Here is a 72,089-nt window from a genome sequence, read left to right as displayed (position 1 = left end):
ATTGTTAGAATTATGGTTAGAACAGTTTGGTATTTCAATTGTAATATATATGATATTATGATATTGGGATAAATTGGAGACTCCTAAGTGTTGATTACAATCTTTCTATTTCACGTCCGATGCCGATTGAGGTCGTCTAGGGTCGGGTGTGACAATATATTTGTGATATATTATTAATGAGTGATAAAATAGGGCATATGTGAACCGTAGATGATAAGATTCATGACCGAAAAGACAATTTGAAAGATTATATCTCAAATTGGCCCAACTTGTCAATATTAAAGGTAAAATTGCTTTTAGTTGCCAACGTTAAAAATAAAATTGTACTATTTTAAACGTTAGGAGTAAACTTGCTCCTAAATATAAACATTAAGGTATTTTTACACATTAGAGTTAAAATTATTCGTACCGTTAACGTTTTGAATTTTATCTCTTTCAATTAAGGATTTTTCATAGAAAAATATGGATAGCATGAAAAAGAAATAATGTATGAAAAAACATTAATAATACCAACTCTTAACAAAATAAATATCAAAATACTATTGACCCTTAAAAAAAACATCAAATATCATTAACAAAATAATTAAACCATTTAAAAAAACAAATTAGATCCTATTATTAATACTCCCATGGATGGGAGTGTTAGTTGGGTCTGACACCGATGATCTAATTACCCGTGTCACAAATTTTACATTGCTGCAATTCTCATAAGTGTAAATCCGGTGTTTCTTAAACCGGGTTCTTTATAAATATGAAACCGGGGAATTGTTCATCCATTTTATTTTAACTATGTCAGAAAAATAGAGTATTACAGAAATTAAAAAAAATTAGGCCAAACATTTTTATTAAAATTATACTTAACATATGTATTATTTAGAGGAAAAATCCAAAATTAACTATCAACCTTAATTTCTTTCTATAAATAGCAGACATTTTACATAGTTAGGAAAAACGAATTTACACAAATTTATCTAAAACCAAGCCATAAATTGCAAATTTGAATTATAATAAACAAAAAAAACATTTATTTATTTATTTTGACGGTAATCTAAGTGGACTCTAGGCACCTCTAGGCTAAAGGAAATTGATTAAGTATTATTGAATAGGTTGGAGTTTAGTGTCCTAAAGACAATTGTTTTAGGATATAAATATTAATGAATAAATTATTTATTTAGTCATTTGTTTAATCAGATATATAGCATTAAAATGTAACTATATATAAAGACACAAATCTTTCATAAAGAAAGTAATCCTAAGTTTATTTAAGTAGTTAGAAAGTGTTCATGCAAGCATGAAGTGAGACTATACTTTATAATAGACCAATAGACTTAAAATCAACCCAAGTCAAGTAATATGTTATAGGGGTTGACATATTACTGTTGAGACTTGCATGTAACAGTGTTTTCTGTCGAGACAGAAAGCTGATCTCACAAGCTTTAGATATTTAGATATCTAGACAGTTACATGAATTCGGTGAAGGAGTTCATTAGGATTGAGACCCGACTTGAGATAACAGCATGGATTAATTTATCTAAAAGTGTCAACTGTTCATCTCATTGGTATTAGTAGGTATAACTAATCCTCAGACTCAAACATTCGTTAATTAGTGATTCTGGATTATGGAGTCTGATACTTTGATTCTGTGCGAGCACGATCCAACAGGTGAGAGCATGGGGTGTGTGAGAGCAGGGTTGAGTATCACACAAAGTAATTGCAGAATAGTTAATGTCAGATTGAGCATTCGTCACTCCCGATAAGTGGGAGATATATCCAAATGGCCGCTTGTGGTGAATTGACTGAAATCCTTGCAACGTGATAGAGTTAAGAGTAGAAATGAACATTTCACTTAACTTATCTTTCAGAGTGAATTCAACCTGTATAAGTAAAACCGGACTCTTCGTTATATGTAATCTTGACACGTTCCATGGTTATAAGGAATTGACCGACAGGATATAGTTGATGAAGGATCGTATTATACTGTACCTAATACGGAAAGGTTAACGTCAGTTATCAACCTGACTTCTTAATTGCTCTGGGGGAATATCATAGGTTCTGCTAGTAACAGCTCGTGACGGTATTCCGTTATATATATATATATATGTTGAATTAATCGTGATGAATTAATCTCAAAGGATATATATGGCTAGTGGCAATAAAGAACCTAATGGGTCGCATATGGGACTTGGAACCAGAGGACGAAAATGTAATTAGTGAGACACTAACATAGTGGGCCGAAATTTGTAATAATATTAGGGATAATTAATTTGATTTAATAATTATAATTAGATTATGATTATAAATTAAATTAAAGTATTATTTGATAATATTAATCAGAAGTTTTTATGTGATTGAAACTCTAATTAATTATCCCTAATAATAATTGAATTATTAATTTGATTAATAATATTATCTAAATATAATTAGTTATTATTTAGATAATAATAAAGTGTTTATTTAATTATCTAATTAGTAATCATATTCCGAATAAGATTCTAATTAATTAATTACCTAACACAACTAGGATTAGGGTTTTGAGAAGTCTATAAATAGACTCCCTAGCCTACATATTTCGCCCAACACAATGAAAAGGAGGAGGAACCATTTCGTCTTCGTCTCGGCTAATCTACATTATTTCTTACTCTCTCTTTGATCTCGTATCGATTTCTGTTAGAGGCAATCATTTCGATTGCTATTATTAAGGTTGATTACTGATTAGTTATCTTTTATGTGTTGTTTCTTTTGTTGTTCGTGATACACGGATTAAGAGTTGTGGGCACTTCGTTTGCAACCGTAGATAGTTCTTCACCGAAGGTATTACTTTCTATCCCTCTTTATATGAAATAACAATTAACAGATCTTGGAAAAAGGAAATAGATAAAATAGATAAAATTTTATTATTCCGCTGTGCCTAGGCTTGTCTATTTTCCTTCAGAATAAAACTGTGGCTTTTATAAAGCCTTACAAACTGATAAAAGAGAAAAATAAGGAAAGCAAATCTAAGAAATCTTTGAATATAACAACTTCTACAAACTAGTTTATTCAAGTAGTTGGCATAACCACTACTACCTATTTACTAGCTAAACAGTTGCCGTAAATCCAACAAATCCCTCTCTTAAACTGAAATATGCTGAAGCAGTATCAGTTTATTCTTCAAGACAATGAACACCAAGCAAACTTCTGATCTTCACAAATTGATCCAACTTAATAGGCTTACTCATTATGTCTGCCACTTGAACATTAGTTCCACAAAAGCCTAACTTCACAGCCCCATTGATTGATAGATTTCGCATATAATGAAATTTAACATCAATGTGTTTTGTCCTTCGATGCATAACCGGATTCTTGGATAATTTAGTTGTTGACCTGTTATCGCACATTATATCAATACACTCACAGTTCTTTACTCCTAGTTCCTTCAAAACTCCTTTCAGTCAGACTCCATGACACGCACACGCAGTGGCAGCCACATATTCAGCTTCTGTAGATGATAGAGTAACAATCCCCTGCTTTTTGGAGCTCCAACATATTGTTGCTCCACTCAGTAGAAAAACGTAACCTGAAGTGCTTTTTCTGTCATCCATATCTCGTGCGTAATCACTATCTGTATAACCCAGCAAATTCACATTTTTTCTCCTTTTGTAATGAACTCCGAATTCCAGCGTTCCTTTCAAATATCTCAGCACCCGCTTAGCAATCATCATGTGTTCTTCTTTAGGATCATCTATATAACGCGAAATCAAGCATACTACAAACATTAAATCGGGACGAGTTACCATTAGGTACATTAAGCATCCAACCAGTTGTTTGTACAGAGTTGCATCAACATCATTGCTACCTATTTTTGACAGAATAGTGCCAGGGATGATTGGATTCTTCACAGCATTGCAATCCATCATATTAAATCTTTCTAATACTTCCTTAGCGTACTTCTTTTGACTGAGATGAATTCCATCTTGTTTCTGATAGACTTCAACTCCAAGGAAGAACTTCATTTTTCCCAAATCTGTCATCTCAAACTCCTTCTGTATTGACAACTTAAAAGCTGTGCACATATGTTCATCATCTCATGTATATATCAAGTAATCAACATAAAGACTCACCAACAATAACTTATCTCCATTTTTTTTTCAAGAACAAGGTGCAATCATAATTACTTTTCTGAAAACCTTCCTTCTTAAAATAACTCCCAATTCTACTAAACCAGACCATTGGAGCCTGTTCCAAGCCATAAAGAGCTTTCTTTAGTCGATACACTTTGTTTTCTTCTCCCTTTTTGACAAACCCTTCTGGCTGATCAACATAAACCTCCTCCTTCAATTCACTGTACAGAAAGGCACTCTCAACGTCGAGTTGGTAGATGCACCATCCATGCTGAGCTGCCAGTGCTAATAAAATTCTGATGGTGTCCCAACGAGCCACTGGTGCATACACTTCGTTGTAATCAATCCCTACTTTTTGAGAATACCCTTTTGCGATGAGTCTAGCTTTACATTTGTCCACCTTGCCTTCTTCATTTAATTATGTTTTGAAGACCCATTTGACACCAGTTTTCTTCGCTTGATATGGCAAAGACACTAGCTCCCAAGTTCGATTTCTCTCAATAGCTTCAATTTCTAGTTTCATGGCTTTCACCCACTTCTCCTCCTTCACGGCTTCCTCAAAATGAATTGGATCATCATGAGAGATGTAAAAAGCTAAGTTTTCTCCTGGTTCTTCTTCAGATATCCCTTCACCAGTTTCATAATCATGCATCCAGCTAGGCTCTCTTCTATTTCTAGTTTGTTGCACATGTTCAAGTGATAACTCTTCAATTTCTGGAGCTGCCTCTAGGTTGTCGCCCTTAACTACCTCTAGGTTGTCGCTCTCAACTTCTTCATCAGTCTTTTCTCCTTCCTATTCTTCTGCATTAGTCTCATCATCATTTCCCCAAGCCAACACGTTCTGCTCTACTTCTGCTGTGCTCAAATGCCAGTCCCATTTTTCACCTTCTTCAAATATGACATCTCTGCTTATGATTATTTTCTTTGTTGCCAGATCAAATATTCGATAAGCTTTAGATTCATCACTCACTCCAAGTAAGATGCATTTGTGACTTCGATCATCAAGTTTAAGTCTCTTCTGTTCAGGAATGTGCACATGTGCAATTGAGCCGAAAATTCTAAAGTAGTCTACCTTTGGTTTTAATCCTGTTGTAGACACCGAGTCGGAGGACCTGTGACGAAAACCTGAAACAAGACGGTCGAAGCGATTGATTCCGGAAGTTTTGAAAAATATATAGAGAATAATAAGCTGAGGAAAATTAACGGCACGGCGCGGGCACACAACGGCATCCCGCACGCGGACGACGATGGTCGAACGCCCGCTTGACGGCTCGAGACGTGCGCACGGCGTCCGTCGGACGCACGGCGAGTGGCACGCTCTCGACGCCCGAGCAATGCCTGGGACCGCTGGCGGTGCGCGCCCTCGTGGGCCATTGAGCACACGTGCCTGGCAGCGCGGAGCGCGCATTCGGCGGCCGCGACGTGCGAGCGTCTAGCTGCGCAGAACGCGCGCTCGGCGGCCACGGAGTGTACGCGTCCGACGGCGCGGGGCACGCCCTGAGGGTCGCCGGGCGGGCACCCAACCGCGTCGGGCGAACGCCCAACGCATCGGGCGGACGCCCGACGAGGGTTGGGCGCTCGCCCAACGCCGTTGGGCGATCGCCCAACGAAAGTTGGGCGGCCGCCCAACTCATGTTGGGCGGTAGCCCAACACTAGGTTGGGCGACCGCCCAACCACAATGGGCGACGCCCAAATTTTTTTGGGCGTCGCCCATTGTTCCGGGATCCGTTTCCCTATATAAGGGCACGGATCCCAAGGTGAAGAGGCAGGCCTTCTTTTTGGGAGAGGAAAACTTTCTCACTCTAAACATTTTTAGAGAGAGAGAGAGTGGATTTTTTTGAGAAAAATATTTTTTTTCTCAAAAATTCCAAATTTCCTAAGTTCAATTTTTACTAAATTTTTATTAAAATCGGGAGTTCGCGGTTCGTGGAATCAATCGGCTTCGACTGTCAGATACCGAATCAAAGGTATTATTCGAGGACTAGACTCTTTATTTTATTTAATTCATTTCTCTCCTTCTATTTAATTTTTTAGGCTATAGTTTTTTTTTTTTTTTTTTTTTTTCCTTTAGTCATTTATTTATTTTGTCATGTTTTATTTAGTTAGCGTATTTATTTAATTTTCGTTTCGTGTTAAATAAAGTTCGATTTTGTTTTAAAATAAAAACCTCGTTTTGGATATCCCAATACGAACCATGATCCAATAAAAAGGTAGTTCGGGTATCGAAAATGTTGTAATTATAAGTTTTTTATTTAAAAGAGGTTTCCAAATAACGTTTTAAAATAAAAACATCGTTTTAAGAACTTCCGTTTTCGACTATGATCCATCTTTGGTAGTTCGGAAGTCCAAAACGATTGAATTAGATTTAATTTAATGCGTTTGAACAAATCTGGAAAAGGTTGGAGTGCTGCTGTAATTTGCCAATTCTGTCACTAAAGGCTGTTTACCGACGGATTATCCGTCGGTAAATCTGCCAAAATGTAAAAAATGCCATTTCAGCCCCTTTTTCTTAACTTTTAGACTTTTAATCCTTAGTATATATATATATGATTATGTAATACATGTTTTTCAACTTATTTTAGAACTTTAGCATATATATCTATCTTATAATATTTGTATATCTCTTTTTATTCTATTTCGTAATATAAGTATAAATATATATATTATTTCCCTTTTTCATTAACTTAGGTTATATTTAAATATTAGTTACTTGATATTTTGAGAAATAATGAATAGACATTAGCATATGGTATTTTTGATATTTAAACTATATTAATTATGTATATATATGTATAGTTTTTTTAGAATATTTGGGTTATTTTAGTGATTATTGAGTTAAATTATTTTTAGATAAGTATTACTTTCTTAGTTATAGGATTTACTTATTATTTTCACATTTCAAAGTATAAGATATATTGTGTTTATTATCTTCATATACATATAGTGATTTTTGGTTAAATCTTATTTTCTTATCTTCCTTTTTGATTTAAATGTATACATATATATATATGGTCTAAAACCATTTTCTTTATTCTTTTGGCCCATTCATGGGTCCATGTTTCAAAAGGGCTTCATTTGAGTGTAAATGTTAGTTTATTGTAATTATAATAGTTAAAGAGTCCATTAAAGTAAGTGGGGAAAATAAATCACCAAAAAAAAGAGTTTTCAATTGAATTATTTAAACTAATGTTTTTTAGATTTGTAATGTAAATAAATGGAGTTATTCTTGTTAATATTTCAAATCGTCTTCAAAATACCAAGTTTTAAAACCCTAATCCGTTCCAAAGGCGGATTAAAGGATCATTGTAATTAAAATCGTTTTCTTTGCGAATAATAGAGTTTTGAACCATTTTCTTAAAGAATTTGTACAAAATAAAATTGACTTGTATGTTTAACCATGTTTTCTCATTAAAAGGTTTTTTATCTCAAACGTTTTCAAATACTCGAGTCGTTCCAATGGCGATTCGGGTAAACTTCATCAAACGGGGTTTTAAAACGCACCTGAATCGTTCCAACGGCGATTAAGGTGCGAACCATGTAAATAAATCCGTTTTTGGAAAATAAGTTAGTGTAGAATAAACACACGATATAATATTTAATACGGTTGTAAATAAATCACTTCTTTCTTCCCCCTCTCTATGTATGTATAAACATAAATGGGTGATTCTTTACTGATGTGGCTTTTCAATATCATATGCTCAAAACGGTTTCTAAAAAGAGAAAGAAAAGGGTTTCAAATGAATTTTAAACTTAAAGAAGTATACGATTAGTCCGTTATCGCCTAACATGCTGAGTAGGAGGCCGGTGGTTCATAACCGGGCGATGTCGGGGTGCCTAGTAGCCTTTCTCCGGAAAGGAGCTAGCCTTCTCGGCTCGTACCTAAGTTTCCCGAACCCACACCGGTCTCCCGCAAGGGATCGATGTTCATTTTCCCATTCGTGGGTAGCGACTCTTCCATATCTCCGAGCTCCGGTCCTGCCGAGCAGCTTGATTCCACGATTGGTTGCTTTCGGCGCCAATCACCGCTTACGTCGCCATGAGGTTGTCCACCCCCCGGTCCGCCCGGGAGATTAGGCCGCGGCACCTCGTCTAACACCTGTCCACCTCTCTTCAGGCACCATATCTTTGATTGCTTTTGTATAGCTTCGATTCAACACATGAGTCGTCCATCTAGCTGCCTCTAGCCATAGTGACTTTGGCATCTCCTTCTCAGACAATAAGCATCGCACCATGTTCATGATTGTCCTGTTCCTTTTTTCTGCGACTTTGTTTTGTTGTGGAGTGTAAGCTGCTGTCAATTGTCTTCGTATGCCATTATCTTTACAGAATTTGTTAAATTCATTTGACGCAAATTCTCCTCCCCTGTCATTTCTTAGTCCACATATGACTGCCTTTGCTTCCTTTTCAACAAAACCTTTAAATTTTTTGAATGTTTCAAAGGTTTCTGATTTATCTGCAAGAAAATAAATCCATGTCTTTCGAGAGAAATCGTCTATAAATACCAACAAGTACCTCTTGCCACTGTGGGAGATTGGAGTAATTGGTCCACAAAGGTCTCCATGAATTAATTCCAATTTTTCTGATGCTCTCCACTTGCTTTTCTTCGGAAATTGTCTTCGTTGTTGTTTCCCCACGTTGCATACTTTGCACACTTTGTCTATTTGTTTCAATTTTGGCAGCCCTTTCACCATTGGTCTCTGCTGCATGATTTGTATAAATTTGTTATTCAAATGCCATATCTCTTGTGCCAGAGATTCTCCAAATTTTCTTCCTCCATCTTCAAGCATTTACCGGGCAATGGTTTCATCGTTGCATAGATAAAAAAACATGCGCTTTACGGTCATTGGTGTGTCTACTATCAAGCCTCTTTGTTGATGATAAATTCTGTAGGTGCATTCTTTAATTAACATCACCAAATGCTTTTCTTGTAGCTGACCTAAGCTTAACAAATTGTTGGTGAGATGTGGAACGTAGTAAACATTTGACACCGTTTGCGTAATGCCTTCTACTTCAAATCTGACTTCAACTGCCATCTTCGAATGGTTACCCAGCCTGACAGAATGTTGAAATTTTTCATCGAGCTCAATAAACCAAGTTTTATCTCCTGTCATGTGAGTTGAGCACCCTTAGTCAAGGAACCAAATGCTCTTTCCTTCAGCTTTTACTGACTTCTGTATGTGCCATCAAAAGTAATTCTTCTTCCTCATTCAATTCAACATAGTTCGCGACTCCCTTTTCTGGATTTGAACACTCAAATTGGTAATGCCCTTGCTGTCCACATCGATAACAGTTAATGGCTGATCTGTTGACAAAAGGCCTGGCTCTTCCTCGTCTTCTAACATGGCCTCTTCCTCTCTGGAATGTACCTCTACTCTGGAATGTGCCTCTGCCTCTTCTTTGTGTATTTCTTGGCTCATTCTCCACCTGTAACACTTGCTCATCATTCCTCTTCTCAATCACCTTTTGTTCATGTACAGGCAGTGATGCTTGTAATTCATCTACTGTGAGTTCGTCAATGTCTTTGGACTCTTCAATGGAGCATACCACGAAGTTGAAATTGTCTGTAAGACTTCGAAGCATTTTCTCAACAATTTTGACATCACTCATGTCTTCTCCGCAATTCCTCATTTCATTAGCAATAGACATGACCCTCGAAAAATAATCAGACACACCTTCTCCTGATTTCATCTCTAGAATTTCAAATGTTCTGCGAAGTCGTTGCAGTTGAGCCCGCTTTACTCTAGCACTTCCATGATACTTGATTTTCATTGAATCCCATAGTTGCTTGGCAGTCTCCTTCTGAGTAATAGTTTTCAAGATACTCCTGTCTATGGATTGAAAAAGATAGTTCTTTGCTTTGAGATCCTTGAACCTTGCTTCATCGACTGCCTTTCGTTGTGCTGCGTTTGTATCGTTCTCCTTTGGTTCTTCAAAACCATCTTGAATGACACTCCAATACTCCTTGGAGCGCAGGAGATTCTCCACAATTAAGCTCCAATGATCATAGTCCCCATCGAATTTCGGAACACATGGTGTTGTGAAGCTCCCTGAGTCTGTTGTCATTTTTCTTTTAGTGTTTTTCCTCTCAAACACTCTTGCAAACGTTTCGTATTTTCTCTCTATGTTTTTCCTCGCAAACACTCTTGCAAACTTTTCGTATTTTCTCTCTGTGTTTTTCCTCTCAAACACTCAATTTCATGTTAATGTTATCAAGTCCTTTTACGCTCTGATACCAAATAAAGGAAATTGATTAAGTATTATTGAATAAAGTTGTGGCTTTTATAAAGCCTTACAAACTGATAAGAGAGAGAAATAAGGAAAGCAAATCTAAGTAATCTTTGAATATAACAACTCCTACAAACTAGCTTATTCAGGTAGTTGGCATAACCACTACTACCTATTTTCTAGCTAAACAGTTGTCGTAAATCCAACATAGGCAACCTTCAAGTGGCATACGCGCTACCTAAGAGCATCACCAATGAGGTTGCTTCAAAAAGTGCCAAAACTTAACACATAATATTAAAATATAATATTTTATTAATTTAATATTCCACATCATTTTTGGCAACTTTTTATTTAAAAATGCTCTAATAGTAAACAACTTTAAAAGTTACTACAATGACTCCACAAATCATTACTCAATATATAATTTATTTAGTTATAAATATTGTCAACAAATAGTGAAATGAGAGAGAGAGCCGCAAAAAAGATGCACCAATAGTATTCAAGTAAATCACTTTTTTTTATATTAAATTTTTTTTGGCAACCTTGAAGCAATGTTGCAAAAAATTGTCAACCTTTTGACAACCTTCCTTGACACCCACCATCACTCCAATAATAGACATTCTTTAAAAGTTACCAAACTCATACCATATCAACAGACATTCTTTTGGGCACCCTCTATTGGAGATGCTCTAAGCGGCTAAAAAAGGTCAGTGGATAAAAAAAACATTCAGAGGGCCTAGGCGGAACAAATGGGAACGAATTTTTGATTTTAAACGCCTACACAAACCTAAACGATCCGGACAACCTTGTGTTTAAACACTGGACTAGAGTAGTATAAATTCTCGTTATGTAAAATTTCTCCAAATATAAGATTTGGAATGATAAATTTTATAAGAATAATGGATATTTTATCTCTTCCCACGAGAAAAAAAAAACAGTAGTACTTATTTGAATTAGTATTATCTAAAATTACCAAACAACAAATGTACCTTTATTTATCCACTCCGACATGAGGCATAAAATTGAATATGCATGCATGTATTTATGCATGGCAATTTATGTGAATATGCATGCATGTATTTATGCATGGCAATTTATGTTCAGCGTATATGCAATATTCAAATTCTTTTGTTGATAAGTTATCCAGTTCAGAACCAACATTAGCTTTCATATCGCACGTTTCCATTAATGATATGGTGTCTTAATCCTATTTATCTAAGAAAACGACTTGTCGACATCTATAAACATATTTCTATTCATCTATAAACTATGTTCTTGTCTTTTCAACCCTAAAGAAATTCAACCTCTATATTCTTTCCATCACATCCAGGAATATAATTTCATTATGACGAAACAAAAAAAAATTAGATTTACTTTTTTTGGTTTAGAAAAAGCATGCTTTTTAATTAAGAATTAAGATCAAGTTTAACTTTAAAACGAAGTGTAGATTTAAACAAAAACGTATCAAATTTTACAAATTTAATCATAGCATATGAAACTTTACAAAGTTAATCCTAACGATTCTATTAACATAGGCCTAACACACAGATAACCCCCTGAACTTGGTCAAATGTTGCAACTTTCCTCCTCAACTTTCAATTGTAACAACTTACCCCTTAAATTTGTCCAATTATAAAACATAACCTCAAATTGCTGACATGGACTGCAATTGAAGAAACATATAAAATACAAAAGCTGCAATGTTCGTGGAGTGTCATGATCAGATCTTTGGCATGATACGAATTCAGGGAAATATTTTTACGGTTGCTCCAAGTACGGGGTAAAAAAATTCCCAATTTGGGGTTATGTTTTACAATTGGACAAGTTTAAGGGGTAAGTTGTTACAATTGAAAGTTGAGGAGGGGCAGTTGCAATATTTGGACAAGTTTAAGGGGTTATTTATGTACTAGGCCATTAATATATTAAGAGGGTGTTTCGTTGCTCATTTTTAGGTTTCTGTTTGACTTTTCACTTCAAAATGGAGAATTTTATGTGTTTGATTAGTGATCTCATGTTTTCCTTTTATACCTGAAAAGTATAGCATTTTACAAAATCAGAGAATCCATGCTTTTTGGAAAAGCAACTTTTTCCAACAGTAGGTAAAACAAACAGCCTTAAGTATTATTGTATTAATACAAAAATATAAATGGTAAAATAGTAATTAGACCTTGTCTGTGTTAGTATAAATACATGTACAATTTGATATAATTAATAAGTGTGTTTATTATAATTTTACATTTGTACTTTCTTTAATCCTCAGTTTCCAAACAAGATTGCGTTATCTAAAATTTGAAAGGCTGGTTTGACTGTTATTTAACTGTCATATCAGACATTCCAAACAAGTTTGTCAATAAATTGAAGCAATTTCGTGATTTTTTAAACTAAATTAATAACATACTATTTTAGACTGTTTGATAAAAAAAAAATTGTTATTAACTTGTATGTAGCATAATTAGTTTTTAACATTTTAACAGAATTTTATAATTTTGTCAGTAATACACTAAATATCTTAGACATGATTTATATTTGGAAGATCTGAAATGACAGTTAAATACCAGTCAAACCGTTTTTTTTTTAAATTTTTGATAACGTATGGAGAAAATTAATTTTATTTAGAAATATTAGGATTAAATTTGCAATATTTTATATTTAAAATTAAATCTGCACTTCTATTGAAACATTAGGGTTAAATTGAATGTTTATGCCTTTTAAATTATAATGATGATATTGTCATCTTAATCATTAAATAATTGAAATTTAATTGGTTAAATTTTAAAAATTAATTATTTGTTTATTTAATAATTAAATCTCAACTATTAAGTTGGTAATTAATGATTAAAATATATTAAGCATGAGCCATTTGAGAAGATCCATATCCATGACAAATCCATTATAAATAAAAATCTAACATTCTAAAGAGTAAGATAAAAGAAATCATTGTTTCAAAAATATAAGCTATATGAGAATTTATATATATATATAGAGGAGAGATCAGGCGTAACACATCTCTTATGGTGAGACAAGCCTTATTGTGTGACAAGGACTAATTTTGTAATTAACCAAAAAGAGGTGGCAAATTTATAAATAAAATGAAAGAGAAAATTGTTTTATTTTTTTTCTTTAAAATGCATTTTTCCGAATTTTCCAACCTCGTTTTTCAAAAACTTTTATACCGTTGGACTCGTCTTAATTAAACGATCATTTTAAGATCCATGAAGCTCAAGTAAAAAAAATTCCGGTGAACGGAATCCGGGTGGGCGTTTTCCGGCAAGACAAAAAGTATCCAGAAAATTCTCAAAAAATTCCAGAACATGTAAAACATTATTCTAAGAAACTTTAATTCTTGGGTCAAAGCGAGATTTCTTACGGTTGAGTCCTAATAAAACTTTTTCCTTAATTTTATCCATTTTACATGCTTCAACAATTTGTTGGGTAAAAGCTGTAAGGAATCTCGCTTTGAGCCAAGAATTAAAGTTTCTTAAAATAATGTTTTACATGTTTTGGAATTTTTTGATAATTTTATAGATAATTTTTTTGTCCTACTTACGTTGTTCCAAATCAATGTACAATTTGTTCAAATATAATACTTATATTGTTCCAACAGAAAATTGTTTTATTTCTTTTCTTTAAAATACATTTTTCTGATATTTCTAATCTCGTTTTTCGAAAAAATTTATACTATTAGACTCGTCTAAATTAGACAGTCATTTTAAGATCCTTGAATCTCAAGTAAAAAAAATTCATGTGAACGGAATCCGAGTGGGCGTTTTCTGGCAAGAAAAAAAGTGCCTAGAAAATTCTAAAAAAATTCCAAAAAATGTAAAACATTATTCTAAAAAACTTTAATTCTTAGGTCGAAGCGGGATTTCTTACGGCTTAGTCCCAATAAAACTTGTTCCTTAATTTTATCCATTTTACATGCTTCAACAATTTATTGGGTCAAAACTGTAAGGAATTTCGCTTTGAGCCAAGAATTAAAGTTTCTTAAAATGATGTTTTACATGTTTTCAAATTTTTTGATAATTTTCTGGGTACGTTTTTTGTCCTACTTACATTGTTCCAAATCAGTGTACCATTTGTTCCAAATCAATGTACCATTTGTCCAACATAATACTTGCATTGTTCCAACAGAAAAATGTTTTATTTCTTTTCTTTAAAATACATTTTCCCGACATTTCTAACCTTATTTTTCGAAAATTTTTATACTATTAGACTCATCTAAATTAGATGGTCATTTTAAGATCCCTGAAGCTCAAGTAAAAAAAATTCCGGTGAACGGAATCCATGTGGGCGTTTTCTGGCGAGAAATAAAGTGCCCAGAAAATTCTTAAAAAATTTCAGAAAATATAAAACATTATTCTAAAAAACTTTAATTCTTGGGTCGAAGCGGGATTTCTTACGGTATAGTCCCAAAAAATTGTTGAAGCATGTAAAATGGATAAAATTAAGGAAAAAGTTTTATTGGGACTAAACCGTAAGAAATCCTATTTCGACCCAAGAATTAAAGTTTCTTAGAATAACGTTTTACATTTTCTGGAATTTTTTGAGAATTTTCTGGGCACTTTTTTTCTCGCCGAAAAACGCCCACCCGGATTCCGTTTACCGGAAATTTTTTTACTTGAGCTTCAGGGATCTTAAAATGACCGTCTAATTTAGACGAGTCTAATAGTATAAAAATTTTCGAAAAACGATGTTAGAGATGTCGGGAAAATGTATTTTAAAGAAAAGAAATAAAACAATTTTTTCTATCATCTCTTTCATTTTATTTACCAATTTGCCACCTTGCCCTTTCAAAACTACGTAGTTTTGATATGTCACACAATAAGCTCCTTGTCACAACTTAAGCCCTTGTCACGCTGGATCTCATCCCTATATATATATATATTAGCGATTGATAACATTCCGATTTATTTCTTCTAAAATGAAGAATAATGACAATTAATAGAAATAATAACAAACCGTTATTCTTTCTAGAAGAAGGATTAATAATAATTAATGCATGGTTAATAACAATTAATACAGAGTTAATGATAATTAATGGAGAATTGATGACAATTAAACTCGATTAAAACAAGATAGTTGCAAAAGAGATTATATATACCCCAACTAGGGTATGCTACAAGTAATTTTTTTTTAAATAATGCTACAAGTAAGTTAATTCTCCTCTTTTCAATACATTTTATTCTGGTATGATATTATTGACTTTATCATCGAAGTGCCCACAGCCAAATCCAATAACTTCTCATAGCGGAGCCACTAGCAGAACCACCAGAGGAAAAAAGTGCAGTTATCAAATTGGTACGGTGAACGTGGAATTTAACAAATAGAAGATCACAAAATCTTGATTGTATAGTGTTTCATAATAAACAAAACAACGGAGTCAACATAATAGAAACTCTGACCTCAAACCTTGGCTCTACCAGTACAAACGATTTTATCCGAAGATAGGGTTCTTTGTAGATTGGTGGGAAAAATATTACCTACATTAATCTGAAATTGATTATGACAAACAAGATAAAAAAATTTATGACAAACAAGATAAGTTTTTTCCATTTAACAATTTATGAAGGATAAATCGGTCATAGAGATGAATCTTTATTAAATCTTGCATGCTTAATATGCGTCACAATTTTATGCATGACAAGTTTAATATGTCTTTATCATCAACTTAGAACAAAATACATGTATAAGGTACGTAATTGAAACTTTATAAAAAAAACCGTCCATTAAAGGCAATCATGTCATTTGATATCAAAGTGACACAAAAGGGGCTCGAGTAATTGCAGATGATTTGGGTGTGATCAGTTTTTTTTTGAATAAACATGCATATAATTATTAAGACCATTATAAGTAGATAAAGTACCAAATTGGGTAAATAAACTTTCAAGTCCTGAGCTAACTATAAGAAGAGTGCAAGTGCCGGTTTCAAATGTGAACATGGATTTATGCAAATCTACATGTCAGACAACGTTTTTAGGATGTACATAGAGCTTCTTAATGATCTTTGAATGTTATTTGTACATGGATGCACAATATTGGTTACAAGTAAATAGTAACTATGTACGATATCTTACCCAATGTAGAAAATTGATGCGTATTTTATGTATACGTGCTTGTAAAGGCAAGTGCACCTTAATCATGTATCAAGTAATAAAGTGAAAGTGTTCCTATGAGGATGGTGATTATAATTACTAATTTTTTTTGCTTACTATCTATATTATTTAAACAATCGAAAGGTAGAGTTTGTTGGGTAACCGAATTAAAAATTACGTTAACAAGTGAATACAAATTACACAAACTGAGAATAGAAATTAATTATAATGGAAGAAACTAAGGATTTAGGTTTACTTAACATTTTCGCTTGGTAACACTTAACCCTTTTCAAATTGTTTTATCCCTTTTAAGATGAGGATTTTTCTTATTAACTAATAGATTCTCGAGTTATTGATTCTAAACTATTGATTAGTTACTTTACCTTGGTTCGACTAAAGTCATTAATCTAGAGAAGTATTATTAAATCTAAAGCCTTTTAAACTACTTTACCTTGGTCCGGCTAAAGTGATTACTTAATATTCAAGAAAATATGTCAAGCTATTAGTTCTAAACTTTGGATTAATTACTTTACATTGGTCCAACTAAAGTAATTAATCCAAAGAAGCATTAAGTTTTCTTAACTTCAAACCTTTGATTTATTACTCCACTTTAGCCCGACTAAAGTAATAGAACAAAGACAGTAATACGATTCATGAAAAACTTTGGAAAACCAATAAGCCATACTGAATAGTCATTAGGTCCAACTTATGAGTTTCGATTAATCAATTTGATCACGGTCGATATAAAGTTCAAATTGAAAGGTATTAACCAGGTAGGAGCCCGAGCCAAAGCCCCGTGCGGCGCCAAGGTTTCCCTGAGTCTCTGCCAGCCAACACCATCCGAAGAGGTCTATCCCCTTTTAACACCAGGCATCCCGTTAATTCATATATCTGTAATCCGCCCCAGAGGGGTTTACCATGGTTAAACCTTGATATAGAAAAAAACCCGCACTATTGCCCCCAATTGACATAGACGTCGGGCCCGATCCTCCTTGCCGATGCCTTACCTCTCACCGATGCCTTGGCTCGACGTAGGACTTGCCTCAATTCTGCCACAAACCTTCACCAAAGCCTTGCCAACACCGATGCCAATGCCTTGGCCCAGGCCACGAGCTGAGATTTGCCCACGACCAATTAACTTTGCCAACGGCCAAATCTCCAAACGATTAGTTATATTCGAGTTGGGATTTGGTCCATTTCCAACAAGCATTAAGAATCCTAAGTTAGTTCTTAAAAAGGATAAATATGGCTTAATTGGGTTAAACGTGATAACCATATAATTAAGGTTAATATTCGCTTTTAGCCTTAGTTAAAGGGTTTTTAGCCCATGATTAGATTAAAACTCACTTAAGAAAAATAGATAATGGAGTTCATAGTAATAAAGAAAATTAAAGTTTAGAAGAAACCGCAATGACGATTTCTGGAAGGGACTACCTCGGTGACTTCAAACTTAATTTTATTGGATGAACTTTTGCACAAACCACAATTTAAAAACAACAACAATAATTACAACAGAAAATACAAGTGATCCTTGAAGAGAAGAATCAACAAACTAATATTAAAAGAGGGAAGAATTAAGCCTAAATTTGGTGTGTCTTCAAATGGCTCCCAAGGTCTCATTTTGTAGTGAGAAGTCACATATACTCCCAAAAATCAAATATTCTTATGTCCACCCAACCCTTTGATCTTCCAAATTAAGATTTCAAGAGGGTGGCACCTGTTAGGGATTATAACCGGTTAATCAACTGTAGCGCAACAAAATTGCGATTTAAAATTTATTTATAATCCTTTATTATTTTATCATTTTCCATTAATCATTGATTGAATAAAACCATTTTGATCTACCGAGTGATTAAAAACTTATCCGTTCTGTCTTTTTAGAGACTGCTGAAAAATCCACAAAGTTGTCGATTTCCAAAATCAGGTGCACGAACAACTATCGAGCTAGAACCGATGTTATCCAAAGAACGAAACAAGAACGAAATAAAATGGTGAGGTGAGATATTGGTTTGGCCGAATTTCTTATGTGTGCGTAGGAGGGCTAGCCGAAATTTGATATATATATATATATATATATATATATAAGAGATCCAGTGTGACAGATTTATTTTGGTGTGACAAGCTTTATTGTGTGACAATGACTAATTTTGTAATTAACCAGGAGAGTTGGTAAATTTGTAAATAAAAGGAAAAAGGAAATTGTTTTATTTATTTTCTTTAAAATGCATTTTCACGACTTTCCCAACCTCGTTTTTCAAAAAAATTTATACCGTTGGACTCGTCTTAATTAGATGGTCATTTTAAGATCCCAGAAGCTCAGGTAAAAAAAATTCCGGTGAACACAATCCGGCGATCTGTTTTTCTGTGAGAAAAATATGCCTAGAAAATTTTCAAAAAATTTCAGAAAATGTAAAACATCATTCTGAGAAACTTTAATTCTTGACTCAAAGTGAGATTCCTTACGGTTTAGTCCCAAATCAACGGAATCCTGCTTTTAGGTGGGTGTTTTCCGTCGAAACAACAGAAAGTGCCCAAAAAATTCTCAAAAACTTTTAGAAAATGTAGAACATTATTTTGAGAAACTTTAACTCTTGGGTCAAATCAGGATTTCTTACGGTTTAGTTCCAATAAAAAAAATATTCTTAATTTTATCCATTGTACATGTTTCAACAATTTATTGGATCAAAACCGTAAGGAATCTCATTTTGAGCCAAGAATTAAAGTTTCTTAAAATGATGTTTTACATGTTTTGAAATTTTTTGATAATTTTTTGGGCACTTTTTAGTCCTACCTTTCAGCACTAGGTGAGAAAGGTCAATAAAATGTATTTTAAAGAAAAGAAATAAAACAATTTCCTCTATCATATCTTTTTTTTTATTTACAAATTTGTCACTTTGCCTTTTTCAATTATCATCAAACCTACGTAGTTTTTTTATGTTACATATATATTGGGGTGAGATCCAGTGCGAACTAGGGCTTGGGTGAGCATACTTAGTTATGTGAGAACATGTATGAAACGACGTAGTTTTGGTGGTGTCGGGACGTGGTGGCATTTTGGTAAATAATATGCACCACCTTTAATCGACAATTAAATGTGAAAATAAAAGAGGAGGAGGGATTTGTACCTAGGATGTAGAGGAGAGGAGTACATGCACAAATGTCTTACCATTGGGACACTTGGTTTTGTTTATCCATTATACAATTCTTTTATTTATATATTATTAAGTGCATCTGATTAGGGATGGCAACGGGTACTATACCCTTGGGTACCCGACATTACCCGACCCTAATAGGACTTCTCGTACCCTGTTTAGAATGGTATGAGACGGGTACGAGGATCAAAATCATTACCCGTTAGGGTAATGAGATGGGTATGGAAATACCCCATAGGGTACCCGGTACCCGTAATAACATTTTTATATATTAAAAATATCTTATTTTTTAGATGTAAGATGTGAGATTTGAACCCCCAAGATTTGTTCTTCAACCATTGAGTGATACCACTGAGCTATTTTATTCTTATTGATTAATGTTTAATTTGTTCAATTTTTAGATGGATGATTTATTAAATTTATACTTTGTTAAATTTTTAATATTTTTTGTTTTATTTATTGATTCTTAATGGGTAAGGGTACCCACGGGTACCCGTGAATTAAATGAGACGGGTATGAGATGCAAAAAGTATATCCGTTAGGGTAATGAGACGGGTACGGGTAATTAAAAAATAAAATGGTAAGGGTTTGGGATTGGCATTACCCGCGGGTACCCTACCCGTTGCCATCCCTACATATGATGCTCAAAAAAATCCAATACTATATTTTTTAAATAAAAATATATTATATATTTTAATAAAATTTCATATTAATATTTTATTTATGTAAGAAAATATATTTTTTAAAACATACGTTAGAACATATATTTTAACTTTTAAAACATGAACTATGAAGTTTAGAACGTACGACATATTTTTTAGACATACGTTATATTTTTTAGAACGTGCGTTATGTTTTTTTCGAACATGAGTTATAAATTATATTATAGAAGAAATGTAAAAACGATCCAGATATCTACTGATTTTTTTAGAATATTATACTTAATTTTTGAAACACAAACTATAAACTTTAAAATATACCTTATATGTTTTTAGAACACACGTTATGTTTTTTAGAATATGAGTTATAAATTATATTATAGAACAAATGCAAAAATAGTACATATATTTACTGATTTTTTTTAAAACATTATACTTAATTTTTAGAACACAAATTATAAAGTTGAGAACATATGCAATAATATTTAGAACATTGTTCTTAACATTTTAAAACATAAATGATAAAAATATAGAGGAGTTAAATAAATAAGAAATTGTTTCTATTAATAATTCATTATTATGCACATTTTTTTTATATATATTAATAATTTATTATTATGCACATTTAATCGATATTAATAAGTGCATGCGTCAAATATAAAACAATAGAAGCTACATGGACGGTGGTATATTAAGCAGCGCGCGACAAAATGAATAAGAAAAGCAATTGTTTCAGTGGTAAACAACATAGAGTATAGGTGAAGTGGCCATAGTTCAAATCCACTAGCAGCATTTTTTTTTATTGATTTTTATACTCAAAACGATGTAGTTTTGAGTGTTCTCACTATAAGAAAGTGTCCTCTCAAGAGCCCTTATATACAGGCCCGTAGATGGGCCTGTATAAGCAGGTCTACAGCACAGGGCCCCCTAATTTAGAGAGGGCCCAATTTTTTTTTTTTTTACTTATTATATATAAGTTAGTAGCCCAGCCCAATTGCCCAAGTTAGTAACCATATATACCTTTTTAACTTAAAGAGTTAAAGTTAGAGAGGAAGATGAAGAGTTTTGTTTTCTAAGGATTCTTTTATTAATTTATTAATTTATTAACGTTTAACGGTAATTTTTTTAATTACCATTAAAACAACTTCTCTTATTTAAGAATTATAATTTCTTTCTTCTTTTATTTGTTTGATCTTGTATCGAAATGTTATTGTCGATTCATATATAATACTTCGCATTTTTGGTTTATTATTACGTTTTGCACAGGGCCCCCAAAATGTCTAAGACGGGCCGGCTTATATATATATATATATATATAACTTAGTTAATGGTTAATTGGTTAATTACAAAACTAATCCAATATTAACCTAATTACTTAAATAAATACCAATAGTATTTATTCTATGCAATTAATTATAATTAGATTAAATTCAATTACCCCAATTAAATAAATAACACTAATCCATAAATTGATGTATTGGTTTAATTATTTATTTACCGAATATAATTTTATAAATTAATTAATCACATTCCGCAAACTAATTAATCTATATAATAGACAACTCCCAAGTCCATTAATCAATTACCTTGATACACAGTATCAATTGATCGATTAGTCAACTACCAATTAATTACATTGACATTTTACTGTCAATTAATCAATCAATTTTATCTCTCCAATGTAGGGGTAAATTACATACGTGGTGTACAATCTTTACCTGTTTTCACACTTTGGTGTACAATCAAAATTTTTTCACACAAAGTGTACAATCTTTTGGTAACCTCACACTAAAGTGTACGACCGGTAAAAATGACCGGTCAATGCAAGTCAACGTTGCCACGTCAGCATTTTGACCACTTTAAAAGTAAAAAATTTACACCCTAATATTGAATTACTAAAATACCCTCATCCTTTCCAAATTGAAAAAAAACTAGAACTCACTCTCTCTTCCTTTATTTTCTGTATCTCATCTCTCTCTTTAACTCTTCTCTCTCTAAAACCTTTCAATCTCTCCCTAACTTTCAATCCCTAAAAGCCTCATTTCTCAAACCAAATAACCTGATTTTGTTGTTATATATGGAATATCATACACGAACCATTAATTAACTCCTGTTGAATGTACAGTTTGATATACAAAAATATTATGGAGATAGAGAGAGATAAGTAATAACACAATAATGATTTGAATCACCTTAATGATTATGGCTCAGAGGCCTTGTATTTATAGTGAGCCAATAGTAGTTTGTATAGGAATACAATACACAAATATAAACGTATTGAAACTCTACCTAGCTAGGGTTATAGATAAATTGAAACTCTAACTAGATAAGAATCTATTTACAGAGATAATAGGAACATTATCTCTAACAACTCCTCCTCGATGTCTTCTAAAACAATTATTTTCTATAAATTATTCTATTTTTGTCAAACCTTTAATTTGACTAATCAATTCTAAGCCCAGCTTTAAATTCGTCTTCTTCATCTGTAATTATAATTCCTTCCTCATCTCCTAAATAAATATCCTCTCTTAAATCGTACCCAGATGTTAGAGTCCTTTTATTTGTGGAAGTTTTCATAATCAAGAACATGAAAATGATGAGATGAGTCCCTCTACATCTCCAACAAGAAAAACTAAAAAGAGCAGCAAAGATAATAAGAATCCATATTCAACTCCACGTCTAGACAAGTTTTCTGCACTTTTAGCTGAACTAGGCAGCAGATTTATTCACAGGTTGGTTCTCAAGATATTTCTTTTGTTCGTTTCGTCTACTCTAGCTCAAACGACTGCGTTCCGGTCATAGTCAAGATGAAAGATCAACCTAAATCTCCTTTACATCATCATCATCATCAAGGTGCCAAAGATAAAACATCATGTCAATTCTTGGAGAGGTTGCCAATACAAGTTAATCAAGAGTTGGATAATAATAAAAATATGATGAAAGAGAATAAGAAGAAGGGGGTATTCTTTTAGACAGAAAAGTTAGAGAGAGAAATGGAAAGATAGAGACATTGAAAGCTTTGCGAGAGAGAGAGAAGAGTTAGAGAGAAATGGAAAGATAGTGAGATGAGATATAGAAAATGAAGGGAGAGAGAAGGTGAGTTCTATATTTTTTTCAATTTGGAAGGGAGGAGGGTATTTTAGTAATTCCATATTATAGATGTGAATTTTTAAAATTTTAAGGTGGTCAAAATGCTGACGTGGAAATGTTGACTTGCGTTGACCGACCATTTTTACCGGCTGTACACTTTAGTGTGAGGTCACCATAAGGTTGTACACTTTAGTGTGAAAAAATTTTGGTTGTACACTAAAATGTGAAAACAAGTAAAGGTTGTACACCACGTATGTAATTTACCCTCCAATGTAGTAATCTATTTGCTAAGTGTTCCAAATGGATTCATCCCATCAGTATAAAGACCAAGTTTAAGATTCCTGACTTTCCTACTGAAGTTTGGAAAAATTCGATGAATGTTTCTCCATTGTGGAGAATTGGCTAGATGTCTGTTAAGAATTACACCTTAATAATTTTGCATTATTTTTCTTCAGAAAAAACCATTGAAATCTTAGTATGATTTGAAGATATACCTTAGTTGGAGTCACTTTCTTACTTGAACCTGAAGCATTCTCCTTTCTCCTATAACGAGACATTCCGCACCTTGGACCCTATGCATATGTGCATAATCATTTCGATACAACACATAATCATTTGGACATGTATGATCTTCCCATACTCTATACCAGTGGGGCACATAAGTTTCTTTGCCTCGTAGGTAGAGATCAGAAGTTCGTTCCCTTTGGGAAGCATTTCTACCAAAGTTTCCAACAACTACGTCCAACTATGGCTCATCTTTAAGTTGAATAATTTAAGGACGGATGAAACTTCAGTGAATCTTATACAACCTTGATATAATAATTTCTCGATAGCTCTCAAGATAGTTTCATACATACGAGGACGCTACATCATCCAACATCTTGTTAATCATTTCCCACTCCACTTTATTATCGTCATCAACTTTAATATCATTGATTTGACAACGAATAACACCATCCAGATGACTCACAGACTAAGTTGAGCTTTTTGCATTATCATACATCGCACCATGCCATGTCCACCTTGTATAGTTATTTTTAAACCCGTGATAGACTAAATGATGCTTAATGTCACCTATGTCACGATAACCACTCGAATTATTGCAATCATAACAAGGACAAAGAAATATATGTGATTTATTCTCTTATTGGTGTTTAAGAGAAACTTTACTAAACTCCTCAATCCCTATAGGTACCTTACATTTGTTCGAACACCATATATCCAACTTCGTTCAATTTTCGACCACTAAAAACAATGCAAAATAAAGTTTTTAATGAGTTAAATAACATATTATGTTTCATGTATGTCCTTAAATGCAATGTTTTGGGAGTTCATGCACTAAACTTGATATTTTACCCAATTAAAACTATGAATAATAAAATTGGAAGAAAAGAAACTATAGAATTCCAGGACTTTTGGGGGTTTTACATTAAAGAACTAGTAAGGAAGGAAGTGCGAGCCATTAGAATACTTTGAGAGTGATGTTATTTGTCTTCTCATGCCCCAATTCCTGATCTGAATCTTTAGAAGCTTTCTTGTAAGCAAGTTTGGTTGAAGAGCACATCTTTAAAATTAAAAACTTCAAGCAAAATCTATCCATAAAAGTCAGTATAGTAAAAAAATAAAGATAAATCTAGAAGACATGAGACAAAAAGATACTATCCCATCTTGAACAAAAATATTTTACATGACTTTTCATTTTTATTCAAATCATCTCCCAAATACAATACCTTAGGCCTCACGGCTTTAAAACTCATCTTCATGTATTGGATTATCATCTTACTAATAAGCCTCAATCATTCCCTCTCCATTTCCGATGTGGGATTCAATTCATTCCTGCCCCATCACCATCCCTTAAGACCGCTCCTTGCTCAGACCTTCTACCGCGGCGCCACCCACTCCGAACCGGGTCGTTACAGCTACAGTGCTAATTGATTCAGAGCATAATATAATTCAACCTTATGTTCACACCCTCTTGAATAACAGTTAAATACATAATTGGAACCGCACAAATGCATCGGTCCAAAGCCAGTAATATTAATCATTTTCACTTTAACCCAACCCAATAATTCAAACCAAATCTAATAAATTTTATTGACAAGTTAACCTCACTGGTACTCGCCACTACAATTATTTGAAAATAAGTTACAGATTCTGATGATAAATCAAAAAACCATAACCAGACCTACAATATATAAAATCAAACAAACAAATCACACTTAAAACAATGAAATATAGCCTTAATTTGTGTTAACAAGGCGGCATATCCAGTGGCGGCTTCAGCATTTGGCCTGCTGTTGTACGACCGTTCTTGATTATGAATGCCATCTGCATACCCCATGAGAAATGTCGCTCCAAATGACAGTGCATATACCATACCCCTTTTACATTAACATTAACATTAATTAGAAATTGATTCAATATTTGTAAACATTTAATTATAAGATATCTTACCAGGGTTTTCGGCCTTGAATCTTATGGTAGCCCACCCTTTTTTAGGGACAGCAATTGTATTTTGCAGAGGAGGATCAACTAAATTATAATTCAATGGATCTTTCTCTTTATCAAAGTTTCCAAACCCCCATCCAACCACATAGAAACCAGTTCCATGGATATGCATTGGATGATCATTACCAGAAAGCAAATTAGTCCCTTGAAAAACAATCTCCACCGTTGAATTAAACTCCAGAACTTTCACTTGTATATCCCTAGTCGGCGTTTGATAGATAACCGGAATATCATCCCCCGTGAAATTGTAATACACCGGCGGTTCGTCTGGGAATTCGTCGCCATAAATCCCACTAATGTTGTTATAATAAGCTTTAAGTATATCCATAGATGTTGGAGGGCTAAAGCTTATGTTATTCACACTAGCTGCAATTCTAGTACCGTTAAATGAATTCATAGAAACGGTGAAAAACAATGGAGTAGTTATGTTTAGTGGAACATTGATGGGATGATCGGAATCCGCTAGACTTGTGAGGTTTCCGGTGAAATATGCGGAGGAATTGGTGTCGTTGAAAGGAGGAAGGTAAGGTAAAACAAGAGGTTGATCGGTGTAATTGCCGGAATATTTGAGGATGGCGGTGGTTGTTGTGTTGTCAAATTCTACACCATCAGCACTGGAATAAACTCTGGAAGCCATGTAATATTGATTTGGTGTTTGGTTTGCTTGTAAAAGAAAATCAATGGTTTGTCCAGGTGATATTGCTATGTAATTTGATACTAAGGGTTTCGTGTAGCTCCCGTCTGTGCCGACCACCGTGATGTTATGATTCGCTATGGAGAAGAAAAGTATGTCTTGTAGAGCCGCGTTTATTAACCGGAGAAGATAGGTTTTGCCGTGATCCACCGTCAGTTTGAATGTCTCTGAATGCATTTAACAATTCATGTAACAAGATTTTCAAAATTATCATATTTAATGTTTGACCCATTTTATTATAATGCCACGTATTTAAAATTGATTTGCTTTTACGTTATTCTTTTTTAAGTTTAGTGCCATACTGTGATTATTAATAAAATTCAGTGGGCATAGATATAATTTATGCTATATATAATATGATTGTAAAGTTGAAAATTGTGTATGGCAAAATGCAGTTTTATTATTGAACAACAATGAATTAAAGATCAATTTCGTCCGAAAAGTTCACAGATAAATCCAGTTTAATCCAAATCGAAGTTTAGATATCAACTCGGTTTTAAAGTTGATAATACTTAACAAATTAATTCAAATAAAATAAATTTCAATATTTTTTTTTTTTGTTATATTTAGGTTAATATATCAAATACTGAGTTAGCTAAAATAAATTGGTGTACCAAGTTTGGGGCTAAATTAACTCATTTCCAATAACAATAATACATATTTATAGATTATATATATATATATATATATATATATATATTTATATTCTTTTGTTGACATTTTGTTTTCATTTGTAGATAAAATTATATTGTCTTCATATAGCTTAAACTTTTTTTAAAGATGTAGTTTGAATTTAGATGAGCTATATCAATATTACTTTAACTTTTTGGAATAATGAAATATATCCTATTATATAGGGCAAATTACCAAAAAAATATATTCGTGGTTTGCTTTATTTGTGAATAGAGGTTTGTGGTTTAAAAGTTTGCAAATAGAAGTATATGTGGTATGTTTTTTTTACAAAACAAAGTATTTAAAATTAAACTTTTAAGTAATTGATGATAATTAAAACCATTTTTTAATATATTTTTAATTACATTTATATATTGACAAAATAAAAATTCCAAAATCAAATTACAACTGTATAAAATGAACTTAAATATCAATTTAGTTCATAAACTATCAGATTAGTAAAAAAACGTTAAATTTCAGCATATTATTTATTATTTCAATTTAGGAAATTGTTTTTTCGGGGGTTGTGTTTTGCTGATATGTAAGAATAAATTTTTTAAGATAAAAATATTTTTAGTTGTAATCAGAACTTAACTATATAATTATAATACTTTGTTTTGTAAATAAAACATACTACAGACTTTTATTTGTAAACTTTTAAACCACAAGTCTCTATTTATAAATTAGGTAAATTACATGCATTTTTTCGGTACTTTTCTCTATTTAATATCTTTTTCTTACAAGAATGAATGTGTGATTTTCATATTCCCACAATTACCAATGATAAAATAAAATTGTTAAAATTAAAGTATAAGCTATGAAACTTAATGTTTTGATTTTTGTTTCACAATTTTTTTTGTAATATTTATTTGGGTAAATAATTATAAGGTCATTGTATTTTTACTTAATACACTACTTAGTCCCTGCATTTTTAGAAATAATTATATAGTCTCTAAGTTTTTGTTTTTGTTAACTCATTAGTCCTTATGCTTGGGTCAATGGTCAAACTATACTAAATAAATTTTAAAATACCAAAATTACACTTTACTTTATGTTTTAATAATAAAACATCTGTTTTTCCTATTTTATATTTTTTTTCTCTTTTTCCATACATAATCACAATCTCTCAAATATAAACTCCAATATAAAATAGTTGATTTATTAATTTTTATATAATTATAGAACTTTAATTTAATAGCGTAAAATTTATTGACTAAAAAAGGAATGAAAAATATTTTAAAAATAATTAAAATAGGAGTAAGACTATCATTGTAAAAAGTTTTTACAATTCTAATAAATTTTACGAATGATGAAAAGAATATGATTTTTAAAAAATTATAAAAATTTTATAATAATATTTAATGTTAGTTTAAAGATATTATATTAACAAATAAAGAAAAAAAATACAATTAATGATACATTTTTTCTAGTATATCAATTTCGATGTGTATGTAGTTCAAAAAATTTATTAAAATTAATTATATTAATTTTGAAACTAAAAGATAATTTTTTTTATTTATAGCTAGGGGCAATTTTGGACTTTTATTTACAAAAACAAATGGAAGGACTAAAGAATAATTAAGATAAAACTTAATGACCTTATAATATAATATAATGGATTTACTAGCGTGTTAAGTAAAAATATAAGGATCTTATAATTATTGTATTTGCAACTTTAAGAACATAGTATATATTTTGATAAGCATGTGATCAAATGGTTGAATTAGTGTAAACCTGAGCTTGAGCATGGATAAAGATCACCAGGCTGTCCATTTATAGTGTAGGCATCAGAGATATTTGGATCGACCCCAGATGCAAGAAAGTCATCATAAAGTTTCCATATATCTTCTTTCCACCACTCTCCTGCATTTTAATAATCCATTAGCTACTATCTTCTTTTAATTTAATCATCACATCATAAATCTTGACTTTATTTTATTAATTAATTAATATATATATATATATACCTAAAATGATAGGTGCTACGTCGTCTGCGTCAGGCTTAGAAAAAGGGTACTTGGTCCGATTCGTATACGACTATACCACCGTAGACGGTGGCACGTGACCAATCACTATGGGCGTGCCACCATAAAGTTCCTTCTTCTGTTGATAATAGAATTGTTTGATTGAACCTTCGTCCTGGTTGGATAGGGCATTGGGTGATATATTCTGGACCATCCGACCATGGGTTTCTCGGTTGGTTCACACCATGCCTACCAAATACATATTTTAATTATATATTCATATACATAATTAATTGGTTTCAGTAAACTACTGATTTTTAAATAAAAGTTTATTTAGGTGAAATATTTTTCGGTCATGTTTGATTATATTATCATTTGTGACACTCTCACACGTAAATACCCTTTTACTTGAAGCGTGTAGAACACATGTACATTTTACGACGTATTGGAATTTTATTAACATATAGATTTGTCAAGATTCGAACTCTCGACCATTTTTTTTTAAAGTATATGATATCATATTAAATAATTGTAAGTATACCAATGAATGGTGATATTATGAGTGCTATTGTTGACAACATCCACAACTATAGTATCTCCTCTGGTAGCGTATAGTGTTGGCCCAGGAAATTCACCATTTACGGTCATTATGTTTTTTGTACCGCAAAGCCTTGTGTATGGAACATCTTTCACCTGCAATGCAAGACCAATGTAATTACTAAAATATAAACTAATTGCTTGAAGAAAGGCCTGGAATGAGTAATATAACTTTTTCCTTTTAATTATAAATTTAATGAAATGATAAGATTTTTAGATATTATTTTGATTTATTTATCAGAAATGCATAAGATTAGTTACCTGGAAGGTATGGTAATGCACTAATGCTTGGGAAGAGAAGAAAGTAAGAAGCAATAGAGTCAGAAATAATAGAATATTTGACTTCATTTTGTTTTTGTTAGGGAAAAGAGAGAATATGAGAAACAAATGCATTCCATCTGTTTATATAGATATTTTCTTAATGCAAAATAACAAAAAGAGTAGGTCGAAATTGTATGTATGGTCCAATCATAATCGATACGAAATCTTCACTTTTCAAATTTAAATTTTCCTTTGGCATAACACCCAAATGGATCCCTAAACTATAGTTTCAAAGTTAATTAGAATTTTAAACTATCAAAATCATCAATCAAATCTCTGAACTAGTTAAAAATCATCAATTGAGTCCCTATTCTAAATAAAAATCTTCAATTGAGGCCTCATCGAAAATCATTCGGTTGAATAATTTCATACCTTCTTTTCCAAATCCAGTTTGAATCAACACAGATATTATTACAGTCTATACCAAATAGTCATAGTTTTCGATTTTAGGATATGATATGGAGTTAATTGATGATTTTTGCTTAGTTCAGAAATCTAATTAATGATTTTGATAGTTTAATGTCCTAAATTTTGAAACTTTAGTTTAGGGACTCAAATGAGTGTAATGCCTTCTCCTATTGTCTTTCTTAATTGTTTATTACCTGCAATTCTCCTTTTGTCTTTCTTAATTGTTTATTACCTGCCCACTGACTTAAACATGTTTTGCATTTTATTTTGACAAAGAAAATATAAAAGAAAATATGCTTACGAAACTAATGTATTTTTATTCACTTTATTACCCACTGATTTAAGGGAAATAAAACCCACAATCATACAAAAAAGAGAAAAGATTACAAACAGCAAAAAAAAAAAAAAAAAAAAACATAGAAATTATATCATGTTCATCGTGGTTTGTTCGATGAGGTGTAGACAATCTATCTCTTTGTTTTTAATAATACATTATAAAGGTTAATGATAATACATTATAGAGGTTAGAAAAATCCATTATAGAAACTAACGGTAATACATCATGCATTTGTTAATGATTACCTAATCAAACTTGCAACTCAAGGTTAATGATAGCACATTATACAAGTAGGAAAATCGGTAATACATAATCTTACCTTATGTGCCATTCGTAGGGGCGTAGATAAGGGGATATGGACCCCTCCGACTGCCGGAACCACCTTGACCCCGGATAGTTTCAGTCTTCCTGTCACAATTTTTTTTTTTTATCAAGTATTGAATTAGCCCCCTCAAAATGGCTTATACGTGTTAGGCTTATCCAAAATTCAAAATTTCAATATTTTGGGCCTATTAGGTACTCCCTAAATTCAAATTTTTTAATTTTTTGGGACATATTAGGCCTCTCTAAATCCAAATTTCCAACTTTTTTGGCCTGTCAGCTCTCTGTAAATCCAAATTTCTAATTTTTTGACCTGTTAAGTCTCTATAAATCCAAATTTCCAACTTTTTTGGCCTATTAGGCCTCTATAAATCCAAATTTCTAACTTTTTTTGCCCATTAGGCCTCCCTAAATCCAAATTTCTAATTTTTTTTTGACCTGGTAGGCCATCTAAAATCAATTTTTTCAATTTTTTCTCTGTTCAGCCCTCTCTAAATCCAATTTTTTTTACATGTTAGAACTATTAAACGGAATCTAGCTTAATTTTGAGAAATTATACATTAATACTTAAAAATTGGTTCTTGACCATTCAAAATATAACATGAATATATATTATAAAATTGAGCAAGTTCGATTTAGTATTTTTTTTTTTGTGAACGCACGTGTAAAATCGGCCCTCCAATCGAGTAATCATGTATTCGCCGCTGTAGGCAGCGTTTGATAAAACTTAAAATTAAGTGCTGAAAAAATAAGTACTGAATATTATAAATGTTGAAAGTAGTAAATGATATAAGTTTTTGATAAATACTAAAAATAAATACTGAATTTAAAAATATTAGTTAATAATATTCAACTTAAAATTTTAAATTAACTATTTTGTTTTATCAGAATAAGTGATTATATGATTTAATTAAAATATTTAAGTTGTATTATCAAACAATCTTAAACTCAATAAACATTCAATATATTAATTTTAAGTGTTGGAACTGGTTATTAAAGATTCTCCACAAAAACCCTAGCTTGATATGGTTGATGTGCTTTTTGAGGAACTACTAATTACCTATACTTGTGATTTTCTTACCCCATTTGCTATGACTTTTTGCTTTTATAATCATTCCATGTATTTTCTCTCATTGCTATTTATGGCTTGCAGCTTTTCTCAAACTTTCATTTTAATTGCTTATTTAAATCTTTAATCCTTAGATCGGTTGTTTCCACGCTTAGAACATTAGGTTTAACTAATAAAAATTGGAAGGAACTTTAGGGTTAGAGAATTTTGTGTTTTCTACCCGTGAATCCCGGAGGAAACAAACAATATTAAGTTTAATAACATTTTATTAGTTATTCCATTTGTGAACTTGCCATACTACATTTGACTACCAACATAAGACTTTTGGTTCTCCCAACTATTTCTCATAAATTAGTTTTCTTCAAATAAAACCTTTTTTATCTCTCAATCTTACCAATCCGGATATTTGATGAAGCTTGTACTGGACCAACCTCATCATATGAATTTCCCTAATTATCACAAATATGACTCCACTTTTCTTGGTGGGATCTCTTCGGGGAAGATATCTTCCCTCTCATGCAATGTTCAAAACCAAGATCGTTTGAATTGAAAATTCGTACTGATTTTTTCCGGTTAGTCGTTCTAGACGTCTTTTGGCCTCCTAGGCAAGTTTTAGCTGCATGGGCTCTGCTGAGACGCGGTTTAAGTAACGATAAACTAAAACGTTTATTATTATTTTTCTTTATTATAATTCACTTTCGAACATTATCGCTTGGTTATTCGTAAATTGTGTTTATTATTTTCGTATATTTGAGTTTAATTGCGTTCTCTATTTATTTTCATGATATGATTTAAACCTCTAAAAAGATTGTTACTGTTTCATAACTTTCGATAGATCTATATATAATATAAAACAGTAACGATGGAACTGAGGTGTCACTTTCTTCTTTTTTACTGATAAAAAATATAATATAATATATAATATATTAATTTTAATTATATTATTGTGTTTATCTATAAAAAGATTATTTTATCCGTACTATATCTAAGAGTTCTACAAAATTTAAATTAATCCCTAAAATCTCTCTAATTCTCCGCATATATGTATATAATATAAAACAGTAACGATGGAACTGAGCTGTCACTTCCTTCTTTTTTACTGATAAAGAAATATAATATAATATATAATATATTAAGTTTAATTATATTATTATATTTATCTATAAAAAGATTATTTAAAGTAAATGTAAGAATAAAATAATAATATTTCATTTATATAGCACATTTATATTATTAATTATAATTATTAAATTATTCAGAAAAAAAATAATTATTAAATTATATTTTTATTAATATTTATATGTTAAGATGAATCCGTGCATCACACGGGTCAAAAACTAGTTATATTATATGTCAAACATCATGTGATCCACTTGTTTGTTCTATATGTGAATCATGCAAAACAAAAAGCTCTTTCCAAATTAAATTGATTAAAAATTAACAATATTGAAAACGAGATTCTAGTTATCCAATCAATTTATAACGTAAACATCCATCAAGTGGGTATATGCATGACTAATTGTCCATATACTCAATTACAAATTCTATTTCAAAGGTTTCTTCTATTCTTTTTAGATTTTTTTAATTAAGGTCAGCCAATCTATTAATTAGCACGTAATTAACATGCATTGCATCAAAGGTTTTCATTTTTTAATAATATATTCCTTAAAATAAATAGTGTATTACCTAACTTTCAGCAATATATGATTGATAAGTCTTAAAATTGTGTATCAGAACATACATATATCTGCGTGTTGAAATTTGCTTTCTTGGAAGACAAATATGAAATTAGGTTTTTCACTTTTATTATTTCAAAATTTGCTTTCCGAAAGTTATATTACACTAATTTGTACTAGATTATTAATTTATGACTTTATACACAATACAGTTAAGGGAATGCTTACAAAATTATTTAAAAATCATTTTCGTCCATGTAAAGTTGATTCTAAATTGAAGGTTTCTTATTTTTTTTGGTAAATAAAATTGAAGGTTTCTTGTAAGCAAGATATTAAGTCTGAATTATATATTTTAGAGGACTAATCAATTCGTTAATCTCTTTTGACTTTCAAGAATATATTACATTCTATATTATAATTATTGTATCAACTCATTTTTTTTTTATTTGCTTTTTACCAGGTTCAATGCTAATAATAGTACTTGTTTTGGATATATTATAAGCAAAATAATACTGATAATGTTGTTTTTGGTATTTATAAGTTGGAGTTAATGTAAAGGCATAAAACATGCCTCAATTAATACATTAAGGGCTGGTTTGGTTCACAGAATAAAGGGAGAATAGAATAGTTATTCCTAAAGAATAGCTATGCCCACCTTTGGTTCAATGTTTTTTTTTATGGAATAAAAATTCCATGGAATCCATATTGCTTGTTTTCATGGAATAGCTATTCTTTAATTTATTAAAGGAATAGTCTAGTCCTAATTTTGTTTTTTGTAATTTACAAAATTACCCTCCATTAAATCATTCTCTAGCCAATTTCTCAAATCTTATATATTTGGGTGAATCCATAATTTAAATCATTAAAAAACGTGGAAAATGAAAAAAATGAGAAAAACGGTTAAAAAATGTAAACATACGAAAAATATGAAACACAAAAACGTGAATAACGTAAAAAAGTAACAAACACGAGAATATGCAAAAAAAAAAACGCGAAAAACATGAAAACATGAACAAACACGAAAAACAAGAAAACGCAAAAAAAAGCAAACACGTGAATAACGCGAAAAGTGACAAAACACGAAATATACTAAAAACGTGAAAAAATACGAAAATGTAAAAAATGCTAAAACACAAAAATGTGACAATACGTGAAAAACGTGATAAACATGAAAATGCAAAAAATGCAAACAAAACACGAAAATGTGAAAAAATACGAAAACATAAAAAAACGTGAATAACACGAAAAAGTAACAAAATGCGAAAAATAAAAAACGCGGAAGAAAAGAAAGCGCGAAAAACCAAAAAGTGAAAATATGAAAAAACTAAAAAATGCAAAAAAAACAATAACGTGAAGAACACGAAAATGTGACAAAACGCGAAAAATACGAAAATGTGAACAGACACCAAAAACAAGAAAAAGCGTAAAAAATGCAAAAAAAAACATGAAAAAACGTAATAAACGCACTTTTCATATTTTCGCATTTTTAACGTTTTTCGCTTTTTTTTCACATTTTCGTGTTTTCCTACTTTTTCATGCTTTTCTGTTTTTAATATTTTTTATTTTCGTGATTTTTGAATTTTTTCACTTTTTGTGTTTTCGCATTTTTTTTTTGCATTTTTTCACGTTTTTCATATTTTTCCATATTTTCGCGTTTTAAACATTTTCATGTTTTCCACATCTTTTTGTGTTTTTTTCTTGCATTTTCTTGTTTTCATGAGGTTTTTCTACATGTTTTTTCTATTTTTGCATTTTCATAGCTTTCCACGGCTCTATAATCATGTTTTTATTGTTTTTTCGTTTTTAAAATTTTTCATGTTTTTTCCAGTCTTTCATGTTTCCCTTTTTTCGTTTTTTATGTATTTTTTAAAATAATATATATTAAATATTTGAACAATTTATAGTAATAATTAAAATTTTAAAAGAAATAAGACATTACATTTGAGGGTAATGTTGTCTTTTGAATAAAAAATGGTAAATTTTAAATAAAATCCATGTGGTTTCACTAATTTCAGATAAAGGACTATGATTTACTTTTTGTCAAAACGAGAATTGAGTTTTCGCACTTGGATTAATGCTATTAGAACCATCTTTAACGACCTGAAAATGAAAATTTTCAAGATTTAAAGTTGTTGGGTAAATTTCACCTATGGTGTACAACATTTGCCTCATTTCACACTTTGGTGTACAACCTTCAATTTGTCTCACTAATATGTACGAACTTATAGGTGACCTCTCACTATGGTGTACAGCAGGTAAAAATGACCGGTCAATGCTCAGTCAACGTGCCATCTCAGCTTTGACCGGTCAAAAAGTAAAAAAAAAATGATAAATTAGGCTCTGTTCTTTATTACTGAAAAAAACTGAACTGAACTGAACTGAACTGAATGCTACTGAACTGAACTGAACTGAACTGAACTGAATGATACTGAATACTGAACTGAACTGAATTTAACTGAATGCTACTGAACTTAACTGAATGATACCGAACTTAACCGAATTTAATCGAACGTAACAATAATGATGATATTAGACTTTAAAATAATTTAATGATAATATTGGACATTAATAAGCTTATAATAATAATAATAATAATAATAATAATAATAATAATAATAATAATAATATTTCTACCAAAAAAAATAATATCAATAATAAATAAACATATTATTAAAGATTAAACTAAATTAAATATCAAATAAAATCTAGGCTCGATAAAATCCTATGACATTAAATAAAAATGAGTCTAATTTAAATTAAAAATATAAATTACATACAAACACAAATTTATATATAATTTAAAGCCTATGAAATTAAATACAAATTTTTATATGAATAACACTCTTAACTTTTTATTACAATTAAGTATTAAGGTACAAAAATACCTTTAACGTTTTGGGTCCGGGGTTATTTTACTCCTAACGTCTAAATATGAATTTTCATATGAATACAAAATCTTGACTCAATTTATCAATGTTAAGGGTAAAATTGCTATTGGCTTCTAATATTAGGGATAAAATTGCACTATTTGAGATATTAAGGTAGTTGAGCCAGTTAATTTTTTAGAGCATTGTAATGTAAACGTATTAATATAATATTTATTTACTTTTCGCAAAATTTACAAATAAGTTGCACCAAATAATTATAATTATAATAAATAATGATAATATATATAATGACAAAGCATAAATTATATATAAATATAATTATAATGAAAATAGATAAATTAATATATAATAAATTATAGTAATTATAATAAATTACTGAAATTATAAATAAATAATGATAATAATAATAAATTATATATAAATAATAATAATATATAATAATTATAATAAATAATGATAAATTATTGAATACTGAAACTGAATACTGAACTAAACTGATCTGATCTGAACTGAACTGAACTGAACTGATTACTACTGAACTGAACTGAACTGATTGTTACTGAAATTAAGTAATAAAGAACAGGGCCTTACTTATATAGCCTTATTTAGGGAAGAATTTTCTTTATTAATTTTCTTTCTCTCTTTTTCATTGCTCTCCCTCCTCTCTTTCTTTCTCTCTCACAAAAGAACCACATATTAAACCATGACTGAACAAAAGCTTCTGCTATCAAACAGAAGGTAAACTTCAAAATCCAAATCCAAGTTAAGATCTCAATTTAAAAAACACAGATTAGGGGAACTGTGAAGTTGAAGCTTCTGGAAAATTTCAGAAGAAATATTGTCATCGTCCATTACAGCTTTTCAATTAGAAATAAAAAGAAGAATTAGAGACCTATTAATCTCAAAAAGTTGGGTTTATCATATTCTTCAGTTTACATAATCAACAGAACAAATGCGAAGATGTGTAGCACCAATGTTTCAAATCCAAACTATATTAGGAAGAACCGAGTTTAGACCTGCGCAAAATGTGACGAATAATAGTATTGCAGGAGCAAAGACTAGTTAACTGATAGGCTTCGAAAAAAACCCCATATAATCTTATTGACCGGTAAAACAACCAATAACAATTCTCACTATGACCTTCAATTCCATTCCATTATGTAATCACATCATCCACTAAAGCTCCACTACTTAATGCAAAATGGCCAAGCATTTGAAATCATCTTCTGGAATTATTTAGTAAAATCCAACACATAAGTTGAATTTTTTTTTCCTGTTCAAGCTTTATATCCACCATTGCAAGCTCAAATAATAAGATTTTCAAGGTTGATAAGCACTCTTCAGTTACGACTCTCCAGTTAACATATGTAACTCGAAATCTAAGTTGAGGAATAGAAGCTTTTTTCACTTAATTAAGTCGGCCATAAAATTACCAGACATTGAAAGAGAGTTAGAGAGAGAGAGAGCAGTGGAAAGAGCGTTAGAGAGAGCACATATAATTACAGAACTGAAAACAATATCAAAAATTAAAAGAGAGTGAGAGAGAGCAGTGGAGAGAGAGCAATGGAGAAAGGGAGTTAGAGAGAGAGCAATTGAAATGGAAAAGAGGAAGAAAGGGTATGAATGTAATTTTATGTTAAATGGTCAAATATTGACTTTTTGACAGGTCAAATGGCTGACCTGGTGTGTTGACTTTCGGGTTGACCGGTCATTTTCACCGGCTGTACACCACAGTGGGAGGTCACCCCTAAGTTCGTACATATTAGTGAGACAAATTGAAGGTTATACACCAAAGTATGAAATAGGTCAAAGGTTGTACACCATATGTGAAATTTACCCAAAGTTGTTCAATGTCATATTTTTTATGGAACTACATTTTCGATTTTCAAAAATCATCTTTTTTAAAACTTTTTCTCTCTAAACATTAACTTTCTCTCTCTTTACCAAACATCATCTAAATAATCTCAAAATAAAAAAAAAATTGAAGAATTAAAGTTGTTTAGAATGTTAGTAATTCTTAAAATATGTCATTTTTTAAGTCATCAAGAGTGATTTTAATAGTATCAATGGAAAAGGTCCTTATTTTGCTAAAGTTGAAAACCTCAATCATTGTTTTGACAAAAAGTAAACCGCAGTCCTTTATCTGAAAATTAGTGAAACCACAGGTGTTTTATTTGAAATTTACCCTAAAAAAACTATCTATTCCATTTTATTTTATTCCACAAACCAAACATATGAATAATTATTCCTAGGAATTCCATTCTTTACTATTCTATTCCTTTGGAATAGTCATTCTATTCCATTCCATTCCATTCTATTTCGCGAATCAAACGACACCTAAATGTTTATTAGTTGAAGACTCGTGTATTGGACAGATTGATTATATAGTATTATTTAATTAAATTTTCTTTATTTTATTAGCTCTAACAATCAATCGATGAACCTGAATTATGGTTTGATGGACTGTAGAGCTAAGTTCGTCCTTCAACTGAACCTTCATACACCTAAGAAGTTTTCGGTTATATCACTGTAAAAATATAATCTAGCGTTGGATGACTTGCAGTTTCCGAGCCACTTCCTTTTTAACTCATCACCTTGGTTTCATTCCCTATAGTTTTATGTGTATCATTGGTGTTTAAATTATTAGATTATTGGTTCTGATAATCGTGTATCGAAACCTTGACTAATTGTCTGAACCGTTTTGCTGAGTCTTTCCTGTTTGACATGTAAAACAGAATTAGGGTCGGAGAGGTGCCGAAGTCCGGCGAACCCGCTCTGATACCTAATGTAGTGAAGTGTTTAGGAAGGGTTAAAGAGTATGGATTAATTGTGAGATAATAGTTAACGTAACATAGGATGTAGTTATACTCTATATATAGGGTTCATACTGAATCCTTAGTTCGCTACAAGTCCTTTTGGAGTTAGGACTTCCTTTTCCTCTTAGGAGTCTTATCCTAGGAGAAAGTCATGCCCGTGTGGAATTCTAACTATTCTCGAATATTCTCTTCTAGGGGAATAAAAGCTTATAAAGGTCCTGAAGGCTTGTTTTATCATATATGGTGTAACAATGTTGAGGGTTGTGAGGATATCACGTGTATGATGTTATTTTGTATGATATTATATGTCCCCCCTTTTGACTTCCGAATTCTTGCAAGATTCAATGGGACACATGGGGGATGAGAAAATGATCTTTTGGCTCTTAGTTTGCTTTGTCTTGGATCATCTTTTTTTATTTGAGCATTTGTCATTTGACACATTCTTTAGGATTGGCTCCTTTTCAACACGCTTTGTCGATGTGTCTTTCTTTTAACTAGTCTGGGAACCTATGTAGGCTGTAGTTTCTCGAAAATGACAGTTGCCTTTAATGATTAGCAACATTTATTTCCCTCTCGTTTCTTCTAATTCTTCCACTTCTTCTACTTTTATTGATTCCTCTCTTATTGTCGTTTCCACTTCTTTTACTTTCATTCAATTCTCCTGTTGTCACTTCCATTTTATAAAGGTGTCTTTCTCTCTCTTATTTCCATCTTTTCTCCATTTCCAAATTTTAAGAGCAATTGGATTTTTTTACTTTTTTCTTTTCGCCATTTCAATTTTTAAGAGTAATGGGCTTCTTTGATTCCCAGATTCCTTTACTTTTATCATTCCGCCATTTTAATTTTTGAGAGCAATAGGCTTCTTTGTTTCTAAGATTATTTTGACCCATAATAAGTTCACTTTTCATATTTGCTTGTTTCATTTTGTATTTTTCATTTTCCTCTATTTTGTTTCTTGTGATAGGTCGTAAAAAGGTACGAACTGAAAGAGGTGTTATCTCTCGTGAATCGAAGAGGCTTATTGTCCCCAATCTTTGAAATTATGAGCCACCCTCCACCCTAGATGACCTTGCTATGACGAAGTTCGTATCTTTTTACCCAAAATTTGTGCACCTAGGGTTCTTGGCTCTTATCCCTGAACAAGTGATAACCCTATTGCCCCTAAAGGATTTCTGGGTTTTTATGAGAACTTTTTGGATAACAAGGTTCGTCTCCCTTTTTTTTGGTGTTGTAAATGTCTTCAATGAGTTTGATATATGTCCTACCCAGTTGTCTCCTAACGGCTAGCTAGATTTACTTGGACTGGCCAAAATGTATGATATGAATTTTGATCTAACTGGAACTTTATTCCGTCATATCTAGACTCATTCCATCAGAAAGAATGATGATTCGTTGTAGATACCGAAGGCTCCCTTAAGTCAAGCCACCTTTGTTTCTGATAGGCCTTCTAGCAATAAGAATTTCAAGCCTTATTAGTTCTGGATTTTCTTGTTGAAGCACGAAGGGGGGAAGCCTTTGGAAGGGGCTCTGTATCCAGATAGATTCCCTTTCCGAGCCTCTTGAAACCCTGTCGCAATGAAGAAGGATAACTTTCACGAGTTGGTTTCGCTTTCTCTTTAGGAGAAACACATGTATATTACCTGAACAAACTGTATATTACCCTTCCACAAGATAAGTTAACGACTTACATGGCTGGGGATAAACCGTTTATGCTTAAAGATTCTTGAAGCACAGTTTATAGGGAGGGGACCGTTCAATATGATAAGTTTCTCACATGTTTGTAACGATTCCTTAGTTATATTTTAATTCGTTGATTCCTATGTTTGCAAGCTCTAACATGGACAATCTCCGAAACACATTGCTAGCTCACCAACCGATCGAACGAAAAAGCAGCTGAAAAGGAAGCCAAAGCTGCTCATGATTCCTCTGCTTCTCTACCTACATGACTGACTTCTTCTCCTATTGCTTCAGGTTCATCTAGTTCTGTGGGGGTTCCTTTAGATGGAATCAGGGTTCCCACCTCTGGTGAGTTTTCTAAATGAGTTTTAGGTGTATTTCCTTTTTTAAATTGTGATGTTTTAATTCTTTGTTTATTTAGGAGTGTGCCTCGATTTTTGCTCCTTCTATCGAGTTTGTCATGCGTATTGCTGAGCCTATTACTGCCATTCATGTGTCTTGTTTTGCACCATTTGACTCTCATGGAGCTTAATTCATCCCCGAGCCCGCTTGCTTTTTGGATAACGAGCCTTTTATGTCCGTTGAAGAAGTGGTTGTTGAAACGGAAGCTGCTTTTGAAGCTCAAGGGTTGATAACTAACAAATCTTTGGGAAAGGTCGTAGAGAAGGCCATGAGGCCAAAGGAAAAAGACCATTCAAAGATGAAATCGTTTAGGGCATAGGCTCAGTATTCTAATATTGGGGCACAATCTGTGAAGGCAGTTAGGATCAGTATTAGCCTCAAGCACCTGGCGACCAAGGCTAATGATCCATTTTTAAAGAGACCTAATGTAGTACCTCCTGAAGAAGATCCACTATTGGGGGGATCTAACATAGGCCATGAACTTCCCTTGCTCCTTCATCCACAACTTCCATTCCTCCAATCGGAGGGAGAGTACCGGGCCTTATACCTGATTGGACAGAATGGATTCTTGAAGAGGTAGTTATTCCTCCCGAAGGACTGACCAAGTATACAAAGTTTAGCACTTATAATATGAGTAGCTCTTCACTTTTTACGAGTGTTTCTATTTGATAGCTTTGTATACATTCTGAACTAATTTCTCTTTTGCAACTTTGGATGGCTCATTATCATTCGGGCCTCGTTTGGAGTACCCCAAGATAGCCAAGTTAGTGGCTCGGCTTGTTATGGTGCCTTCGAAAGAAGCGCTTTCTTGTATTTTTGTTATAGCATTTATTATTGATTCTTGATTTTATGTTTTAATACTCATAAATGTGCTCCCTCCCTCCCCCTCTCTCTCTCTCTCTCTCTCTCTCTCTCTCTCTCTCTCTCTCTCTCTCTCTCTCTCTCTCTCTCTCTCTCTCTCTCTCGAATCTGCCTGATAGCACTCAAATTCCATAGCTGGCGATGAATCAATGACAATCATACTTGTTGTAATCATATTGTTTTGGTTCATGTTTCTAATTTTAGTAACTGTAACGTTAATGAAGAGAATAAGGTAGAGATAGGAGTTCGAGAGAAAGGGAAATGGGAAAGAGGAAGAAGATGGTATAAAAGTAAACTTATATTAGGTGGTCAAATTTTAACTTTTTAACTGGTCAAATTGCTGACATGGCGCATTGACCAATCATTTTTACATGTTGTACACCAAAATGGGAGATCACTTGTAAGTTCGTACATATTAATGAGACAAATTGAAGGTTGTACACCAAAGTGTGAAATAGGGAAAAAGTTGTACACCATTGATGAAATTTACCATCTCAAGTCAGGTCACAAATCCTAATGAATTCCTTCACCGGATCTATGCAACTGTCTAGATATATGAATACCTAAACCTTGTGAGATCAGCTTTCTGTTCATGAACAAAAGACATTGTTACATGCAAGTCTCTGCGGTTTATGTTAATCCCTTAAACATAATATTTGACTTAGGGCAATTTAAGTTTATCAATTAATTAATTAGAATCATAAAGTATAGTCCCACTTCATGCTTGTATGTACACTTTATGGTTACTTTTATAAACTTGGAACTTCTTTTATTTAACTTGTTCAGTTGTGATAAAAGATTAATGCCTTTATATAGTTAAATATACTATATCATATAAATCAAATGATTCAATAACAAACAATTCATTTATTAATACAGTATATCCTAAAACAATTGTCTATAGGACATAAGACCAACACCAAATACATTGGGTTTGCCCTCGAGGCATTCTTGGATTATCACAAAAGGGTTATATAGAGAAAGTACTTAAGAGATTTGACATGGAATGATATAAACCAAGTAACACCCATGTGGCTAAAGGAGAAAGTTTTAGTCTGAAACAATGTTCTAAGAATGATTTTGAGCTTAAGGAAATGGAGAAGTTCCCTTATTGATATGTTATAGGGAGTCTTGTCTAAGCTCTAGTATGTGCACATCCATATATTGCATTCATAGTTGGACTACTAGGCAGATATTTGAGCAATCTGGACCTGGTTTATTGGAAAGCAGCCAAAAGGGTGTTGATATTTACAGAGAATAAAAGACTACATGCTCACATATAGAAAATCAGATAAGTTGAAGATCATTGGGTTCACTGATTTTGATCATGCTGGATGTCAAGATACTCTCAAATCCACTTTTGGATATGTTTATATTTTGGCTAGAGGAGTTATTTCTTAGAAAAGGGTTCAGCAAAAGCCCCTTACTTCCTCCACCATGGAAGTAGAATACATAACGTGTTATGAGGCATTCGGTCATTTGTAAAAGGTTAGAAGAGTGAAGTTGAGTATTCGGTTATAGTACTCAGTAGTAGAGAAAATTTGAATACTCGGTTATAGTGTTCAGTGGTAGATATAGAGGACGGTACTCTTGCAAACTCAGTTGCTATTATAAACGGTTTGTGCTCTACCTTTAAAGAGCTCATTAGAGGATTGAAAAAGCTCGGAAGGATTCCGGGGACTGGATGTAGGCGGTGAGGCCAAACCAGGATAAGTCTGCTGAGTAATATCTAACCCTTTCTCTTAATATATATATGTGTGTGTTGCTTGCTTAAAATTGCTCAGTAAATAATCTGTAAAAGCCGACGCTGAGTAACCAGAGTGCTGAGTTGGAAACTAACTTAAAGTGTTATTTCTCAACTCAATATTGAAACAGCTCTAGTCACTATCTGATTAAAGCTATCTTACATCTCACTCAGCCATGCTGGCCTAAAGCTGAGTTAAACTATTAAACATTCAATTAAGTCAGCATTATTAAGAGAAAAAATTACATTAGTTCCTAACCCCCCTAGAACTAATCCCATTACGTTACACGAGACCAACAAGTGGTATCAGAGTACAGTAGCTCACTATTTAAGATAAAATTATCTTGAGCTGATCCCTGTAAATGGCTGAGAACAGCACTCGTTTCCTTCCAGGAAATCAAACAACACAGATACTCCCTGAGGGACTATCTATTAGTCGGCCTCCACTGTTCTTCGGGTCAAACTATACATTCTAGAAGAACAGGATGAAAAACTTCATACAGGCAACAAACATGAGTGCATGGCTAGCTATAGTCCAAGGCCCATTTGTCCCTATGAAACCATTGATGGTGTAAAAACTGTCAAAAGTGAGGCTAAGTGGTCAGAAGATGACCTTAAGAAATTGCAAAATAATGCTTCGGCTATCAATATACTTCACTGTGCGTTAGTTGCTGCAGAGTATAATAAGATTCAGGTTGTGAGTCAGCACAAGAAATCTGGAAGAAGCTGGAAGTGACCTATGAAGGAACCAGCAAGTTCAAAGAGTCCAAGGTGAATCAACATATGCGGTTGTATGAGCTGTTTGAGATGGATGATAATGAAGAAATCTCAGAGATGAATGCAAGACTCACCAACATTATCAATGAGCTTAAGAGGCTCGACAAGAACTTCACTGAAGAAGAGCAAGTGAAGAAAATCCTAAGAAGTCTCTCTAAGAGCTGGCAAGCAAAGAAGACAGCTGTTGAAGAAGCTCAGGACCTGACCACGTACAAGTATGATGAGCTCATCGGATCTCTGCTGACCCATGAGATCTCCATGAAAAATTTTGAGGCTAAAGAAAAAACTGAGGACAAGAAGCAAAAATCTCTTGTCATGAAAGCTGACTCAACCGAAGCTGACTCATCAGATGATGAGGAAATGGCCATGTTTACTAGGAAGATGAAGAAGCTGTTTAGGAAAAATGACAAGAACAACAAAAGGCCATTCAAAAGAAGCGATAAATACAAAGCCGAGTCTAGCGACAACAGACACAAGAAGGACAACTCAAAGCCTGTTACTTGCTTTGAATGCCATCAAGCTGGGCACATCAAATCAAGCTGTCCCACCTTAAAGAAAGACAAGAAGGGAAGTAGAAAGGCAATGGTGGCCACATGGAGTGATAGTGATGAGTCAACCTCGTCAGAAGCTGATGCCACCGAGTCAGCAAATATCTGTTTCATGGCTGACGAATCTGCTGACCAATGTCTCTCTGAGCAAGTTGACCTCTCTAATGAATCTGATCATGAGGAACATACTACTGAGGTAATGTCTCTACCCTTGCTCAGAAATGAAATGATCAATGCCCTGAGTGATCTATATACACTGATCAAGAAGTGTAATAAGAAAGTAAGAGCACTCAGCAGGCGATGTGATGAGATTGAGGAGGTCAAACTCAGTGACCTTCGACATCTCCTTCAAGACAACATTAGGCAAGATGAAAATTTAAAAATCATGCATAGGTTTGTCTTTGAAGTCCAATAAGATTCTAAGAAACTGAGGAAGGATATCACATCAATACAGAACCAGCTGAATACATTGTTTAAGAAGAGGTTCCATCCAAAAGCTGTGTACTCGGGTACCAGTTAGCGAAGGTGGAATACTCAGTAAAATGTCCAATGTGACTTCTGCGGAAAGAAAGGACATACCACAAAGGTATGCTGGCATGCTCAACACAATCGCGCTGACCAAAAATGGAAATACCCCCAAAGGGTAGTTTATTGTGACTTTTGTGGAAAAGATGGCCACACTATAATTGTATGCCGTCACAAAATTAAATATGATGCATCACCCGTTGACTCTAACAAACGAGGACCCAAAAAGAATTGGGTACCTAAAAATAACTATTTACATTGCAGGTGAGTCTGAGGTGTGCTGAGAAGTCAAAGCTATGGTACATTGACAGCGCATGCTCAAGGCATATGACTGGTGATGAAACTCAGTTCATCACACTTGTGCATAAACGATGAGGTAATGTAAGTTTTGGAGACAACAAAAAGGGTAAGATAGTAGGGTCAAGTACCGTTGGTGGTAATCCTACTATTGAGTCAGTCTCCCTAGTTAGGGGTCTCAAATATAACCTATTGAGCATAGCTCAGCTGTGTGACAGAGGTAGAAAGGTTGTATTTGATGCCATTGAGTGTAGGATACTCGAGGGAAAACAAATGAATTAATTTTAACTGCCCCTCGTGTTGAAAACGTTTTCATGCTATACCTAGAAAAGAAGTTTTCAAAAAATATATGTTTAGTGTCAAAGGAAGATAATTCATGGCTATGGCATAGGAGACTTGGTCATGTAAGCATGGACCTCCTAGCCAAACTAGGAAGAAAGCAATTAGTTGAGGGATTACCCAAGCTCAGGTTTGAGAAGGATCTGAAGGAAAATAGACAAGCCTAGGCGCAGCGGAATTATAAAATTTTATCTATTTCTCCTTTCCAAGATCTGTTAATTGTTATTTCATATAAAGTGGGATAGAACGAAATACCTTTATGACGATCTATCTACCGTTGCAAACGAAGTGCCCACAACTTCAAAAAGAATAGAATCTGTCAATGAATCTGCCCCCTACCCGAACAGACCTTCCAGATCTCTGAATAAAAATCCCAACGGTGAAAACAATGAAGAATATGTCTAGAAGCTCCTGTCCAAAAATCGTGACGATCCGACGGTTCAATCTCCGAGAATCCGCGAAAATATGAACTGACCTGATGTAGGAGGAGCAAAACGAATTTCTCCTTTTGTTTGTCTTTTCTTCTTTCATGAGAACAACAAAACAAAACAACACAGAAAAGAATAACTAATCAGTAATCAAATTTAATAATAGCAATCGCAATGATTGCCTCTAACAGAAATCGATACGAGATCAAAGAGAGAGTAAAAAAGATTGTAATTAGCCGAGACGGTTTCAGAACGGTTCCTCTTGCCTCCTTATTGTGTTGGGCGAAAAATGTAGGCTAGGGAATCTATTTATAGACTTGTCAAAACCCTAATCCTAGTTATGTTAGGTAATTAATTAATTAGAATCTTATTCGGAATAGGATTACTAATTAGATAATTAAATAAACACTTTACTATTATCTTTTTTTTTTGTAGAAAAGGAAAGGAAAGCAAAGCAAAACAAGCAATTACATCGGGATTAGCCTAGGAAAGCTAACCCCAATCCTATCCTCTAAAAGAAGAGGAGAAAGAGCGATAGGGGGAACGGTAAGGGTAGAAACACCTAACACCCCCTCATGGCCTGCCGCCGCCAAGTGATCTGCAACACGGTTCTACTCCCGGAAAATGTGGCTGAACTCAAGGATATCAAATGAGGGGCTAAGCCTCTTAATAGCTTTAATAAGGTTGCGGCTATGAAGACCCATGGCATGACTACCCAAAATCATATTGATGGCCTCCAAGTTATCTGACTCCACATAAAGCCTCTTAACACCTAGCCTAATCGCCAGCTGGATCCCATAGAGAATGCCCCAGAGCTCCGCAGAGAAGGAAGAACCCAAACCCAAATTCTGGGTAAACCCAGAAAGCCAGGCGCCTCTTGCATCCCTAAGAACACCTCCGGCAGCAATCTTACCATTACTGAGGTAGGAACCATCAGTATTCAGCTTCACAACCCCCTCTCTCGGCCTGCTCCAGCTCACGAGGTGGACATCACTACTCGGGAAAGATCTGGCAAGGGACTCACCTTTGAAACTATCAATAATAGAGGAGAGTTTCTTCAAGAAGAACTCAGCTAAGTTAGGCAAAAGCACAGCTTTATTATCAAAAATCTCCTCGTTCCTCCATTTCCACACTTGATGACAGATAATGGCAAAGAAAATATCCCCATGCTCCATATAAGACAATAACTTTCCCCTAATACCATCTGAGAACCAGTCGTTCACAAAATGGGACATGAAGGAAGAGAAAGTATGATGAGGGAGAATTTTCTTCCCTAAATGCCTTATGTATCTATTTGAGTTAGTAAGTAATCTGTCTTTAACGCCCAGCCACAGGAAGCTCCTCATGCGGTAGGGGATTTTAAGGGACCAAATGGTCTTCCAAATATCCGAGGGATTATCAGTCATGTTAAGGGAAAAAGCTTCAAAGGCAGATTTGCAAGAATAGACTCCATTGTTAGTCAGCGCCCAGCAATGCTTATCCATGTCTTCCTCTTGATTACTCACCTTCACTCCTCTAATTCTAAGGAGAGTCTCAATGCTAAAGAAAGAATCAAATTTAGGCCAAACCCAGTCCCCTTCAGAGTCCACCACATCGGCTAACCTCCAGTTTTGGATATCACTAGGCGGAGGGGGAAGTGCACACATCTACTAAAGGTTTATCCCCAATCCAGGTATCAAACCAGAAGCTTATGGACTTACCATTACCCACATCCAGACCAACCCCCGAGCAAAACTCAGCAAAAACGGCGCTAAGCCCTTTCTAGAGGAAGGAACAATTGATAACTCTCTCTTTCGGGCCCCCAAAGATCTTATCTTTTCGATACTTACCACAAAGAAGGCGAACCCAGAGAGAGGAGGGACATTGCCACATACACCAAAGGAGTTTCATTAATAAAACTTTATTATTATCCTTAGCTCTCCTAATGCCCAAACCCCCTGAATCTTTGGGCTTACAAACCTCACTCCAAGGCACCAGGTGGATCTTTCTTCCCTCCGCAGCTTCCCCCCATAGGAACCTTCGGTTAATCTTATCAAGATCATTAAGCACAGGATTCGGAAGCTGACAAGCCTGCATGATGTGGTTGGGAGCAGCGGAATTCACAGATTGAATTAAAGTCAGACGGCCAGCGAGGGAGAGAGTTTTGGCTTTCCACGTGGCACACCTCGTATTGGCTTTGTCCAAAGTATCTTTAAAAGAAACTTTAGACACTCTCTCACTATGGAGAGGAATCCCCAGATACTTCCCAAGAGAATTAGTAAGAGGAATACCAGATAAATCACTTAATCTTTTACAAATTCTCGGATTCATATTCTTAGAGCACATCATCCTAGATTTCTGGATATTAAGTCTCTGACCAGAGGCCGAACAAAAACAATCCAGAATATCCATAATGACACTCAACTGCTCCTCATTACCTTCAAGAAAGATAAGGACATCGTCCGCAAAGAATAAGTGGGTCACCTGGGGACAGAAACTGTTGATGGCCACCGGGTGGAAACTCCCAATATCAATGGCATCTTGAATAAGGTGGGACAGCCTCTCCATAGCAATAACGAAAAGGAAGGGACTCATAGGATCACCCTGACGGATGCCCCGACCCGGAGAGAACTCCTCCGACATATCCCCATTCACCATAACCTGAAACACAGGAGAAGTAATACAAACCTTAATAAGATTTCTCCAACTGTCCGGGATCCTAGCTCTCTCCAAACACTCCATCAGGAAGTTCCAGTTGATGCGATCATAGGCCTTCTCCAAATCCAGCTTAAGAGCCACAATGCCTTTCTTCCCTTTCCTAATCTTCATAGTGTGCACCATTTCTTGGGCAATCACCACATTATCCATCATTTGTCTACCGGGTACAAAACTACCCTGATTCTGACAAATGATCTCCAGAAGAATGCCACGGATTCTATTAGCCACAATTTTTGTAATCGTCTTGTAAAGAACATTACAAAGACTGATGGGTCTCATATGCAAAAAGGAAGAAGGCTTGTCAATTTTAGGAATAAGGACCAGGAGAGTTCTATTAACCAGCTCAATATCCTTAGACCCATTGAACACACCTATGATAAACTCATAGATACCCTCCTTCACAACACCCCAGTGCTTGTGGTAAAAGCCAGCTGGAAGACCATCAATACCAGACGCTTTAGACGCCCAAATGCTGAAGATGGCATGGTTAATCTCTTTTCGGGAAATAGGAAGAAAGGCACTCTGACTGATATCCTCACTGATCAAAGGAAAGGTAGCAATAGAGTGAGCCCTCTCCAGCTGAACAGGATCCTCTTTGAAAAGCTCCTTATAGAACTCCAGAGCCAAATTCCGAATCACCTCATCTTCATACACCCACTCCCCATCAGAATCTTTGATAGCCTCAATTCTATTCCTCTGCCGCCTGATCATAGTAGATAGATGGAAGTACCTGGTATTACGATCCCCATCCCTAATCCAGGATTTCCTAGACTTCTGGAACCAGAGAAGCTCCTCCTGCCTAAGTATAGCTTCCAGCTCCTTTTGAAGGGTTCTAAGGAGGCCATCTAAACTGTGATCAAACCTCACATCCAACCTACGCTGAACGCCCTCCATCCTTTTTAACAACTTATTCTTTCTTCTAATAATGTGCCCAAAGACATTCTTATTCCAACCAAGCACCTTCTTCCTGAACCCTTCAGAAGCTTGCAGTACATTCGAATGAGGTTTCCAATTATCTTGGACGAACTCCTTAAACTTAGGATGGGACTCCCACGCCAGCTGGTACCGGAACAGTCTCTTCCCCCTAGGCCGGTTGCCTCTCAAAAGTCTAAACAAAATAGGGCAATGGTCCGAATGACGGAACGGAAGATTTAAAATAGAACACTCAGGGAAAGAAGTCAGGGCAGCCACATTAGCATAGACCTTGTCCAAACGAATAAAGGTACTATTGCGTTTCCAAGTGAATCTATGACCCGAAGCCCCCAAGTCGGAAAGCCCACATAAATCCATATTATTTTTGTGGTGAAAACAACGATTAACATAATGATTGGAACCTCCTCTCTGGTCACTCATAAGGCCGATATCATTAAAGTCTCCCGCAATAAACCAGGGCTCAGAGATGCTGCCACTCATCGAAAAGAGGATCTGCCACAGCCGTTTGCGATTAACTAAGATCGGATCAGCATACACAAGGGTAGTCAAGAAGGGAGTAATACCAGAAATGCTCACTTTACAGTGAATGAACTGCTTATCGATAATAATAACATCAAAATGAATCCGATCTGGCCTCCAGAAAAGCCAGATCCCACCAGCTCGGCCAGTAGCCTCCGATCTAACACACCTCCAGTTCTTAAACTTATTAACCACCTCATCTGCTTTCTCTCCACTAATCTTAGTTTCCAGTAAAGCAAAACACGAGGGGTTAAACTGTTTAATTAGGTCATTAATATGGATACGGGTAGCCTTGCTAGCCGCACCCCTAACATTCCAACACAACAAGTCCATAGAAAGGAGGAGACTGACCGCACCAACCTACCTAAGCCAGGTATTTACTAGGGGCTCCTGAGAGCCTCACCGAGGTACCCGCAGGTCCCCTCTTCTCTGAAAAAGCCAAGGAATTTTGGATGCTTTTTTGTTTGCCCTTTGGCTTTTTCAAGCCAGGTTTAATAACTCCCATTGGATTCCCAATTCCAGGTCCACCAGTAAGAATAGAAGAACTACCCTCATTAGTTTCCTTCATCTTTCGGGCCGCCTGAACCAGGGGCCCCCCTTGAGCTTCATTCTTGGAAGCAAAGAGGGGATTAATAGAATCAACCACTAGCTCAGAAGACACAACAGACTCCAGACCCGGCAAACTGTGTCCCATAAGCTCATGAACGTCTTCAATAGATAGGGCACCAAACCTAGAGCCAGACCTAAGAGCTAAGCTGGTACCAGCCTCCTCCCTAGCCTTGGGGATAGGCTTCTCCTTCACACTAGGGGCAGCCATAGGCTTAGAAGGAGCGGAAATCCCCTTCTTGATAATATCAGGAGGAAGATTCTGCATAATAGGAGGCTGAGTTCTACGACGAGTAGTCCGTTTAGCTACCATCCAAGGACCGAAGTTTCCTTCATTCCCTTGGTTACCTACAGAAATACTCCCACTCTCCATAACAGTCTCCTTCAAAACACTCTCCCTTTTGGGGCAACCTTCCTGAGAATGACCATAAATGCCACAATCATAATAAATGTTATATAAGCCTTCATATTCGATAAAGAACACCTTGTTCTGAACACAGAACTTAGATAATAAGGGTTTCGCAAGATCCACATCCACACAAACCCTAGCAAACTTGCCCCTAATGGCACCAATAGTAGTCTTATCCACATGGTGGACCTTCCCAACCATGCCTCCTATTTTGCTTAGGAATTTCTCACTGTAATACTCAATGGGAAGGCCCGGAAACCTAACCCAAGTCAAAATCCTGTTAACAGTAGAATCATGGGGATTAAAATTAGGAACCCAAGGCCGTAAAGCCAGAACGTGGTTGGAAATAATATATGGGCCCCCATTGATCACAATATTGTAATCCTCAACTCTAGTAAACTTGATGACATAGAAGTCATTTTCAAGGTCAGTAATACTGACTTTCCCTTTCCTAGCCCACTGGGCTTGAATCCTTTGGGCAAAATAATTAAAGTTGATCCTCTTCCCCAACACCTTAACTATCAAAGACACCTTCCACTTCTCTCTGAGTTCCCTCTTCTCTTCCGAAGACAGTCTAATAACCGGACAAAGAGGATCATCCTGGACACCATCCTCCTCGTCCGAATCAGAGAAAAGATCCGCAGAATCCCCTACCATCTCCACTTCCTCAAAGCAGAGCTCCTCCTCAACCACTCCCATAACAGTGTCTTTCCAAGACCCTTTACCTATCCCGTTATTGCCAACTGTAGTCCTGGGGGAGGCCATGTTCCCCTGTCCCTGAATATCATGCTGATGCGGTTTCTGGGAAACCTCACTAAGGGATAAGTGTACCCCGTCGTTATCAAGTAATAAATTTCTGGTTTAAGTCCAGGTTATCGTCCACAGGATTTATTTCTGCAAGTACCAAGCTACTCGGTCTCGGATGTTATCTAGGCTTAGGGGGTTTTGAGTTTGGTTTGTTTAATTAATCTACTCCTAGGTTGAATTATACTAATCCTAGCTAAGTTATCTAATTCTAACTAATTCTAGCTAAGTTACTCTATGCCTAACTAAGTTACTCTACCCCTAATTGATCTTTTACCAATGCAATTAACTGAATGAACATGAAGGGATACGATGATAACAATGATAGAGTGTTTAAGCAATTGAATTGAAACTAAGTCACGTGTGTCCAAGGCGATTAACCCGACCTATCCTCCTAAAGTCCCTAGTTCGTGATTCCCTTGTAAGGCCGAAACTAGCTCTAAGGCTCAGTAATTTGGGCTTAATCTTCTATAGGGTCGTCAATCCTATAGGCACTGACTAGGTCAGATTCAGCTCGCAATATGTGCCAACCTAATTTTGGGATTATCGAATGAGTTAAACCAATCAGACAAAGCGTAAGACAAAGATTAAAACATCAAAACAATTGAATAAACAAAAACTATATTATATATCAAAGATGGAAATATTGTCACGAAGTTACAATAAACCTAGAATTCATAGCATGGATCAGAGGCTAGACAGAATATAAAAGAAGAAAAATCCCTTTCAGGGAACCTGTCTACCAATGCAGGCGTCTTTCTAGGATTTAAGGATGGAGCTTGAGCAATCCTCGGTGAATGGAGCTTCGGAGGTGTCTTCAATGGAGGTTTGAAGGATATGGAGGAGGTGGAGAGGATTTCTCAAGATGAAAAGCTAAGAAAATTACAAAGGAAAAAGATATCTAAATTACAATGGAAAAATCCTATTTATAGACGCGTCTCGGGCCTCGTTTTGACCTATTTTCGTGTCCTTGTTGGTGTAGGAAGACGTGGGGCCGAACGTGGCTTCGTGGGGGCGGAATTGGTCTTTTTGACCAATTCCCGCAGGGCTGCTCACCGAGCAGGGCTGCTCGCGCCGAGCAGCCCCCTGCTCGCCGAGCAGGCGCCTGGTGGCCTGCTCGCCGAGCAGAAATGGCCCGTGGGGCCCTGCTCGCTGAGCGTTTTCGCCCGAAGCGTGCTCGATTCAAGCTTGATGAGTTCCATGCCCTTTTTCGTCCGAACTTACACCTGCACACGCATAAAAACTCCGGAAAACATTAGTCCAAAAGCCAAATTGATCCGTCAATCGCTTATTTTGAGCAAACGCTTCGTTTGGTGCGACTTTTGACGGACCAATTAGCTTCAAAAGATAACAGAATTCTATTATGCATGCTATTTCGGCCGTATTTGCCTAAATTGATCATAAAACGAGCCTAAATGACGAAAAGTAAATAGAATGTTTCCAATTCCTAACTAACTCACACAAAAGCATTTAAATGCGAGAATTGCTCACTTATTAACCAAATAACTCTAAAACCCGTCCTAAAACCGTACCCAAAGATAGGGTTTTTTGACCCCTATCAAACCTCCTCGCACTTAAAACTTTACTTGTCCCCAAGTAAACTAAAAACTAAACCCACCATCACAAGCAAGCTAGAAAACCTCCCGGTTTGACTAGGTGTTTGACACAACTTCGAGCATCTGTAATTACATGCATTCGGAAATACAAAGTAGAGACACGATATCCAAAAGCCGCATTTCAATTATCATGGGTCATAGTTTTAAGCAAATGGACACATGTTCAATTAAACGAGTTTAAGGGGATCGCTAAGTAAAACACCTCACCATAGGTAGTTCACTCATTCACACAATTTTGGTGGCTAAAGTGTTTACTCTCGGCTTATGTTCTTGCTTTAGGATTACGTTGATTTTGCACGTTCATCCGAGTTCCTCTACTATGCTATATGACTCCGATGATATCAAAAACAGCCTCTAATTGGGGTTGTAATGTGGTTAGAGGGTTAAAGGTACAACAAGGGTTAAAAGTTCTAGCGCTACAAAAACAAAGTTAAAATGGCTTTAGCAAATACGAAGTGACTGAGCTTTTTATTCATCCCTTATTATATATATATTTTTTTTCTTTTGGGATGTTTTCTTGAGACGTTTTTTATTTTTAGGAACTGGGGAATGAAGTTTTTCCCCTTTTGTTCGTCTCTTTTCTTTTCTTTTTCCGTTTCTGTTTTTCTCTTTTTCTTTTTGGGGTAGTGATGCTCATTCACTTCTTAGCCTTTTGGCTTGCTACTGAAATGCCATAAACAAAGATAAAGCGCTAGAAGAAAACAAAGGCTCAATTCGAGCTTTGCAAAAAATTTGGGTTAAGTAGCGAACCAAGTTGTGGTTTGCAAAAACAGGTTAGAACGAAAGAAAAATCTACAAACTACAAAAATATGGGCTCAAAGGGGCTTCCTAGAGTGGATGAAAAAGAGAAAATAAGGTAAAGAAAAGGGTTAATTCTAATGAGGCTGATTCATCGTTTATCATCTCAAATCATTGCATGTAGGTTCAACACAGTATTAGGTGCAAAATCTGTAATCTTCCACAAGTCAAAGCATTCACACAAAAATGTCAAGAAAAAGAGCTTTTTGATGTTCGCTCTTAGGCTCAAATTCAACTCACAATTCTTTGGGTTTCAATTTTGTGTTTACTAGTTTTCCCCAAACTCAAGTTTAATATCACATGCCTTCAATTCTTAAGTTATCTACCTAAGTAATGATTTTAGCATTTCTTCAAAAGTAGGGTCTAAATGCAAACTGTAGCTCATGCTTTTACAGATACAAGAGTTGTGTCCTACGCCTAAACTAGTTGTCATGCAATTTTAGATTCGGTTCTCAGCCCTCAAAGACAAATAACGAAGTTTAGATTCGAAGGAGGTTCACGGTTTTAGATCCTAAACATGCAAAAACATAAACAAAACCTAAAAACGCTAAACTAAACTAGACACGACGCAACAAAAATTTAAAATTTATACAATTTTTGTAAGTTTGTCTACCCCTCATCCTCACACTAAAACATGCAATAAGTTCCAACATTGCATCACAAATCATGAAGTACGAGTGTAAAGAGTTAGGGTGGAGAAGACAACTTACTGATCATCTTGAAGACGGAGGATTTGGACACCCGATGTGTCTTTACCGAGATAAAGTTTGAGTCGATGTCCATTTACTTTCTGGGTGGTTCCATCATTCAACATAATCTCAACCATACCGGAGGGATGTGCATCAAGAACTGAGAATGGTCCATACCATCTACTCTTGAGCTTGCCAGGGAAGAATCTCAATCGGGAATTGTAAAGCAGCACTTGGTCGCCTTTTTGGAAGGTTTTCCGCTGTACTTTTTTATCATGCACCCTCTTGGTTCGTTCTTTATACAATTTGGCATTCTCGTAAGAGTTATATCGGAGCTCATCTAGTTCATGCAGTTGTGTTAACCGTAGGTCACCTGAAAGTTTAGGGTCAAAGTTTAGAAATTTCAGTGCCCAATAAGCTTTGTGCTCTAATTCAACAGGCAAGTGACAAGATTTCCCGAAAACTAAACGGTAGGGGGACATTCCTATGGGAGTCTTGAATTTTGTCCGGTATGCCCAAAGAGCATCGTCCAGTTTAAGACTCCAATCTTTCCTAGCGTTTCCCACCGTTTTCTCAAGAATGCGTTTTAGCTCTCTGTTTGACACTTCTACCTGACCACTTGTCTGAGGATGGTAAGGTGTTGCGACCCTATGGGCTACGCCATACTTTTGGAGCAACGTATCAAACTGCTTATTGCAGAAATGGGATCCCCCATCACTAATGATAGTCCGGGGGGTGCCAAATCTGGTAAAGATATTCTTTTTCAGGAATTTTATCACTACTCGAGCATTGTTTGTGGGTAAGGCTTTGGCCTCTACCCATTTAGAGACATAATCAACCGCGACAAGAATGTATTGGTTGGTGTGTGACATAGGGAAAGGTCCCATAAAGTTTATGCCCCAAACATCAAATAGCTCACAGACGAGTATGCCTTGTTGAAGCATCTCATTCCTCCTAGAAATATTCCCTACTCTCTGACATGCATCACAATATTTAATATAACTATTGACATCACTATGCATTTGTGGCCACCAAAGCCCACTTTGGAGGATTTTTGCTACTGTCCTATCTACCCCAAAAGTGGCCGCCTGGTTCCCTAGAGTGGCACATATTAATCACTGATTCTACCTCCTCCTCAGGTATACATCTCCTAATCATGCCATTGGTGCAGAATCGAAATAAGTAAGGTTCTTCCCAAAAATATTGTTTGCTTTCAAACAAAAACTTACGTCTTTTGTTTGCATCTAAATCAAGAGGAAGAATGTTACCGACTTTGTAGTTCGCGATGTCTGCAAACCAGGGGAGAGTTTTTACCGAATATAATGTTTCATCCGAGAATACCTCATTGATTGCCTCGTGCTCTAAGGATTGTTGATCTGACTCTAACCTGGATAGGTGGTCCGCTATCACGTTTTCCACCCCTTTCTTGTCTCTGATCTCGATGTCAAATTCTTGGAGTAGTAAGATCCAACGGATCAGCCTAGGTTTTGCATCCTGCTTGCTCATCAGATATCTCAAGGCTGCATGGTCAGTAAAAACAATTACCTTAGACAGCACCAAATAAGATCTAAATTTGTCAAAGGCAAACACTACGGCTAGCAATTCCTTTTCAGTTATTGAATAATTCTGTTGTGCATCATTTAAGGTTTTGCTAGCATAGAAGATTGGATGAAAAAGTTTATCTACCCTCTGCCCAAGACAGGCTCCTACAGCCAGATCACTGGCATCGCACATTAACTCAAAAGGAAGGGACCAATCCGGACTCACCATAACAGGTGCTTCAATTAATTTTTTTTTCAGTAATTTAAATGCAAACATACATTCTTCATTGAAATTAAAATCAGCATCTTTCAGTAATAATTGAGTGAGGGGTTTAGTGATTTTTGAAAAGTCTTTTATAAACCGTCTATAAAACCCCGCATGTCCTAAAAAGCTCCTAACCAATTTCACATTGGTAGGAGGTGGCAGTTTTTCAATTACCTCAATTTTTGCCGGATCGACCTCGATCCCCTTCCCTGACACCTTGTGTCCTAATACTATACAATTTTGGACCATGAACTGGCACTTTTCCCAATTAAGTGCCAAGTTCTTGTCTTCACAACGTTCTAAGACTCGGTCCAGGTTTTCAAGACATTGGTCGAAAGTAGGTCCTAGAACATTAAAATCATCCATGAAGATTTCTAGGAACTCCTCGACCATGTCAGAAAACATAGCCATCATACAACGTTGGAATGTGACAGGGGCATTACATAGTCCGAAAGGCATCCGCCTATATGCAAAAGTCCCATAGGGGCAAGTGAATGTGGTTTTCTCTTGATCCAAAGGGTCCACAAGAATTTGCATATAGCCGGATAGCCCATCTAAAGTACAGAAAAATTCGTGCCCTGCCAACCGTTCCAACATTTGATCAATAAATGGTAAGGGAACGTGGTCTTTACGGGTGGCCTCATTTAATTTCCTATAATCTATGCATACACGCCAACCCGTAACGTTTCTAGTTGGGATTAATTCTCCTTTTTCATTTTCCATTACCGTTGTTCCCCCTTTTTTGGGCACGCATTGAACCGGGCTTACCCATTGGCTATCAGAAATCGGAAAGATGATACCTGCGTCGAGGAGTTTTATAACCTCGACTTTTACCACCTCTTTCATGTTAGGGTTGAGCCGTCGTTGAGGCTGGGCAGATGGCTTGATCTCCTCCTCAAGGAAAATTCTATGCGTGCAGATTTTGGGGTCGATGCCTTTGATGTCGTGGATTGACCATCCAAAGGCCCCTTTATGTTCCATCAGCAGCTCCACCAATTTTTCTTCCTATTCAACTGTCAACAAAGAAGAAATAATAACGGGTAAATCTGTGGGAGGTTGAAGAAAAACATATTTCAGGTTGTTGGGTAAGGGTTTAAGCTCCAATTTTGGAGGTTCCTCTAACGAGGTCTTAGGCTTAGGTTTGATCTCACGATCAAGGTCCTCTTTTCTACCCTTAACCCAATAACATTTTTCAGGTGGGAGATCTTCAAATGGCTCACTCGAGTTTTCACATTCCTCACCACTTAGACCGAGTTCTAAAAAGGCATTTCTTATATCAAGGTCAACTTCCTCAACACATTCATCTATTAGTGCATCCACAAAGTTACAACTTTTGGAGCGTTCTTGAGGAAATTTCATGGACTCATAAACGTTAAATGTTACCTCTTCGTCCTGCACCCTTAGGACCAATTTACCTCCATGGACGTCTATCAGTGTCCTACCGGTTGCAAGAAACGGTCTCCCAAGAAGAATGGGGACGGAGTCATCTTCTTCCATGTCGAGGACCACAAAATCGACCGGGAAGATCAGTTTGTCCACCTTTACCAACACATCTTCAACTATGCCTCTAGGCCGTGCAATTGACCTATCCGCTAGCTGCAGTGTCATGTTTGTTAGTTTAGGTTCTCCGAGCCCCAATTTCCTGAAAATTGATAGAGGCATAAGATTAATACTTGCTCCTAAATCGCATAATGCCCTATCTATGTGCATGTTTCCTATCCTATACGGGATGGTAAAGCTCCCTTGATCTTTAAGCTTGGGGGGTAATTTATGGGTGATTATGGCCGAGCATTGTTCTGTTAAAGCCACTATCTCATTTTCCCCAAACTTCTTCTTTTTCGACAACATGTCTTTAAGAAATTTTGCATAGTTCGGCATCTCCTCTAGTGCTTCCATTAATGGAATGTTTATTTCTAATCTACTAAGGATTTCCGAGAACCGGGCAAATTTCTTATCTAGGTTGGCCTTTTTCTACTTCTGAGGGAATGGCAGTTTTGGTGCATAAGGCCTAACCACTTTTTCTACAGCTATTTCAGAAGCTGAGGTTTCAGATGCGGGACCGGCGTTGCTTACCACTTCCGGTTCCCTACTTACCTGAGGTGACAGAGACATTTGCGATGGAGGTGCCACGAGTGTGTCCACTTCCTTGCCGCTCCTTAGGGCGATGGCTTGAACCGCCTCTTCTTGCAAGAGGAACGCCTCGTGACATTCCCTTTCTTCTTGTCTGATTGTGGCGAGCTGGTTACTCAGGGTCCTGCATGCCTCCTCGTTGGCTGCCAGTCGGACGGATATCTCTTTTAGGAGAGTCATTATTCCTTCTGAGTACTCTGTTTGCCTGCCATAAAAATCAGAGTTAGAATGAGGACATGGAAGGGTATCCATGGGTGCCATGTAGGGCGCCGGTGGATATCGTGTATGCTCCTGATCGTAGTAGTTGTAAGTTGAGGGTTCAGAATTATACCTTTGATGATTACCCAAATAACTTACATTCTCACCTCTAGGTACGTAATAGTTGATGTGGCATACCCTACCGGGGTGATTCTAGCCGCATCTCTCGCAGAATGGTATCTTTGGTTGGTTATTTTGGTTGTATGAAGCCACAAGGAAGTCCATTTTTGTGTTAAGATCGTTCATGGACGGGTTCGACGCTCTGTTGTCCATAGTCGCTGGAAGAACGATCGAATTTAAGTAATAGTATATCAACAAGTATTTATATATACAAGTATAAATGATATTAACAAAGAATATATTCACAAAGAATGCCTAAACTAACAAGTCGACCTTTGGTTCGATATTGCAGAAGAAATAAATCCCCGGCAACGGTGCCAAAAACTTGATTATTGGCGGTTGTCGGGTATTTATAGAATTAATCTACTATCCCTGGCAACGGCGCCAAAAACTTGATGCGGTTTCTGGGAAACCTCACTAAGGGATAAGTGTACCCCGTCGTTATCAAGTAATAAATTTCTAGTTTAAGTCCAGGTTATCGTCCACATGATTTATTTCTGCAAGTACCAAGCTACTCGGTCTCGGATGTTATCTAGGCTTAGGGGGTTTTGAGTTTGGTTTGTTTAATTAATCTACTCCTAGGTTGAATTATACTAATCCTAGCTAAGTTATCTAATTCTAACTAATTCTAGCTAAGTTACTCTATGCCTAACTAAGTTACTCTACCCCTAATTGATCTTTTACCAATGCAATTAACTGAATGAACATGAAGGGATATGATGATAACAATGATAGAGTGTTTAAGCAATTGAATTGAAACTAAGTCACTTGTGTCCAAGGCGATTAACCCGACCTATCCTCCTAAAGTCCCTAGTTCGTGATTCCCTTGTAAGGCCGAAACTAGCTCTAAGGCTCAGTAACTTGGGCTTAATCTTCTATAGGGTCGTCAATCCTATAGGCACTGACTAGGTCAGATTCAGCTCGCAATATGTGCCAACCTAATTTTGGGATTATCGAATGAGTTAAACCAATCAGACAAAGCGTAAGACAAAGATTAAAACATCAAAACAATTGAATAAACAAAAACTATATTATATATCAAAGATGGAAATATTGTCACGAAGTTACAATAAAAGAAGAAAAATCCCTTTCAGGGAACCTGTCTACCAATGCAGGCGTCTTTCTAGGATTTAAGGATGGAGCTTGAGCAATCCTCGGTGAATGGAGCTTCGGAGGTGTCTTCAATGGAGGTTTGAAGGATATGGAGGAGGTGGAGAGGATTTCTCAAGATGAAAAGCTAAGAAAATTACAAAGGAAAAAGATATCTAAATTACAATGGAAAAATCCTATTTATAGATGCGTCTCGGGCCTCGTTTTGACCTATTTTCGTGTCCTTGTTGGTGTAGGAAGACGTGGGGCCGAACGTGGCTTCGTGGGGGCAGAATTGGTCTTTTTGACCAATTCCCGCAGGGCTGCTCACCGAGCAGGGAAGGCTGCTCGGCGAGCAGGGCTGCTCGCGCCGAGCAGCCCCCTGCTCGCCGAGTAGGCGCCTGGTGGCCTGCTCGCCGAGCAGGCCTCTGGCGGCCTGCTCGGCAAGCAGGCCACCAGGGGCCAGCTCGGCGAGCAGAAATGGCCCGTGGGGCCCTGCTCGCTGAGCGTTTTCGCCCGAAGCGTGCTCGATTCAAGCTTGATGAGTTCCATGCCCTTTTTCGTCCGAACTTACACCTGCACACGCATAAAAACTCCGGAAAACATTAGTCCAAAAGCCAAATTGATCCGCCAATCGCTTATTTTGAGCAAACGATTCGTTTGGTGCGACTTTTGACGGACCAATTAGCTTTAAAAGATAACGGAATTCTATTATGCATGCTATTTCGACCGTATTTGCCTAAATTGATCATAAAACGAGCCTAAACGACGAAAAGTAAATAGAATGTTTCCAATTCCTAACTAACTCACACAAAAGCATTTAAATGCGAGAATTGCTCGCTTATTAACCAGTAACTCTAAAACCCGTCCTAAAACCGTACCCAAAGATAGGGGTTTTTGACCCCTATCACATGCCCAGCCTCAAAAGGGCTCTGACTCGAGGCAACCTGCCCCCTAAATACAGCCTCAGCCTGCCCAGCACTGACCGGAATAGGACAATCAATGCCAGGCACAATGCCGAAAAAACCAGGCCAACGCCCAGCCCCAGCATCGGTAGTCCCCCTGCGGTGTCCGGCGCCATCGGCAGGGAGGACAGGCGCCGCACAGTCCGCAGGCGGCAACTTGCCCACCCGTCCATACGGGATCGTGGGGAGCAAGGGGCGGGCAACCGCGTCACCCGATCCCATACGCCCACCCCCCAAACATCCTGCAACCACTACCCCAGGCACAGGGCACCGCTCGTCCAACCTCCCTACCGATGAATCCCCCTCCAGCGGCACCGCCTGTGTCCCAACCGAATCCGCAATCAAGGCAACCGATCCAGGCGCCACGCCCCTGTCCCCACGATCCCAGGCCCCTCCAGCCCCCCAATCCCCTAAACCGACGCCGCATCCTGCCAGATCTAACCCATCGGACCCTTGCCAAGCCCCCCAACCCCGCTCCCGGGAGCGGTCCCTCACCCGCTCGCCATGCCCCCTCTTCTCCCTTGCATCCCCTGTCGAAGCCACAACGCCGCCAGCCGACACTCCATCCTGCACCAGATCCGACGCCCGCCCTACCCCAGCCGCCCGATCCGCCTCACCAAGATCAGAATTACCGCCATCATCGCCCCCCTCCAAGGTCCGCCTAACCCTAGGTCTCTCTCTCTAAATAATAACTAATTATATCTAGATTATTATTATTAATCAAATTAATAATTAATTAATGTTAGAGATAATTAATTAGAGTTTCAATCACATAAAAACTTCTAATTAATATTATCAGATAATCCTTTAATTTAATTCATAACCATAATCAAATTATAATTATTAATCAAATTAATTTATCCCTAATTAATCTACAAATTTCGGCCCATATATATAGTGTCTCACTAATTACATTTTCATCCTCCGATTCCAAGTCTCATATGCGACCCATTAGGTTCTTTATTGCCACTAGCCGTATATATCCTTTGAAATTATTCATCACGATTAATTCCAACATATATATAACGGAATACCGTCACGAGCTGTTACTAGCAAAACCTATGATATTCCCCCAAAGCAATTAAGAAGTCAGGTTGATAACTGACGTTAACCTTTCTGTATTAGGTACAGTATAATACGATCCTTCATCAACTATATCCTGTCGGTCAATTATTTATAACCATGGAACGTGTCAAGGTTACATATAACGAAGAGTTTGGTTTTACTTGTACAGGTTGAATTCACTCTGAAAGATAAGTTAAGTGAAGTGTTCATTTCTACTCTTAACTTTATCACCTTGCAAGGATTTCAGTCAATTCACCACAAACGGCCATTTGGATATATCTCCCATTTATCGGGAGTGATGAATGCTCAATCTGACATTAACTATTCTGCAATTACTTTGTGTGATACCCAACCCTGCTCTCACACACCCCAGGCTCTCACCTGTTGGATCATGCTCGCACAGAATCAAAGTATCAGACTCCATAATCCAGAATCACTAATTAACGAATGTTTGAGTCTGAGGATTAGTTATACATACTAATACCAATGAGATGAACAGTTGACACATTAGATAAATCAATCCATTCTGTTATCTCAAGTCGGGTCCCAATCCTAATGAACTCCTTCACCGGATCCATGTAACTGTCTAGATATCTGAATATCTAAAGCTTGTGAGATCAGCTTTCTATCTCGACAGAAAACACTGTTACATGCAAGTCTCAACAGTAATATGCCAACCCCTATAACATATTACTTGACTTGGGTTTACTGTAAGTCTATTGGTCTATTATAAAGTACAGTCTCACTTCATGCTTGTATGAACACTTTATAACTACTTAAATAAACTTAGGGTTACTTTTTTTTATGAAAGATTTGTGCCTTTATATATAGTTACAGTTTAATGCTATATATCTGATTAAACAAATGATTAAATAAACAATTTATTCATTAATATTTATATCCTAAAACAATTGTCTATAGGACATAAACCCCAACATTCTCCCACTTGGACTAAAGCCAATTGTTTCTAAAAAACATTCCTATAAGCGTTCGTATGACGATCATGAACCTTTTGGGGTAAGGCATTCTTTTAAATGGATCTATAAGATTGTGCCTTGGTGGGCACTCTTTTAATTCTCACATCTACTCTTTTTGTTATCTCTCGGAAGAGATGGTAACGACTGAGGTAGTGTTTGGACGTATTATGAGATTGCGGGCCCTTAGCAAGAGCAACAGCCCTATTGTTAATCTCATTAACAATGTCAGGTACCACGCCTAGTTCATTGATGAACTTCCATTCCAAACTTTCTTTTAGCTGCTTTCGAAGCTGCTACATATATATATACTCTAATTTAATTTACTGGCTCGGTCACGATTTCCTGCTCGGAACTATTCCAGCTAATCGTACCTCTTTCAAAATAAACTTGTATTCTGTAAGATCATCTTTATCTGTTTGATGACTTGCATCTGAAAGTCTCCAACTTTCAAATTTCATCTCCATATACCCGGAACATATCTTCAGTCATTTTAAGTACTTAAGAATGTTCTTGACAAGAATCCAGTGACCATCACTCGGATTGACCTATAATCGACTTTGTCATGCTTAAAGCAAAAGTGATGTTAGGTCTTAGTGCAAAATGCTTTGAGCACTTTGTCAATGTATTTATACTAGGAGGGGTCAAGCAGTCTTCTCAATCTATCTCCATAGATCCTAATCCTTAAGATGCAAGCTGCTTCTCCTAAGTCTATTATGGAGAATTTTATCCAATAACCAAAATTTTCATTGATTGCAGTATAGCTATGTCGTTCCCATTAGTAGAATATCATTGACATATAATACTAAGTAAACGACCAAGCTCCCACTAGTTTACATGTAAAGGCTTATACGAGCTCCCACTAGCTTACATGTATAGGTTTACAAGAGCCTTCCCATAAGTCGTAGGTTCATCGTCTAACACGTGAACCTCTTCATCGTCTCCCACTAGAAATCCAAATTTCTTTGGGATTTCATCGGCTCCCACTAGAAATCCAAATCTCTTTGGGATTTGATGAACTCGACCAGACCTATGAGTTAGTAATGTCACCAGTGTCTCATCTTGTGAGACAGATTCAGGTTCTACCATCGCTTCCGCTATTTCAGCCAATCCTTCTTCTTGAACTTCTTCAAGTTCAATCACGCTTTCTTCTTGTGTTTCTAGAAGAAACTCTTTCTCTAGAAATACAGCGTGTTTGGATACTATTACTTTCGATCATCCGAATGATAGAAGTAATATCCTATTGTTTCTTTCAGAATTCCAATGAAGAAATATTTATCAGATTTAGGGTCTAACTTAATCTGATGCTATGTCTTTAGCATGTGCTGAACACCCTTAAATTCTGATGAAAGAGAAACTGGGTTTCCTTTCAAATGAACAATTCAAATGGAATAGAACTTGGCGGTTTTGTGGATATTCAGTTCAAGGTAAACAATGCGGTTTCTAGGGCGTAGCCTTAGAACATCTTTGGAAGAGAGGCTGTGCTCATCATGGATCGTACTATATCTGATAGAGTACATTTTTTCCTTTTAGATACATCGTGGTGTATACGGAGGAGCCTATTATGAGCGAATCCTATATTTAATTTAGATAATTCAAAAAATCATTAGAAAGATATTCTCCACGACGATCTAATCGAAGCACTATAATATTCTTTCTTGTTTGATTTACTACTTCATTCTTGAATCATTTGAATTTTCTCAAAAGATTCTGACTTATGCTTCATCAAGCAGATGAATCAATATCTGGTATGATCATCTTATAGAGCTAATGAAGTGATTGAACCTTTCTCTTGCTTGTGTTTGATGTATGACTACATACATCTGAATGCACTAGTATTAGAGTGTCTGATACACATTCTCCTTTATTGCTAAAGGGTGTCTTTGTCATCTTTCCTTTAAACAAGACTTACATGTGCCCATTGATTTAAAATCAACCGAGTCTATAAGCCCATCTTGATGTAGCTTAGACATGTGTTTCTTGCTTACATGGCCTAGGTGACTATCACAAGTAAGTTCAATTATCTATCCTTTAGTTCTAAAAGTAAAAGCACCATCATAACCCTTCTTCTAGAGAGAGTCTAAGTACTTCTTACAGTTCTCTTCCACTACCCTTCTTTACCATATTGGTGGCATTCCCTTCTTGCTTTTATATTGACTTGGGTTTAATGCATTTGTTCTTCTTGGAATCTTTAGAATTGGGAAACTTCCTTTTCTCTTGTGAGATCCCTCAATAACAAGTGCTGACATCACTTTCTTAAGATTTGGGCTCAACTGACTTGAGCATATTCAAGAGCTCTTCTAGAGAGGTCTCTGAGTTTATTCATCTGACAGTTCGAGATGAACTTATGAATAAACCTCTAGGAGGGATTGTAGAACTAAGTCGACACTTAATTCATTATCCATCATAAATCTAATACTAGAAAGCTTTGGTGATGTATTCAATCATCTTAACACAAAGTGCCACAACAGAAGAACCTTCTTGCATCTTGGAGCGAAACATTCATCGCTATCTCATAGCGTCCGCATTTGAGTATGTTTCTCAAAACACCTCTTCCAAGTGTATCACCATGGAATACGTATCCATGTTCTCATGTTGCTTTTGTAGCTCTAATGCCATAACTGCAAGTATGATACATCCTGTACGTTCGTCATCTGATTGGTGCTTCCGGTAAACATCAATCCTCTTAACAGGAGCATCATCAACAAGGACATTGGGTATTGATGTATCTTAATACATACCCAATCTTTTCGAACTTCAAAACAATTTTGATGATGGGTATCAGTGTATATCAAAACAAGGAAGAATATGTCTGGAAGCTCCTGTCCAAAAATTGTGACGATCCGACGGTTCAATCTCCGGGAATCCGCGAAAATGTGAACTGACCTGATGTAGGAGGAGCAAAACGAATTTCTCTTTTTGTTTGTCTTTTCTTCTTTCATGAGAACAACAAAACAAAACAACACAGAAAAGAATAACTAATCAGTAATCAACCTTAATAATAGCAATCGCAATGATTGCCTCTAACATAAATCGATACGAGATCAAAGAGAGAGTAAGAAAGATTGTAATTAGTCGAGACAGTTTTGGAACGGTTCCTCTTGCCTCCTTATTGTGTTGGGTGAAATATGTAGGCTAGGGAGTCTATTTATAGACTTCTCAAAACCCTAATCCTAGTTGTGTTAGGTAATTAATTAATTAGAATCTTATTCGGAATAGGATTACTAATTAGATAATTAAATAAACACTTTACTATTATCTAAATAATAACTAATTATATCTATATAATTATTATTAATTAATGTTAGAGATAATTAATTAGAGTTTCAATCACATAAAAACTTCTAATTAATATCATCAGATAATCCTTTAATTTAATTCATAACCATAATCAAATTATAATTATTAATCAAATTAATTTATCCCTAATTAATCTACAAATTTCGGCCTATATATATAGTGTCTCACTAATTACATTTTCGTCCTCCGATTCCAAGTCCCATATGCGACCCATTAGGTTCTTTATTGCCACTAGCCGTATATATCCTTTGAAATTATTCATCACGATTAATTCCAACATATATATAACGGAATACCGCCGCGAGCTGTTACTAGCAGAACCTATGATATTCCCCTAGAGCAATTAAGAAGTTGATGGGCGCGGTTAGTAGAGCTTTTCTTTAACGACGATAAGTGCGTTACGACTATGGATGTGATCTTTCTAAATGCTCTATCTCTACTAGACGCCACTACTTAGGGGCAAGTGTACCCCGTCGTATCAAGTAATAATCCGGTTAAGACCGGGTATCGAATCCACGGGATTTATAACTACAAGTATTAGACGACTTGATCTTATAAGTTATCTAAGCGGTGAATACTTTAGGTTGGTTTGAGGGATAACTACAAACTACTCCTAAACTATTGGTGAGACAGATTTATGTAACGGAAAACTCCACGGAATGATATGGGTGACGAAAAGTTATAAATATGACAAACAATGACTCCGAATATATTTGATTGATGATTTACTCTTCCAGAGACGACTACATGTAGTTGGACCGACCCGTGAAGTATTTAGACTACGTGGTTCCTAGTCAAGGCGTGTCTAATGCTGGGGATCAGAAACTAGGGCCCGTAAGTTCCGTGGCTTGTCAATTCCTACGGTTTCCGGAGCGTCACTCCCGGTAAGGCAACACCTATATGAATCCCTAAAGATAGCCCGAATGGCGTCGTAAATCGCGTTCTCCTACACAATAATCAATTACGAGTATCAAAACAAGCAGTAAACATCAATACGTATATAGAAACGGAAATTGCAAATCATATATTATAAATAGGGAAAGCGTGAATGCGGAATACAACCAAGCCTAGTACATAGGAAGAGTACAAGCTAATTATCGAGTAAAGAGGGAAGAATTGGCCCTCGGAACTAGCTAACCGGACTCAAGGCCGTCTCTTAGGTCTTGGAGGTGGAACTCTCGAGCTTGGTGGATGAGGATGGAACGGAACCTTGACGGAATGACGGATTAAATGAACAAGCTCTCAAGGTGGTAGAGTTTTATTACATCCAAAATGAATGAATCCATGGGTGCTAATCACCCTTATTTATATACATCAAGCTAGGGGTAGAATTGTAATTTCACAAGATACAAGTATGGAGCAACATCATGATTTCTGCAGAATTCACATGATACGCCTCGCGTATGGTAGGGGACGCCCTGCATATTTGCCCACTCCTTCAATAATTTCCTGCATGTGGACCTAAATCGGATCTTGTTGTCTCAACCACGCCCCGCGTATAGTGATATACGCCGCGCGTGTTTGAGCTCCTGGCGTTTTATTGCTCGAATTACCCCATGTACGCCCTGTGTATCCCAAAACACGCCTTGCGTATTGATAGTTGACTTAGGAGACAATGCAGTCTGACATTTATGATTGGGCTAATTATTGCTTCTACGCCCCGCGTAGGTTGGGTACGCCTTGCGTATCAGCGGTTGGATCCACGTGGTGCCTGCGGATAAGGCAATCATTTCTGACTTAATGTTCCACGCCCCGCGTAAGGGATGATGCGCCCCGCATATGTCGGTGGAATTTCACTCCTTGCTCGTACCTGAAATACAATTCTCGAGAGCCGAGTTAGCTTGACGTTTTTATTTTATAAATTAATCAAAAATAAGAAAAATTAACCGAAAGTACGGAATTTATTTTTATTTCGTTATTTTATTAAAACACTCTATTTTTGCAATTAAACTTATTTATTTCATCTAAAACTAAACCGTAAATCACGCTAAAAGATAGGGACGAAACGCCCCTATCAAACCTCCTCGGACTTTAAAGTTTTACTTATCCTCAAGTAAAAGAAATCGAAAGACAATGGATTGAGATTATTAAGAAACAAACATTCGGTTGGTTTTACCAAGTGCGTGATTCCGAAGCTAAAGTTTTATACAAAGTTTTCGGTAAGTACCTACGCAAACAAATGAGTGACCAAAACTTGTTTGAAACCTCCATGATCAAATTTAATAGGCAATATTAATGGGGGTTGATCATCTTTTGAGAACCCGATAGTACCTCACCAAGGGATTTCACTCTTATGCTCAAATTTTGGTGGGTCGGTGTTTTTGCACTCTTCTTTGCACTTACTCGAAGTCACTTTGAGTTTGTATTTTCATCCGGGTTTTTCCTCCTATGTTATGGTCTAGGCAATATTAAAAATGAATCCAGAGGGGGGGTTGTAATGTGGGTGGCTTTTTAGTGGTTAATTTTTTGGAAACTCGAGTTTAAACGCCATTTTGATTATCGCACCTTGTTTTTATTTTGGCCTTAGTAGGTTCGTAAAATAATCTCGAAATTGCTCGGGTGGAGCTTGAGAATGCCTTTTTGCTCTTTATTGTGTTTTTCTTTTTCTTTTTGTTTTGAGAGCGGCACAAAAACGATCTCGAGAAGTTATGGTGCTTACTTATCAAGGCCTTGGCTTGTTTCGGGTGCGAATTGATTTTGTTGGTATTTAAACAAGAGGAAAAAGGGTTAATTGTTAAAAAAGGTATTAACAAGAAAAGTCGGTTAGTAGGCTCAAGGGGGTTTCCTAGAGGTTGATGAAAACGAGAAAAATAAATTAAGAAAAGAATTAAACTAAGTGGGTTCGTTTTATCATCTATTACCATTTTAACCGAAATAAATGTACTTAACCCGGTATTAGGTGCAAACTCTATGAGTCGAGTAAAGTCAAAGCTCTCGAAAAATTGTGAAAGAAATAGAGTTCTCGTACGAACTCTTTTAGGCTCAAAATTACCTCACAAAATTTCGGGTTATTTGTGTACGTTCAAGTTCTCGTCAAATTTTCAACTATCCCGTTTTTATTGCCTTTTTGAATTTCATTATGGAGATGACCTGTGGGTTAGGACTCAATGCTTTTGTTTAGTACAAACCTAGGCTTTGCATAAATTCTAGGGTTTCAGAATTAAGACTAAAATCTCTTACTAAAACCGATCATTTGTATTAATGTCTTTACATCTAAGGACAAATACCGGAACTTTTAATTGATTTCCGAGGGGGGTAGTGTGTCGGAAAAATTAAAGAATCAATAAATTAGCTTAATTATTTTGTTGTTTATTTAATTTTTTTATTTTTGTTTTTGTTAGTGCAAAACAAATGGTAAGTGCGGGGTTGCACGGCCCTCCGCGTTATTAAAATGACGCCTATTCCAAGGGCGTCGCAAAAGAAAAAAAAAACAAAAAACAAAAATAAAGATGGAATTGAAAGTAAAAATAGGACCTTTGAAGGCCAGGTCCTACGCGAGGCGTGCCCAGGGGGGCGCCCCGCGTAGGAGGTGCATTTTTAGCCATTTTTGGCCAGAGACTCAAATACGCGGGGCGCAGTAAGAGGGGCGCCCCGCGTGTTTGAGTTTCTGGATGAATTATACAAGAAAAATGGCGATCACGCGGGGCGTAAAAGGGAGTACGCCCTATGTGAAGGTTATTAATGGCGCAGAAATTTAGAAAAATAAACACACGAAACGTAAACGGAAATCATAAATATATTAAAATAGAAAAGAAAGTACAATAAAAACAGAAAAAGATAACACAAATAACAAAGGACACACCTAAAACAAAACGAATTAAAATAAACACGAAAAAAAGAAAATACAAAACAAAGGAAAACATAAAAAAATGGAAACTATGGTTGAGGCGGAGGAGGATTTCCGTGGATGTTGAATTAGGAGGTGAAGGAGTTGGTGAGGGCATCGAAGCGAGCATCGAGATGGGCCCGATCCTCATGCCTTTGAACTTGGGAGGCGTCGAGGCGAGCATCGATGGCATCGAAGCGGGAGTCGAAGTGAGCACGATCACGACATTGGTTGTCCTCCAAAATATCCAACCGGGCATAAAGGGAGTTGAAGTCATGGAGGGGTGGTGGACTGAAA

The 72,089-nt window shown here is 35.5% G+C and overlaps 1 pseudogene; it reads right to left on the bottom strand.

Annotated features, from left to right (window-relative positions):
- Window positions 1-24,801: 24,801 nt before the first annotated feature.
- Window positions 24,802-30,106, bottom strand: LOC136200623 (laccase-14-like; annotated as a pseudogene).
- Window positions 30,107-72,089: the final 41,983 nt, after the last annotated feature.

The sequence above is a fragment of the Euphorbia lathyris genome, chromosome 7 (genome assembly GCF_963576675.1).
Source record: "Euphorbia lathyris chromosome 7, ddEupLath1.1, whole genome shotgun sequence".
Lineage (NCBI taxonomy): Eukaryota > Viridiplantae > Streptophyta > Magnoliopsida > Malpighiales > Euphorbiaceae > Euphorbia > Euphorbia lathyris.
This window is presented reverse-complemented; position numbering and strand designations above follow the sequence as displayed.